Raw genomic sequence first — 72089 nt, 5'->3', positions numbered from 1 at the left:
ACTTATAAACCACACATGCAAAATGGCTTATAATGTCTGGAGATATTCATCTTTGTCAGTTGTACTAGAAAAATGATCATTTGTAAGGTTTGCAAAGACATAAAGTTGTTTTGTAATTCAAAACAGCTGTATATTTGTCATACTAAATATGAAAGGTTTATACACATAACTCCAAAACCAAACATAATTTCTGTCAAAAAAAAGCCTGTAATATTGAATTTATGTGAGTTTTACAAGAATCAAGTATTTTGGAAAGGTTCACAAATACAGAAATTAGGTTTTATTCACTATGACAGTATACTGTCAAACTCAATAAGAAAGTTTTTGAAACATAATTCCAAAAATACACATGCAAAATGTCTAATAACGCCTGAAGATATGTATCTTTAAGAGTTTTACTGGAAAGAAACATTTGGCAAGGTTTGCAAAAACAACAAGTAATGTTTTACTCAATTTGACAGTATCATACTTACAATCCTGAGATAATGCGAAAAAAGCAATAAAAATGTATTACAAATCATTCCTAATCCAAACGTGCAAAATGTCTAAAAAAGAATGTGAAATTGAATCCATGGGAGTTTTACCAGGAACAGTTATTTGTATATGGTTTGCAAATCAAAAATGATGTTTTATTCAATATGACTCTATACTGTAACACTCAATATTACAGTTATTTAAACATAACTTCTAAACCACACATGAAAAATGGCCAATACTGCCTGAAATAATGTATCTCTGAGAGTTTTACTTGAAACATGTGCTTTTTTAAATTTTGAAAATGGACAAAGTAGTTTTTTACTCAGTATGACAATAAAGATCTTAGAATCCAGAGATAATGCGAAAAAAGCAATAAAAATGTATTCCAACATAATTCCTAATCCAAATGTGCAAAATTTCTAAAAATGCCTGTGATATTGAATCAATGTGAGTTGTACTAAAAAAGATTGTTTTTCTATGGTTTGCAACTACAAAAATTAGGTTCTACTCAATATGATTGTATACTGTAACACTCAATATGACAGTTATTTACACATTACTTCTAAACCACACATGAAAAATGGCTAATAATGCCTGAAATAATGCATCTTCGGGAGTTTTGATCGAAACATATGCTTTTTAAAATCTTGCAAATGCAAAAAGTAGTTTTTTATTCAATAAGACAGTAAGGTTTCTACAATCCTGAGATAATGCGAAAAAAGCAATAAAAATGTATTCAAACATAACTTATAAACCACACATGCAAAATGGCTTATAATGTCTGGAGATATTCATCTTTGTCAGTTGTACTAGAAAAATGATCATTTGTAAGGTTTGCAAAGACATAAAGTTGTTTTGTAATTCAAAACAGCTGTATATTTGTCATACTAAATTTGAAAGTTTTATAGACATAACTCCAAAACCAAACATAATTTCTGTCAAAAAAAGCCTGTAATATTGAATTTCTGTGAGTTTTACAAGAATCAAGTATTTTGGAAAGGTTCACAAATACAGAAATTAGGTTTTATTCACTATGACAGTATACTGTCAAACTCAATAAGAAAGTTTTTGAAACATAATTCCAAAAATACACATGCAAAATGTCTAATAACGCCTGAAGATATGTATCTTTAAGAGTTTTACCGGAAAGAAACATTTGGCAAGGTTTGCAAAAACAACAAGTAATGTTTTACTCAATTTGACAGTATCATACTTACAATCCTGAGATAATGCGAAAAAAGCAATAAAAATGTATTACAAATCATTCCTAATCCAAACGTGCAAAATGTCTAAAAAAGAATGTGAAATTGAATCCATGGGAGTTTTACCAGGAACAGTTATTTGTATATGGTTTGCAAATCAAAAATGATGTTTTATTCAATATGACTCTATACTGTAACACTCAATATTACAGTTATTTAAACAGAACTTCTAAACCACACATGAAAAAGGCCAATACTGCCTGAAATAATGTATCTCTGAGAGTTTTACTTGAAACATGTGCTTTTTTAAATTTTGAAAATGGACAAAGTAGTTTTTTACTCAGTATGACAATAAAGATCTTAGAATCCTGAGATAATGCGAAAAAAGCAATAAAAATGTATTCCAACATAATTCCTAATCCAAATGTGCAAAATTTCTAAAAATGCCTGTGATATTGAATCAATGTGAGTTGTACTAAAAAAGATTGTTTTTCTATGGTTTGCAACTACAAAAATTAGGTTCTACTCAATATGATTGTATACTGTAACACTCAATATGACAGTTATTTAAACATTACTTCTAAACCACACATGAAAAATGGCTAATAATGCCTGAAATAATGCATCTTCGGGAGTTTTGATCGAAACATATGCTTTTTAAAATCTTGCAAATGCAAAAAGTAGTTTTTTATTCAATAAGACAGTAAGGTTCCTACAATCCTGAGATAATGCGAAAAAAGCAATAATAATGTATTCAAACATAACTTATAAACCACACATGCAAAATGGCTTATAATGTCTGGAGATATTCATCTTTGTCAGTTGTACTAGAAAAATGATCATTTGTAAGGTTTGCAAAGACATAAAGTTGTTTTGTAATTCAAAACAGCTGTATATTTGTCATACTAAATATGAAAGGTTTATACACATAACTCCAAAACCAAACATAATTTCTGTCAAAAAAAAGCCTGTAATATTGAATTTATGTGAGTTTTACAAGAATCAAGTATTTTGGAAAGGTTCAGAAATACAGAAATTAGGTTTTATTCACTATGACAGTATACTGTCAAACTCAATAAGAAAGTTTTTGAAACATAATTCCAAAAATACACATGCAAAATGTCTAATAACGCCTGAAGATATGTATCTTTAAGAGTTTTACTGGAAAGAAACATTTGGCAAGGTTTGCAAAAACAACAAGTAATGTTTTACTCAATTTGACAGTATCATACTTACAATCCTGAGATAATGCGAAAAAAGCAATAAAAATGTATTACAAATCATTCCTAATCCAAACGTGCAAAATGTCTAAAAAAGAATGTGAAATTGAATCCATGGGAGTTTTACCAGGAACAGTTATTTGTATATGGTTTGCAAATCAAAAATGATGTTTTATTCAATATGACTCTATACTGTAACACTCAATATTACAGTTATTTAAACATAACTTCTAAACCACACATGAAAAATGGCCAATACTGCCTGAAATAATGTATCTCTGAGAGTTTTACTTGAAACATGTGCTTTTTTAAATTTTGAAAATGGACAAAGTAGTTTTTTACTCAGTATGACAATAAAGATCTTAGAATCCAGAGATAATGCGAAAAAAGCAATAAAAATGTATTCCAACATAATTCCTAATCCAAATGTGCAAAATTTCTAAAAATGCCTGTGATATTGAATCAATGTGAGTTGTACTAAAAAAGATTGTTTTTCTATGGTTTGCAACTACAAAAATTAGGTTCTACTCAATATGACTGTATACTGTAACACTCAATATGACAGTTATTTAAACATAACTTCTAAACCACACATGAAAAATGGCTAATAATGCCTGAAATAATGCATCTTCGGGAGTTTTGATCGAAACATATGCTTTTTAAAATCTTGCAAATGCAAAAAGTAGTTTTTTATTCAATAAGACAGTAAGGTTTCTACAATCCTGAGATAATGCGAAAAAAGCAATAAAAATGTATTCAAACATAACTTATAAACCACACATGCAAAATGGCTTATAATGTCTGGAGATATTCATCTTTGTCAGTTGTACTAGAAAAATGATCATTTGTAAGGTTTGCAAAGACATAAAGTTGTTTTGTAATTCAAAACAGCTGTATATTTGTCATACTAAATATGAAAGGTTTATAGACATAACTCCAAAACCAAACATAATTTCTGTCAAAAAAAGCCTGTAATATTGAATTTATGTGAGTTTTACAAGAATCAAGTATTTTGGAAAGGTTCACAAATACAGAAATTAGGTTTTATTCACTATGACAGTATACTGTCAAACTCAATAAGAAAGTTTTTGAAACATAATTCCAAAAATACACATGCAAAATGTCTAATAACGCCTGAAGATGTGTATCTTTAAGAGTTTTACTGGAAAGAAACATTTGGCAAGGTTTGCAAAAACAACAAGTAATGTTTTACTCAATTTGACAGTATCATACTTACAATCCTGAGATAATGCGAAAAAAGCAATAAAAATGTATTACAAATCATTCCTAATCCAAACGTGCAAAATGTCTAAAAAAGAATGTGAAATTGAATCCATGGGAGTTTTACCAGGAACAGTTATTTGTATATGGTTTGCAAATCAAAAATGATGTTTTATTCAATATGACTATATACTGTAACACTCAATATTACAGTTATTTAAACATAACTTCTAAACCACACATGAAAAATGGCCAATACTGCCTGAAATAATGTATCTCTGAGAGTTTTACTTGAAACATGTGCTTTTTTAAATTTTGAAAATGGACAAAGTAGTTTTTTACTCAGTATGACAATAAAGATCTTAGAATCCTGAGATAATGCGAAAAAAGCAATAAAAATGTATTCCAACATAATTCCTAATCCAAATGTGCAAAATTTCTAAAAATGCCTGTGATATTGAATCAATGTGAGTTGTACTAAAAAAGATTGTTTTTCTATGGTTTGCAACTACAAAAATTAGGTTCTACTCAATATGATTGTATACTGTAACACTCAATATGACAGTTATTTAAACATAACGTCTAAACCACACATGAAAAATGGCTAATAATGCCTGAAATAATGCATCTTCGGGAGTTTTGATCGAAACATATGCTTTTTAAAATCTTGCAAATGCAAAAAGTAGTTTTTTATTCAATAAGACAGTAAGGTTTCTACAATCCTGAGATAATGCGAAAAAAGCAATAAAAATGTATTCAAACATAACTTATAAACCACACATGCAAAATGGCTTATAATGTCTGGAGATATTCATCTTTGTCAGTTGTACTAGAAAAATGATCATTTGTAAGGTTTGCAAAGACATAAAGTTGTTTTGTAATTCAAAACAGCTGTATATTTGTCATACTAAATATGAAAGGTTTATAGACATAACTCCAAAACCAAACATAATTTCTGTCAAAAAAAGCCTGTAATATTGAATTTATGTGAGTTTTACAAGAATCAAGTATTTTGGAAAGGTTCACAAATACAGAAATTAGGTTTTATTCACTATGACAGTATACTGTCAAACTCAATAAGAAAGTTTTTGAAACATAATTCCAAAAATACACATGCAAAATGTCTAATAACGCCTGAAGATGTGTATCTTTAAGAGTTTTACTGGAAAGAAACATTTGGCAAGGTTTGCAAAAACAACAAGTAATGTTTTACTCAATTTGACAGTATCATACTTACAATCCTGAGATAATGCGAAAAAAGCAATAAAAATGTATTACAAATCATTCCTAATCCAAACGTGCAAAATGTCTAAAAAAGAATGTGAAATTGAATCCATGGGAGTTTTACCAGGAACAGTTATTTGTATATGGTTTGCAAATCAAAAATGATGATTTATTCAATATGACTCTATACTGTAACACTCAATATTACAGTTATTTAAACATAACTTCTAAACCACACATGAAAAATGGCCAATACTGCCTGAAATAATGTATCTCTGAGAGTTTTACTTGAAACATGTGCTTTTTTAAATTTTGAAAATGGACAAAGTAGTTTTTTACTCAGTATGACAATAAAGATCTTAGAATCCTGAGATAATGCGAAAAAAGCAATAAAAATGTATTCCAACATAATTCCTAATCCAAATGTGCAAAATTTCTAAAAATGCCTGTGATATTGAATCAATGTGGGTTTTACTAAAAAAGATTGTTTTTCTATGGTTTGCAACTACAAAAATTAGGTTCTACTCAATATGATTGTATACTGTAACACTCAATATGACAGTTATTTAAACATAACTTCTAAACCACACATGAAAAATGGCTAATAATGCCTGAAATAATATATCTTCGGTAGTTTTGATCGAAACATATGCTTTTTAAAATCTTGCAAATGCAAAAAGTTGTTTTTTATTCAATAAGACAGTAAGGTTTCTACAATCCTGAGATAATGCGAAAAAAGCAATAAAAATGTATTCAAACATAACTTATAAACCACAAATGCAAAATGGCTTATAATGTCTGGAGATATTCATCTTTGTCAGTTGTACTAGAAAAATGATAATTTGTAAGGTTTTTAAAAAGACATAAAGTTGTTTTGTAATTCAAAACAGCTGTATATTTGTCATACTAAATATGAAAGGTTTATAGACATAACTCCAAAACCAAACATAATTTCTGTCAAAAAAAGCCTGTAATATTGAATTTCTGTGAGTTTTACAAGAATCAAGTATTTTGGAAAGGTTCACAAATACAGAAATTAGGTTTTATTCACTATGACAGTATACTGTCAAACTCAATAAGAAAGTTTTTGAAACATAATTCCAAAAATACACATGCAAAATGTCTAATAACGCCTGAAGATATGTATCTTTAAGAGTTTTACCGGAAAGAAACATTTGGCAAGGTTTGCAAAAACAACAAGTAATGTTTTACTCAATTTGACAGTATCATACTTACAATCCTGAGATAATGCGAAAAAAGCAATAAAAATGTATTACAAATCATTCCTAATCCAAACGTGCAAAATGTCTAAAAAAGAATGTGAAATTGAATCCATGGGAGTTTTACCAGGAACAGTTATTTGTATATGGTTTGCAAATCAAAAATGATGTTTTATTCAATATGACTCTATACTGTAACACTCAATATTACAGTTATTTAAACATAACTTCTAAACCACACATGAAAAATGGCCAATACTGCCTGAAATAATGTATCTCTGAGAGTTTTACTTGAAACATGTGCTTTTTTAAATTTTGAAAATGGACAAAGTAGTTTTTTACTCAGTATGACAATAAAGATCTTAGAATCCTGAGATAATGCGAAAAAAGCAATAAAAATGTATTCCAACATAATTCCTAATCCAAATGTGCAAAATTTCTAAAAATGCCTGTGATATTGAATCAATGTGAGTTGTACTAAAAAAGATTGTTTTTCTATGGTTTGCAACTACAAAAATTAGGTTCTACTCAATATGATTGTATACTGTAACACTCAATATGACAGTTATTTAAACATTACTTCTAAACCACACATGAAAAATGGCTAATAATGCCTGAAATAATGCATCTTCGGGAGTTTTGATCGAAACATATGCTTTTTAAAATCTTGCAAATGCAAAAAGTAGTTTTTTATTCAATAAGACAGTAAGGTTCCTACAATCCTGAGATAATGCGAAAAAAGCAATAAAAATGTATTCAAACATAACTTATAAACCACACATGCAAAATGGCTTATAATGTCTGGAGATATTCATCTTTGTCAGTTGTACTAGAAAAATGATCATTTGTAAGGTTTGCAAAGACATAAAGTTGTTTTGTAATTCAAAACAGCTGTATATTTGTCATACTAAATATGAAAGGTTTATAGACATAACTCCAAAACCAAACATAATTTCTGTCAAAAAAAAGCCTGTAATATTGAATTTATTTGAGTTTTACAAGAATCAAGTATTTTGGAAAGGTTCACAAATACAGAAATTAGGTTTTATTCACTATGACAGTATACTGTCAAACTCAATAAGAAAGTTTTTGAAACATAATTCCAAAAATACACATGCAAAATGTCTAATAACGCCTGAAGATATGTATCTTTAAGAGTTTTACTGGAAAGAAACATTTGGCAAGGTTTGCAAAAACAACAAGTAATGTTTTACTCAATTTGACAGTATCATACTTACAATCCTGAGATAATGCGAAAAAAGCAATAAAAATGTATTACAAATCATTCCTAATCCAAACGTGCAAAATGTCTAAAAAAGAATGTGAAATTGAATCCATGGGAGTTTTACCAGGAACAGTTATTTGTATATGGTTTGCAAATCAAAAATTATGTTTTAGTCAATATGACTCTATACTGTAACACTCAATATTACAGTTATTTAAACATAACTTCTAAACCCCACATGAAAAATGGCCAATAATGCCTGAAATAATGTATCTCTGAGAGTTTTACTTGAAACATGTGCTTTTTTAAATTTTGAAAATGGACAAAGTAGTTTTTTACTCAGTTATGACAATAAAGATCTTAGAATCCTGAAATAATGCGAAAAAAGCAATAAAAATGTATTCCAACATAATTCCTAATCCAAATGTGCAACATTTATAAAAATGCCTCTGATATTGAATCAATGTGAGTTTTACTAAAAAAGATTGTTTTTCTATGGTTTGCAACTACAAAAATTAGGTTCTACTCAATATGATTGTATACTGTAACACTCAATATGACAGTTATTTAAACATAACTTCTAAACCACACATGAAAAATGGCTAATAATGCCTGAAATAATATATCTTCGGGAGTTTTGATCGAAACATATGCTTTTTAAAATCTTGCAAATGCAAAAAGTAGTTTTTTATTCAATAAGACAGTAAGGTTTCTACAATCCTGAGATAATGCGAAAAAAGCAATAATAATGTATTCAAACATAACTTATAAACCACACATGCAAAATGGCTTATAATGTCTGGAGATATTCATCTTTGTCAGTTGTACTAGAAAAATGATCATTTGTAAGGTTTGCAAAGACATAAAGTTGTTTTGTAATTCAAAACAGCTGTATATTTGTCATACTAAATATGAAAGGTTTATACACATAACTCCAAAACCAAACATAATTTCTGTCAAAAAAAAGCCTGTAATATTGAATTTATGTGAGTTTTACAAGAATCAAGTATTTTGGAAAGGTTCACAAATACAGAAATTAGGTTTTATTCACTATGACAGTATACTGTCAAACTCAATAAGAAAGTTTTTTGAAACATAATTCCAAAAATACACATGCAAAATGTCTAATAACGCCTGAAGATATGTATCTTTAAGAGTTTTACTGGAAAGAAACATTTGGCAAGGTTTGCAAAAACAACAAGTAATGTTTTACTCAATTTGACAGTATCATACTTACAATCCTGAGATAATGCGAAAAAAGCAATAAAAATGTATTACAAATCATTCCTAATCCAAACGTGCAAAATGTCTAAAAAAGAATGTGAAATTGAATCCATGGGAGTTTTACCAGGAACAGTTATTTGTATATGGTTTGCAAATCAAAAATGATGTTTTATTCAATATGACTCTATACTGTAACACTCAATATTACAGTTATTTAAACATAACTTCTAAACCACACATGAAAAATGGCCAATACTGCCTGAAATAATGTATCTCTGAGAGTTTTACTTGAAACATGTGCTTTTTTAAATTTTGAAAATGGACCAAAGTAGTTTTTTACTCAGTATGACAATAAAGATCTTAGAATCCAGAGATAATGCGAAAAAAGCAATAAAAATGTATTCCAACATAATTCCTAATCCAAATGTGCAAAATTTCTAAAAATGCCTGTGATATTGAATCAATGTGAGTTGTACTAAAAAAGATTGTTTTTCTATGGTTTGCAACTACAAAAATTAGGTTCTACTCAATATGATTGTATACTGTAACACTCAATATGACAGTTATTTACACATTACTTCTAAACCACACATGAAAAATGGCTAATAATGCCTGAAATAATGCATCTTCGGGAGTTTTGATCAAAACATATGCTTTTTAAAATCTTGCAAATGCAAAAAGTAGTTTTTTTATTCAATAAGACAGTAAGGTTTCTACAATCCTGAGATAATGCGAAAAAAGCAATAAAAATGTATTCAAACATAACTTATAAACCACACATGCAAAATGGCTTATAATGTCTGGAGATATTCATCTTTGTCAGTTGTACTAGAAAAATGATCATTTGTAAGGTTTGCAAAGACATAAAGTTGTTTTGTAATTCAAAACAGCTGTATATTTGTCATACTAAATTTGAAAGTTTTATAGACATAACTCCAAAACCAAACATAATTTCTGTCAAAAAAAGCCTGTAATATTGAATTTCTGTGAGTTTTACAAGAATCAAGTATGTTTGGAAAGGTTCACAAATACAGAAATTAGGTTTTATTCACTATGACAGTATACTGTCAAACTCAATAAGAAAGTTTTTGAAACATAATTCCAAAAATACACATGCAAAATGTCTAATAACGCCTGAAGATATGTATCTTTAAGAGTTTTACCGGAAAGAAACATTTGGCAAGGTTTGCAAAAACAACAAGTAATGTTTTACTCAATTTGACAGTATCATACTTACAATCCTGAGATAATGCGAAAAAAGCAATAAAAATGTATTACAAATCATTCCTAATCCAAACGTGCAAAATGTCTAAAAAAGAATGTGAAATTGAATCCATGGGAGTTTTTACCAGGAACAGTTATTTGTATATGGTTTGCAAATCAAAAATGATGTTTTATTCAATATGACTCTATACTGTAACACTCAATATTACAGTTATTTAAACATAACTTCTAAACCACACATGAAAAATGGCCAATACTGCCTGAAATAATGTATCTCTGAGAGTTTTACTTGAAACATGTGCTTTTTTAAATTTTGAAAATGGACAAAGTAGTTTTTTACTCAGTATGACAATAAGATCTTAGAATCCTGAGATAATGCGAAAAAAGCAATAAAAATGTATTCAACATAATTCCTAATCCAAATGTGCAAAATTTCTAAAAATGCCTGTGATATTGAATCAATGTGAGTTGTACTAAAAAAGATTGTTTTTCTATGGTTTGCAACTACAAAAATTAGGTTCTACTCAATATGATTGTATACTGTAACACTCAATATGACAGTTATTTAAACATTACTTCTAAACCACACATGAAAAATGGCTAATAATGCCTGAAATAATGCATCTTCGGGAGTTTTGATCGAAACATATGCTTTTTAAAATCTTGCAAATGCAAAAAGTAGTTTTTTATTCAATAAGACAGTAAGGTTCCTACAATCCTGAGATAATGCGAAAAAAGCAATAAAAATGTATTCAAACATAACTTATAAACCACACATGCAAAATGGCTTATAATGTCTGGAGATATTCATCTTTGTCAGTTGTACTAGAAAAATGATCATTTGTAAGGTTTGCAAAGACATAAAGTTGTTTTGTAATTCAAAACAGCTGTATATTTGTCATACTAAATATGAAAGGTTATAGACATAACTCCAAAACCAAACATAATTTCTGTCAAAAAAAAGCCTGTAATATTGAATTTCTGTGAGTTTTACAAGAATCAAGTATTTTGGAAAGGTTCACAAATACAGAAATTAGGTTTTTATTCACTATGACAGTATACTGTCAAACTCAATAAGAAAGTTTTTGAAACATAATTCCAAAAATACACATGCAAAATGTCTAATAACGCCTGAAGATATGTATCTTTAAGAGTTTTACTGGAAAGAAACATTTGGCAAGGTTTGCAAAAACAACAAGTAATGTTTTACTCAATTTGACAGTATCATACTTACAATCCTGAGATAATGCGAAAAAAGCAATAAAAATGTATTACAAATCATTCCTAATCCAAACGTGCAAAATGTCTAAAAAAGAATGTGAAATTGAATCCATGGGAGTTTTACCAGGAACAGTTATTTGTATATGGTTTGCAAATCAAAAATTATGTTTTAGTCAATATGACTCTATACTGTAACACTCAATATTACAGTTATTTAAACATAACTTCTAAACCCCACATGAAAAATGGCCAATAATGCCTGAAATAATGTATCTCTGAGAGTTTTACTTGAAACATGTGCTTTTTAAATTTTGAAAATGGACAAAGTAGTTTTTTACTCAGTATGACAATAAAGATCTTAGAATCCTGAAATAATGCGAAAAAAGCAATAAAAATGTATTCCAACATAATTCCTAATCCAAATGTGCAACATTTCTAAAAATGCCTCTGATATTGAATCAATGTGAGTTTTACTAAAAAAGATTGTTTTTCTATGGTTTGCAACTACAAAAATTAGGTTCTACTCAATATGATTGTATACTGTAACACTCAATATGACAGTTATTTAAACATAACTTCTAAACCACACATGAAAAATGGCTAATAATGCCCTGAAATAATATATCTTCGGGAGTTTTGATCGAAACATATGCTTTTTAAAATCTTGCAAATGCAAAAAGTAGTTTTTTATTCAATAAGACAGTAAGGTTTCTACAATCCTGAGATAATGCGAAAAAAGCAATAATAATGTATTCAAACATAACTTATAAAACCACACATGCAAAATGGCTTATAATGTCTGGAGATATTCATCTTTGTCAGTTGTACTAGAAAAATGATCATTTGTAAGGTTTGCAAAGACATAAAGTTGTTTTGTAATTCAAAACAGCTGTATATTTGTCATACTAAATATGAAAGGTTTATACACATAACTCCAAAACCAAACATAATTTCTGTCAAAAAAAAGCCTGTAATATTGAATTTATGTGAGTTTTACAAGAATCAAGTATTTTGGAAAGGTTCACAAATACAGAAATTAGGTTTTATTCACTATGACAGTATACTGTCAAACTCAATAAGAAAGTTTTTGAAACATAATTCCAAAAATACACATGCAAAATGTCTAATAACGCCTGAAGATATGTATCTTTAAGAGTTTTACTGAAAGAAACATTTGGCAAGGTTTGCAAAAACAACAAGTAATGTTTTACTCAATTTGACAGTATCATACTTACAATCCTGAGATAATGCGAAAAAAGCAATAAAAATGTATTACAAATCATTCCTAATCCAAACGTGCAAAATGTCTAAAAAAGAATGTGAAATTGAATCCATGGAGTTTTACCAGGAACAGTTATTTGTATATGGTTTGCAAATCAAAATGATGTTTTATTCAATATGACTCTATACTGTAACACTCAATATTACAGTTATTTAAACATAACTTCTAAACCACACATGAAAAATGGCCAATACTGCCTGAAATAATGTATCTCTGAGAGTTTTACTTGAAACATGTGCTTTTTTAAATTTTGAAAATGGACAAAGTAGTTTTTTACTCAGTATGACAATAAAGATCTTAGAATCCAGAGATAATGCGAAAAAAGCAATAAAAATGTATTCCAACATAATTCCTAATCCAAATGTGCAAAATTTCTAAAAATGCCTGTGATATTGAATCAATGTGAGTTGTACTAAAAAAGATTGTTTTTCTATGGTTTGCAACTACAAAAATTAGGTTCTACTCAATATGATTGTATACTGTAACACTCAATATGACAGTTATTTACACATTACTTCTAAACCACACATGAAAAATGGCTAATAATGCCTGAAATAATGCATCTTCGGGAGTTTTGATCGAAACATATGCTTTTTAAAATCTTGCAAATGCAAAAAGTAGTTTTTTATTCAATAAGACAGTAAGGTTTCTACAATCCTGAGATAATGCGAAAAAAGCAATAAAAATGTATTCAAACATAACTTATAAACCACACATGCAAAATGGCTTATAATGTCTGGAGATATTCATCTTTGTCAGTTGTACTAGAAAAATGATCATTTGTAAGGTTTGCAAAGACATAAAGTTGTTTTGTAATTCAAAACAGCTGTATATTTGTCATACTAAATTTGAAAGTTTTATAGACATAACTCCAAAACCAAACATAATTTCTGTCAAAAAAAGCCTGTAATATTGAATTTCTGTGAGTTTTACAAGAATCAAGTATTTTGGAAAGGTTCACAAATACAGAAATTAGGTTTTATTCACTATGACAGTATACTGTCAAACTCAATAAGAAAGTTTTTGAAACATAATTCCAAAAATACACATGCAAAATGTCTAATAACGCCTGAAGATATGTATCTTTAAGAGTTTTACCGGAAAGAAACATTTGGCAAGGTTTGCAAAAACAACAAGTAATGTTTTACTCAATTTGACAGTATCATACTTACAATCCTGAGATAATGCGAAAAAAGCAATAAAAATGTATTACAAATCATTCCTAATCCAAACGTGCAAAATGTCTAAAAAAGAATGTGAAATTGAATCCATGGGAGTTTTACCAGGAACAGTTATTTGTATATGGTTTGCAAATCAAAAATGATGTTTTATTCAATATGACTCTATACTGTAACACTCAATATTACAGTTATTTAAACATAACTTCTAAACCACACATGAAAAAGGCCAATACTGCCTGAAATAATGTATCTCTGAGAGTTTTACTTGAAACATGTGCTTTTTTAAATTTTGAAAATGGACAAAGTAGTTTTTTACTCAGTATGACAATAAAGATCTTAGAATCCTGAGATAATGCGAAAAAAGCAATAAAAATGTATTCCAACATAATTCCTAATCCAAATGTGCAAAATTTCTAAAAATGCCTGTGATATTGAATCAATGTGAGTTGTACTAAAAAAGATTGTTTTTCTATGGTTTGCAACTACAAAAATTAGGTTCTACTCAATATGATTGTATACTGTAACACTCAATATGACAGTTATTTAAACATTACTTCTAAACCACACATGAAAAATGGCTAATAATGCCTGAAATAATGCATCTTCGGGAGTTTTGATCGAAACATATGCTTTTTAAAATCTTGCAAATGCAAAAAGTAGTTTTTTATTCAATAAGACAGTAAGGTTCCTACAATCCTGAGATAATGCGAAAAAAGCAATAATAATGTATTCAAACATAACTTATAAACCACACATGCAAAATGGCTTATAATGTCTGGAGATATTCATCTTTGTCAGTTGTACTAGAAAAATGATCATTTGTAAGGTTTGCAAAGACATAAAGTTGTTTTGTAATTCAAAACAGCTGTATATTTGTCATACTAAATATGAAAGGTTTATACACATAACTCCAAAACCAAACATAATTTCTGTCAAAAAAAAGCCTGTAATATTGAATTTATGTGAGTTTTACAAGAATCAAGTATTTTGGAAAGGTTCAGAAATACAGAAATTAGGTTTTATTCACTATGACAGTATACTGTCAAACTCAATAAGAAAGTTTTTGAAACATAATTCCAAAAATACACATGCAAAATGTCTAATAACGCCTGAAGATATGTATCTTTAAGAGTTTTACTGGAAAGAAACATTTGGCAAGGTTTGCAAAAACAACAAGTAATGTTTTACTCAATTTGACAGTATCATACTTACAATCCTGAGATAATGCGAAAAAAGCAATAAAAATGTATTACAAATCATTCCTAATCCAAACGTGCAAAATGTCTAAAAAAGAATGTGAAATTGAATCCATGGGAGTTTTACCAGGAACAGTTATTTGTATATGGTTTGCAAATCAAAAATGATGTTTTATTCAATATGACTCTATACTGTAACACTCAATATTACAGTTATTTAAACATAACTTCTAAACCACACATGAAAAATGGCCAATACTGCCTGAAATAATGTATCTCTGAGAGTTTTACTTGAAACATGTGCTTTTTTAAATTTTGAAAATGGACAAAGTAGTTTTTTACTCAGTATGACAATAAAGATCTTAGAATCCAGAGATAATGCGAAAAAAGCAATAAAAATGTATTCCAACATAATTCCTAATCCAAATGTGCAAAATTTCTAAAAATGCCTGTGATATTGAATCAATGTGAGTTGTACTAAAAAAGATTGTTTTTCTATGGTTTGCAACTACAAAAATTAGGTTCTACTCAATATGATTGTATACTGTAACACTCAATATGACAGTTATTTACACATTACTTCTAAACCACACATGAAAAATGGCTAATAATGCCTGAAATAATGCATCTTCGGGAGTTTTGATCGAAACATATGCTTTTTAAAATCTTGCAAATGCAAAAAGTAGTTTTTTATTCAATAAGACAGTAAGGTTTCTACAATCCTGAGATAATGCGAAAAAAGCAATAAAAATGTATTCAAACATAACTTATAAACCACACATGCAAAATGGCTTATAATGTCTGGAGATATTCATCTTTGTCAGTTGTACTAGAAAAATGATCATTTGTAAGGTTTGCAACGACATAAAGTTGTTTTGTAATTCAAAACAGCTGTATATTTGTCATACTAAATTTGAAAGTTTTATAGACATAACTCCAAAACCAAACATAATTTCTGTCAAAAAAAGCCTGTAATATTGAATTTCTGTGAGTTTTACAAGAATCAAGTATTTTGGAAAGGTTCACAAATACAGAAATTAGGTTTTATTCACTATGACAGTATACTGTCAAACTCAATAAGAAAGTTTTTGAAACATAATTCCAAAAATACACATGCAAAATGTCTAATAACGCCTGAAGATATGTATCTTTAAGAGTTTTACTGGAAAGAAACATTTGGCAAGGTTTGCAAAAACAACAAGTAATGTTTTACTCAATTTGACAGTATCATACTTACAATCCTGAGATAATGCGAAAAAAGCAATAAAAATGTATTACAAATCATTCCTAATCCAAACGTGCAAAATGTCTAAAAAAGAATGTGAAATTGAATCCATGGGAGTTTTACCAGGAACAGTTATTTGTATATGGTTTGCAAATCAAAAATGATGTTTTATTCAATATGACTCTATACTGTAACACTCAATATTACAGTTATTTAAACATAACTTCTAAACCACACATGAAAAATGGCCAATACTGCCTGAAATAATGTATCTCTGAGAGTTTTACTTGAAACATGTGCTTTTTTAAATTTTGAAAATGGACAAAGTAGTTTTTTACTCAGTATGACAATAAAGATCTTAGAATCCTGAGATAATGCGAAAAAAGCAATAAAAATGTATTCCAACATAATTCCTAATCCAAATGTGCAAAATTTCTAAAAATGCCTGTGATATTGAATCAATGTGAGTTGTACTAAAAAAGATTGTTTTTCTATGGTTTGCAACTACAAAAATTAGGTTCTACTCAATATGATTGTATACTGTAACACTCAATATGACAGTTATTTACACATTACTTCTAAACCACACATGAAAAATGGCTAATAATGCCTGAAATAATGCATCTTCGGGAGTTTTGATCGAAACATATGCTTTTTAAAATCTTGCAAATGCAAAAAGTAGTTTTTTATTCAATAAGACAGTAAGGTTTCTACAATCCTGAGATAATGCGAAAAAAGCAATAAAAATGTATTAAAACATAACTTATAAACCACACATGCAAAATGGCTTATAATGTCTGGAGATATTCATCTTTGTCAGTTGTACTAGAAAAATGATCATTTGTAAGGTTTGCAAAGACATAAAGTTGTTTTGTAATTCAAAACAGCTGTATATTTGTCATACTAAATTTGAAAGTTTTATAGACATAACTCCAAAACCAAACATAATTTCTGTCAAAAAAAGCCTGTAATATTGAATTTCTGTGAGTTTTACAAGAATCAAGTATTTTGGAAAGGTTCACAAATACAGAAATTAGGTTTTATTCACTATGACAGTATACTGTCAAACTCAATAAGAAAGTTTTTGAAACATAATTCCAAAAATACACATGCAAAATGTCTAATAACGCCTGAAGATATGTATCTTTAAGAGTTTTACTGGAAAGAAACATTTGGCAAGGTTTGCAAAAACAACAAGTAATGTTTTACTCAATTTGACAGTATCATACTTACAATCCTGAGATAATGCGAAAAAAGCAATAAAAATGTATTACAAATCATTCCTAATCCAAACGTGCAAAATGTCTAAAAAAGAATGTGAAATTGAATCCATGGGAGTTTTACCAGGAACAGTTATTTGTATATGGTTTGCAAATCAAAAATGATGTTTTATTCAATATGACTCTATACTGTAACACTCAATATTACAGTTATTTAAACATAACTTCTAAACCACACATGAAAAATGGCCAATAATGCCTGAAATAATGTATCTCTGAGAGTTTTACTTGAAACATGTGCTTTTTTAAATTTTGAAAATGGACAAAGTACTTTTTTACTCAGTATGACAATAAAGATCTTAGAATCCTGAGATAATGCGAAAAAAGCAATAAAAATGTATTCCAACATAATTCCTAATCCAAATGTGCAAAATTTCTAAAAATGCCTGTGATATTGAATCAATGTGGGTTTTACTAAAAAAGATTGTTTTTCTATGGTTTGCAACTACAAAAATTAGGTTCTACTCAATATGATTGTATACTGTAACACTCAATATGACAGTTATTTAAACATAACTTCTAAACCACACATGAAAAATGGCTAATAATGCCTGAAATAATATATCTTCGGTAGTTTTGATCGAAACATATGCTTTTTAAAATCTTGCAAATGCAAAAAGTAGTTTTTTATTCAATAAGACAGTAAGGTTTCTACAATCCAGAGATAATGCGAAAAAAGCAATAAAAATGTATTCAAACATAACTTATAAACCACACATGCAAAATGGCTTATAATGTCTGGAGATATTCATCTTTGTCAGTTGTACTAGAAAAATGATCATTTGTAAGGTTTGCAAAGACATAAAGTTGTTTTGTAATTCAAAACAGCTGTATATTTGTCATACTAAATATGAAAGGTTTATAGACATAACTCCAAAACCAAACATAATTTCTGTCAAAAAAAAGCCTGTAATATTGAATTTATTTGAGTTTTACAAGAATCAAGTATTTTGGAAAGGTTCACAAATACAGAAATTAGGTTTTATTCACTATGACAGTATACTGTCAAACTCAATAAGAAAGTTTTTGAAACATAATTCCAAAAATACACATGCAAAATGTCTAATAACGCCTGAAGATATGTATCTTTAAGAGTTTTACTGGAAAGAAACATTTGGCAAGGTTTGCAAAAACAACAAGTAATGTTTTACTCAATTTGACAGTATCATACTTACAATCCTGAGATAATGCGAAAAAAGCAATAAAAATGTATTACAAATCATTCCTAATCCAAACGTGCAAAATGTCTAAAAAAGAATGTGAAATTGAATCCATGGGAGTTTTACCAGGAACAGTTATTTGTATATGGTTTGCAAATCAAAAATGATGTTTTATTCAATATGACTCTATACTGTAACACTCAATATTACAGTTATTTAAACATAACTTCTAAACCCCACATGAAAAATGGCCAATACTGCCTGAAATAATGTATCTCTGAGAGTTGTACTTGAAACATGTGCTTTTTTAAATTTTGAAAATGGACAAAGTAGTTTTTTACTCAGTATGACAATAAAGATCTTAGAATCCAGAGATAATGCGAAAAAAGCAATAAAAATGTATTCCAACATAATTCCTAATCCAAATGTGCAAAATTTCTAAAAATGCCTGTGATATTGAATCAATGTGAGTTGTACTAAAAAAGATTGTTTTTCTATGGTTTGCAACTACAAAAATTAGGTTCTACTCAATATGATTGTATACTGTAACACTCAATATGACAGTTATTTACACATTACTTCTAAACCACACATGAAAAATGGCTAATAATGCCTGAAATAATGCATCTTCGGGAGTTTTGATCGAAACATATGCTTTTTAAAATCTTGCAAATGCAAAAAGTAGTTTTTTATTCAATAAGACAGTAAGGTTTCTACAATCCTGAGATAATGCGAAAAAAGCAATAAAAATGTATTCAAACATAACTTATAAACCACACATGCAAAATGGCTTATAATGTCTGGAGATATTCATCTTTGTCAGTTGTACTAGAAAAATGATCATTTGTAAGGTTTGCAAAGACATAAAGTTGTTTTGTAATTCAAAACAGCTGTATATTTGTCATACTAAATTTGAAAGTTTTATAGACATAACTCCAAAACCAAACATAATTTCTGTCAAAAAAAGCCTGTAATATTGAATTTCTGTGAGTTTTACAAGAATCAAGTATTTTGGAAAGGTTCACAAATACAGAAATTAGGTTTTATTCACTATGACAGTATACTGTCAAACTCAATAAGAAAGTTTTTGAAACATAATTCCAAAAATACACATGCAAAATGTCTAATAACGCCTGAAGATATGTATCTTTAAGTGTTTTACTGGAAAGAAACATTTGGCAAGGTTTGCAAAAACAACAAGTAATGTTTTACTCAATTTGACAGTATCATACTTACAATCCTGAGATAATGCGAAAAAAGCAATAATAATGTATTCAAACATAACTTATAAACCACACATGCAAAATGGCTTATAATGTCTGGAGATATTCATCTTTGTCAGTTGTACTAGAAAAATGATCATTTGTAAGGTTTGCAAAGACATAAAGTTGTTTTGTAATTCAAAACAGCTGTATATTTGTCATACTAAATATGAAAGGTTTATAGACATAACTCCAAAACCAAACATAATTTCTGTCAAAAAAAAGCCTGTAATATTGAATTTATGTGAGTTTTACAAGAATCAAGTATTTTGGAAAGGTTCACAAATACAGAAATTAGGTTTTATTCACTATGACAGTATACTGTCAAACTCAATAAGAAAGTTTTTGAAACATAATTCCAAAAATACACATGCAAAATGTCTAATAACGCCTGAAGATATGTATCTTTAAGAGTTTTACTGGAAAGAAACATTTGGCAAGGTTTGCAAAAACAACAAGTAATGTTTTACTCAATTTGACAGTATCATACTTACAATCCTGAGATAATGCGAAAAAAGCAATAAAAATGTATTACAAATCATTCCTAATCCAAACGTGCAAAATGTCTAAAAAAGAATGTGAAATTGAATCCATGGGAGTTTTACCAGGAACAGTTATTTGTATATGGTTTGCAAATCAAAAATGATGTTTTATTCAATATGACTCTATACTGTAATACTCAATATTACAGTTATTTAAACATAACTTCTAAACCACACATGAAAAATGGCCAATACTGCCTGAAATAATGTATCTCTGAGAGTTTTACTTGAAACATGTGCTTTTTTAAATTTTGAAAATGGACAAAGTAGTTTTTTACTCAGTATGACAATAAAGATCTTAGAATCCAGAGATAATGCGAAAAAAGCAATAAAAATGTATTCCAACATAATTCCTAATCCAAATGTGCAAAATTTCTAAAAATGCCTGTGATATTGAATCAATGTGAGTTGTACTAAAAAAGATTGTTTTTCTATGGTTTGCAACTACAAAAATTAGGTTCTACTCAATATGATTGTATACTGTAACACTCAATATGACAGTTATTTACACATTACTTCTAAACCACACATGAAAAATGGCTAATAATGCCTGAAATAATGCATCTTCGGGAGTTTTGATCGAAACATATGCTTTTTAAAATCTTGCAAATGCAAAAAGTAGTTTTTTATTCAATAAGACAGTAAGGTTTCTACAATCCTGAGATAATGCGAAAAAAGCAATAAAAATGTATTCAAATATAACTTATAAACCACACATGCAAAATGGCTTATAATGTCTGGAGATATTCATCTTTGTCAGTTGTACTAGAAAAATGATCATTTGTAAGGTTTGCAAAGACATAAAGTTGTTTTGTAATTCAAAACAGCTGTATATTTGTCATACTAAATTTGAAAGTTTTATAGACATAACTCCAAAACCAAACATAATTTCTGTCAAAAAAAGCCTGTAATATTGAATTTCTGTGAGTTTTACAAGAATCAAGTATTTTGGAAAGGTTCACAAATACAGAAATTAGGTTTTATTCACTATGACAGTATACTGTCAAACTCAATAAGAAAGTTTTTGAAACATAATTCCAAAAATACACATGCAAAATGTCTAATAACGCCTGAAGATATGTATCTTTAAGAGTTTTACTGGAAAGAAACATTTGGCAAGGTTTGCAAAAACAACAAGTAATGTTTTACTCAATTTGACAGTATCATACTTACAATCCTGAGATAATGCGAAAAAAGCAATAAAAATGTATTACAAATCATTCCTAATCCAAACGTGCAAAATGTCTAAAAAAGAATGTGAAATTGAATCCATGGGAGTTTTACCAGGAACAGTTATTTGTATATGGTTTGCAAATCAAAAATGATGTTTTATTCAATATGACTCTATACTGTAACACTCAATATTACAGTTATTTAAACATAACTTCTAAACCACACATGAAAAATGGCCAATACTGCCTGAAATAATGTATCTCTGAGAGTTTTACTTGAAACATGTGCTTTTTTAAATTTTGAAAATGGACAAAGTAGTTTTTTACTCAGTATGACAATAAAGATCTTAGAATCCTGAGATAATGCGAAAAAAGCAATAAAAATGTATTCCAACATAATTCCTAATCCAAATGTGCAAAATTTCTAAAAATGCCTGTGATATTGAATCAATGTGAGTTGTACTAAAAAAGATTGTTTTTTTATGGTTTGCAACTACAAAAATTAGGTTCTACTCAATATGATTGTATACTGTAACACTCAATATGACAGTTATTTAAACATTACTTCTAAACCACACATGAAAAATGGCTAATAATGCCTGAAATAATGCATCTTCGGGAGTTTTGATCGAAACATATGCTTTTTAAAATCTTGCAAATGCAAAAAGTAGTTTTTTATTCAATAAGACAGTAAGGTTCCTACAATCCTGAGATAATGCGAAAAAAGCAATAAAAATGTATTCAAACATAACTTATAAACCACACATGCAAAATGGCTTATAATGTCTGGAGATATTCATCTTTGTCAGTTGTACTAGAAAAATGATCATTTGTAAGGTTTGCAAAGACATAAAGTTGTTTTGTAATTCAAAACAGCTGTATATTTGTCATACTAAATATGAAAGGTTTATAGACATAACTCCAAAACCAAACATAATTTCTGTCAAAAAAAAGCCTGTAATATTGAATTTATTTGAGTTTTACAAGAATCAAGTATTTTGGAAAGGTTCACAAATACAGAAATTAGGTTTTATTCACTATGACAGTATACTGTCAAACTCAATAAGAAAGTTTTTGAAACATAATTCCAAAAATACACATGCAAAATGTCTAATAACGCCTGAAGATATGTATCTTTAAGAGTTTTACTGGAAAGAAACATTTGGCAAGGTTTGCAAAAACAACAAGTAATGTTTTACTCAATTTGACAGTATCATACTTACAATCCTGAGATAATGCGAAAAAAGCAATAAAAATGTATTACAAATCATTCCTAATCCAAACGTGCAAAATGTCTAAAAAAGAATGTGAAATTGAATCCATGGGAGTTTTACCAGGAACAGTTATTTGTATATGGTTTGCAAATCAAAAATGATGTTTTATTCAATATGACTCTATACTGTAACACTCAATATTACAGTTATTTAAACATAACTTCTAAACCCCACATGAAAAATGGCCAATACTGCCTGAAATAATGTATCTCTGAGAGTTGTACTTGAAACATGTGCTTTTTTAAATTTTGAAAATGGACAAAGTAGTTTTTTACTCAGTATGACAATAAAGATCTTAGAATCCAGAGATAATGCGAAAAAAGCAATAAAAATGTATTCCAACATAATTCCTAATCCAAATGTGCAAAATTTCTAAAAATGCCTGTGATATTGAATCAATGTGAGTTGTACTAAAAAAGATTGTTTTTCTATGGTTTGCAACTACAAAAATTAGGTTCTACTCAATATGATTGTATACTGTAACACTCAATATGACAGTTATTTACACATTACTTCTAAACCACACATGAAAAATGGCTAATAATGCCTGAAATAATGCATCTTCGGGAGTTTTGATCGAAACATATGCTTTTTAAAATCTTGCAAATGCAAAAAGTAGTTTTTTATTCAATAAGACAGTAAGGTTTCTACAATCCTGAGATAATGCGAAAAAAGCAATAAAAATGTATTCAAACATAACTTATAAACCACACATGCAAAATGGCTTATAATGTCTGGAGATATTCATCTTTGTCAGTTGTACTAGAAAAATGATCATTTGTAAGGTTTGCAAAGACATAAAGTTGTTTTGTAATTCAAAACAGCTGTATATTTGTCATACTAAATTTGAAAGTTTTATAGACATAACTCCAAAACCAAACATAATTTCTGTCAAAAAAAGCCTGTAATATTGAATTTCTGTGAGTTTTACAAGAATCAAGTATTTTGGAAAGGTTCACAAATACAGAAATTAGGTTTTATTCACTATGACAGTATACTGTCAAACTCAATAAGAAAGTTTTTGAAACATAATTCCAAAAATACACATGCAAAATGTCTAATAACGCCTGAAGATATGTATCTTTAAGTGTTTTACTGGAAAGAAACATTTGGCAAGGTTTGCAAAAACAACAAGTAATGTTTTACTCAATTTGACAGTATCATACTTACAATCCTGAGATAATGCGAAAAAAGCAATAATAATGTATTCAAACATAACTTATAAACCACACATGCAAAATGGCTTATAATGTCTGGAGATATTCATCTTTGTCAGTTGTACTAGAAAAATGATCATTTGTAAGGTTTGCAAAGACATAGAGTTGTTTTGTAATTCAAAACAGCTGTATATTTGTCATACTAAATATGAAAGGTTTATAGACATAACTCCAAAACCAAACATAATTTCTGTCAAAAAAAAGCCTGTAATATTGAATTTATGTGAGTTTTACAAGAATCAAGTATTTTGGAAAGGTTCACAAATACAGAAATTAGGTTTTATTCACTATGACAGTATACTGTCAAACTCAATAAGAAAGTTTTTGAAACATAATTCCAAAAATACACATGCAAAATGTCTAATAACGCCTGAAGATATGTATCTTTAAGAGTTTTACTGGAAAGAAACATTTGGCAAGGTTTGCAAAAACAACAAGTAATGTTTTACTCAATTTGACAGTATCATACTTACAATCCTGAGATAATGCGAAAAAAGCAATAAAAATGTATTACAAATCATTCCTAATCCAAACGTGCAAAATGTCTAAAAAAGAATGTGAAATTGAATCCATGGGAGTTTTACCAGGAACAGTTATTTGTATATGGTTTGCAAATCAAAAATGATGTTTTATTCAATATGACTCTATACTGTAATACTCAATATTACAGTTATTTAAACATAACTTCTAAACCACACATGAAAAATGGCCAATACTGCCTGAAATAATGTATCTCTGAGAGTTTTACTTGAAACATGTGCTTTTTTAAATTTTGAAAATGGACAAAGTAGTTTTTTACTCAGTATGACAATAAAGATCTTAGAATCCAGAGATAATGCGAAAAAAGCAATAAAAATGTATTCCAACATAATTCCTAATCCAAATGTGCAAAATTTCTAAAAATGCCTGTGATATTGAATCAATGTGAGTTGTACTAAAAAAGATTGTTTTTCTATGGTTTGCAACTACAAAAATTAGGTTCTACTCAATATGATTGTATACTGTAACACTCAATATGACAGTTATTTACACATTACTTCTAAACCACACATGAAAAATGGCTAATAATGCCTGAAATAATGCATCTTCGGGAGTTTTGATCGAAACATATGCTTTTTAAAATCTTGCAAATGCAAAAAGTAGTTTTTTATTCAATAAGACAGTAAGGTTTCTACAATCCTGAGATAATGCGAAAAAAGCAATAAAAATGTATTCAAATATAACTTATAAACCACACATGCAAAATGGCTTATAATGTCTGGAGATATTCATCTTTGTCAGTTGTACTAGAAAAATGATCATTTGTAAGGTTTGCAAAGACATAAAGTTGTTTTGTAATTCAAAACAGCTGTATATTTGTCATACTAAATTTGAAAGTTTTATAGACATAACTCCAAAACCAAACATAATTTCTGTCAAAAAAAGCCTGTAATATTGAATTTCTGTGAGTTTTACAAGAATCAAGTATTTTGGAAAGGTTCACAAATACAGAAATTAGGTTTTATTGACTATGACAGTATACTGTCAAACTCAATAAGAAAGTTTTTGAAACATAATTCCAAAAATACACATGCAAAATGTCTAATAACGCCTGAAGATATGTATCTTTAAGAGTTTTACTGGAAAGAAACATTTGGCAAGGTTTGCAAAAACAACAAGTAATGTTTTACTCAATTTGACAGTATCATACTTACAATCCTGAGATAATGCGAAAAAAGCAATAAAAATGTATTACAAATCATTCCTAATCCAAACGTGCAAAATGTCTAAAAAAGAATGTGAAATTGAATCCATGGGAGTTTTACCAGGAACAGTTATTTGTATATGGTTTGCAAATCAAAAATGATGTTTTATTCAATATGACTCTATACTGTAACACTCAATATTACAGTTATTTAAACATAACTTCTAAACCACACATGAAAAATGGCCAATACTGCCTGAAATAATGTATCTCTGAGAGTTTTACTTGAAACATGTGCTTTTTTAAATTTTGAAAATGGACAAAGTAGTTTTTTACTCAGTATGACAATAAAGATCTTAGAATCCTGAGATAATGCGAAAAAAGCAATAAAAATGTATTCCAACATAATTCCTAATCCAAATGTGCAAAATTTCTAAAAATGCCTGTGATATTGAATCAATGTGAGTTGTACTAAAAAAGATTGTTTTTCTATGGTTTGCAACTACAAAAATTAGGTTCTACTCAATATGATTGTATACTGTAACACTCAATATGACAGTTATTTACACATTACTTCTAAACCACACATGAAAAATGGCTAATAATGCCTGAAATAATGCATCTTCGGGAGTTTTGATCGAAACATATGCTTTTTAAAATCTTGCAAATGCAAAAAGTAGTTTTTTATTCAATAAGACAGTAAGGTTTCTACAATCCTGAGATAATGCGAAAAAAGCAATAAAAATGTATTCAAATATAACTTATAAACCACACATGCAAAATGGCTTATAATGTCTGGAGATATTCATCTTTGTCAGTTGTACTAGAAAAATGATCATTTGTAAGGTTTGCAAAGACATAAAGTTGTTTTGTAATTCAAAACAGCTGTATATTTGTCATACTAAATTTGAAAGTTTTATAGACATAACTCCAAAACCAAACATAATTTCTGTCAAAAAAAGCCTGTAATATTGAATTTCTGTGAGTTTTACAAGAATCAAGTATTTTGGAAAGGTTCACAAATACAGAAATTAGGTTTTATTCACTATGACAGTATACTGTCAAACTCAATAAGAAAGTTTTTGAAACATAATTCCAAAAATACACATGCAAAATGTCTAATAACGCCTGAAGATATGTATCTTTAAGAGTTTTACTGGAAAGAAACATTTGGCAAGGTTTGCAAAAACAACAAGTAATGTTTTACTCAATTTGACAGTATCATACTTACAATCCTGAGATAATGCGAAAAAAGCAATAAAAATGTATTACAAATCATTCCTAATCCAAACGTGCAAAATGTCTAAAAAAGAATGTGAAATTGAATCCATGGGAGTTTTACCAGGAACAGTTATTTGTATATGGTTTGCAAATCAAAAATGATGTTTTATTCAATATGACTCTATACTGTAACACTCAATATTACAGTTATTTAAACATAACTTCTAAACCACACATGAAAAATGGCCAATACTGCCTGAAATAATGTATCTCTGAGAGTTTTACTTGAAACATGTGCTTTTTTAAATTTTGAAAATGGACAAAGTAGTTTTTTACTCAGTATGACAATAAAGATCTTAGAATCCTGAGATAATGCGAAAAAAGCAATAAAAATGTATTCCAACATAATTCCTAATCCAAATGTGCAAAATTTCTAAAAATGCCTGTGATATTGAATCAATGTGAGTTGTACTAAAAAAGATTGTTTTTTTATGGTTTGCAACTACAAAAATTAGGTTCTACTCAATATGATTGTATACTGTAACACTCAATATGACAGTTATTTAAACATTACTTCTAAACCACACATGAAAAATGGCTAATAATGCCTGAAATAATGCATCTTCGGGAGTTTTGATCGAAACATATGCTTTTTAAAATCTTGCAAATGCAAAAAGTAGTTTTTTATTCAATAAGACAGTAAGGTTCCTACAATCCTGAGATAATGCGAAAAAAGCAATAAAAATGTATTCAAACATAACTTATAAACCACACATGCAAAATGGCTTATAATGTCTGGAGATATTCATCTTTGTCAGTTGTACTAGAAAAATGATCATTTGTAAGGTTTGCAAAGACATAAAGTTGTTTTGTAATTCAAAACAGCTGTATATTTGTCATACTAAATATGAAAGGTTTATAGACATAACTCCAAAACCAAACATAATTTCTGTCAAAAAAAAGCCTGTAATATTGAATTTATTTGAGTTTTACAAGAATCAAGTATTTTGGAAAGGTTCACAAATACAGAAATTAGGTTTTATTCACTATGACAGTATACTGTCAAACTCAATAAGAAAGTTTTTGAAACATAATTCCAAAAATACACATGCAAAATGTCTAATAACGCCTGAAGATATGTATCTTTAAGAGTTTTACTGGAAAGAAACATTTGGCAAGGTTTGCAAAAACAACAAGTAATGTTTTACTCAATTTGACAGTATCATACTTACAATCCTGAGATAATGCGAAAAAAGCAATAAAAATGTATTACAAATCATTCCTAATCCAAACGTGCAAAATGTCTAAAAAAGAATGTGAAATTGAATCCATGGGAGTTTTACCAGGAACAGTTATTTGTATATGGTTTGCAAATCAAAAATGATGTTTTATTCAATATGACTCTATACTGTAACACTCAATATTACAGTTATTTAAACATAACTTCTAAACCCCACATGAAAAATGGCCAATACTGCCTGAAATAATGTATCTCTGAGAGTTGTACTTGAAACATGTGCTTTTTTAAATTTTGAAAATGGACAAAGTAGTTTTTTACTCAGTATGACAATAAAGATCTTAGAATCCAGAGATAATGCGAAAAAAGCAATAAAAATGTATTCCAACATAATTCCTAATCCAAATGTGCAAAATTTCTAAAAATGCCTGTGATATTGAATCAATGTGAGTTGTACTAAAAAAGATTGTTTTTCTATGGTTTGCAACTACAAAAATTAGGTTCTACTCAATATGATTGTATACTGTAACACTCAATATGACAGTTATTTACACATTACTTCTAAACCACACATGAAAAATGGCTAATAATGCCTGAAATAATGCATCTTCGGGAGTTTTGATCGAAACATATGCTTTTTAAAATCTTGCAAATGCAAAAAGTAGTTTTTTATTCAATAAGACAGTAAGGTTTCTACAATCCTGAGATAATGCGAAAAAAGCAATAAAAATGTATTCAAACATAACTTATAAACCACACATGCAAAATGGCTTATAATGTCTGGAGATATTCATCTTTGTCAGTTGTACTAGAAAAATGATCATTTGTAAGGTTTGCAAAGACATAAAGTTGTTTTGTAATTCAAAACAGCTGTATATTTGTCATACTAAATTTGAAAGTTTTATAGACATAACTCCAAAACCAAACATAATTTCTGTCAAAAAAAGCCTGTAATATTGAATTTCTGTGAGTTTTACAAGAATCAAGTATTTTGGAAAGGTTCACAAATACAGAAATTAGGTTTTATTCACTATGACAGTATACTGTCAAACTCAATAAGAAAGTTTTTGAAACATAATTCCAAAAATACACATGCAAAATGTCTAATAACGCCTGAAGATATGTATCTTTAAGTGTTTTACTGGAAAGAAACATTTGGCAAGGTTTGCAAAAACAACAAGTAATGTTTTACTCAATTTGACAGTATCATACTTACAATCCTGAGATAATGCGAAAAAAGCAATAATAATGTATTCAAACATAACTTATAAACCACACATGCAAAATGGCTTATAATGTCTGGAGATATTCATCTTTGTCAGTTGTACTAGAAAAATGATCATTTGTAAGGTTTGCAAAGACATAGAGTTGTTTTGTAATTCAAAACAGCTGTATATTTGTCATACTAAATATGAAAGGTTTATAGACATAACTCCAAAACCAAACATAATTTCTGTCAAAAAAAAGCCTGTAATATTGAATTTATGTGAGTTTTACAAGAATCAAGTATTTTGGAAAGGTTCACAAATACAGAAATTAGGTTTTATTCACTATGACAGTATACTGTCAAACTCAATAAGAAAGTTTTTGAAACATAATTCCAAAAATACACATGCAAAATGTCTAATAACGCCTGAAGATATGTATCTTTAAGAGTTTTACTGGAAAGAAACATTTGGCAAGGTTTGCAAAAACAACAAGTAATGTTTTACTCAATTTGACAGTATCATACTTACAATCCTGAGATAATGCGAAAAAAGCAATAAAAATGTATTACAAATCATTCCTAATCCAAACGTGCAAAATGTCTAAAAAAGAATGTGAAATTGAATCCATGGGAGTTTTACCAGGAACAGTTATTTGTATATGGTTTGCAAATCAAAAATGATGTTTTATTCAATATGACTCTATACTGTAATACTCAATATTACAGTTATTTAAACATAACTTCTAAACCACACATGAAAAATGGCCAATACTGCCTGAAATAATGTATCTCTGAGAGTTTTACTTGAAACATGTGCTTTTTTAAATTTTGAAAATGGACAAAGTAGTTTTTTACTCAGTATGACAATAAAGATCTTAGAATCCAGAGATAATGCGAAAAAAGCAATAAAAATGTATTCCAACATAATTCCTAATCCAAATGTGCAAAATTTCTAAAAATGCCTGTGATATTGAATCAATGTGAGTTGTACTAAAAAAGATTGTTTTTCTATGGTTTGCAACTACAAAAATTAGGTTCTACTCAATATGATTGTATACTGTAACACTCAATATGACAGTTATTTACACATTACTTCTAAACCACACATGAAAAATGGCTAATAATGCCTGAAATAATGCATCTTCGGGAGTTTTGATCGAAACATATGCTTTTTAAAATCTTGCAAATGCAAAAAGTAGTTTTTTATTCAATAAGACAGTAAGGTTTCTACAATCCTGAGATAATGCGAAAAAAGCAATAAAAATGTATTCAAATATAACTTATAAACCACACATGCAAAATGGCTTATAATGTCTGGAGATATTCATCTTTGTCAGTTGTACTAGAAAAATGATCATTTGTAAGGTTTGCAAAGACATAAAGTTGTTTTGTAATTCAAAACAGCTGTATATTTGTCATACTAAATTTGAAAGTTTTATAGACATAACTCCAAAACCAAACATAATTTCTGTCAAAAAAAGCCTGTAATATTGAATTTCTGTGAGTTTTACAAGAATCAAGTATTTTGGAAAGGTTCACAAATACAGAAATTAGGTTTTATTGACTATGACAGTATACTGTCAAACTCAATAAGAAAGTTTTTGAAACATAATTCCAAAAATACACATGCAAAATGTCTAATAACGCCTGAAGATATGTATCTTTAAGAGTTTTACTGGAAAGAAACATTTGGCAAGGTTTGCAAAAACAACAAGTAATGTTTTACTCAATTTGACAGTATCATACTTACAATCCTGAGATAATGCGAAAAAAGCAATAAAAATGTATTACAAATCATTCCTAATCCAAACGTGCAAAATGTCTAAAAAAGAATGTGAAATTGAATCCATGGGAGTTTTACCAGGAACAGTTATTTGTATATGGTTTGCAAATCAAAAATGATGTTTTATTCAATATGACTCTATACTGTAACACTCAATATTACAGTTATTTAAACATAACTTCTAAACCACACATGAAAAATGGCCAATACTGCCTGAAATAATGTATCTCTGAGAGTTTTACTTGAAACATGTGCTTTTTTAAATTTTGAAAATGGACAAAGTAGTTTTTTACTCAGTATGACAATAAAGATCTTAGAATCCTGAGATAATGCGAAAAAAGCAATAAAAATGTATTCCAACATAATTCCTAATCCAAATGTGCAAAATTTCTAAAAATGCCTGTGATATTGAATCAATGTGAGTTGTACTAAAAAAGATTGTTTTTTTATGGTTTGCAACTACAAAAATTAGGTTCTACTCAATATGATTGTATACTGTAACACTCAATATGACAGTTATTTAAACATTACTTCTAAACCACACATGAAAAATGGCTAATAATGCCTGAAATAATGCATCTTCGGGAGTTTTGATCGAAACATATGCTTTTTAAAATCTTGCAAATGCAAAAAGTAGTTTTTTATTCAATAAGACAGTAAGGTTCCTACAATCCTGAGATAATGCGAAAAAAGCAATAAAAATGTATTCAAACATAACTTATAAACCACACATGCAAAATGGCTTATAATGTCTGGAGATATTCATCTTTGTCAGTTGTACTAGAAAAATGATCATTTGTAAGGTTTGCAAAGACATAAAGTTGTTTTGTAATTCAAAACAGCTGTATATTTGTCATACTAAATATGAAAGGTTTATAGACATAACTCCAAAACCAAACATAATTTCTGTCAAAAAAAAGCCTGTAATATTGAATTTATTTGAGTTTTACAAGAATCAAGTATTTTGGAAAGGTTCACAAATACAGAAATTAGGTTTTATTCACTATGACAGTATACTGTCAAACTCAATAAGAAAGTTTTTGAAACATAATTCCAAAAATACACATGCAAAATGTCTAATAACGCCTGAAGATATGTATCTTTAAGAGTTTTACTGGAAAGAAACATTTGGCAAGGATTGCAAAAAAAACAAGTAATGTTTTACTCAATTTGACAGTATCATACTTACAATCCTGAGATAATGCGAAAAAAAGCAATAAAAATGTATTACAAATCATTCCTAATCCAAACGTGCAAAATGTCTAAAAAAGAATGTGAAATTGAATCCATGGGAGTTTTACCAGGAACAGTTATTTGTATATGGTTTGCAAATCAAAAATTATGTTTTAGTCAATATGACTCTATACTGTAACACTCAATATTACAGTTATTTAAACATAACTTCTAAACCCCACATGAAAAATGGCCAATAATGCCTGAAATAATGTATCTCTGAGAGTTTTACTTGAAACATGTGCTTTTTTAAATTTTGAAAATGGACAAAGTAGTTTTTTACTCAGTATGACAATAAAGATCTTAGAATCCTGAGATAATGCGAAAAAAGCAATAAAAATGTATTCCAACATAATTCCTAATCCAAATGTGCAACATTTCTAAAAATGCCTCTGATATTGAATCAATGTGAGTTTTACTAAAAAAGATTGTTTTTTTATGGTTTGCAACTACAAAAATTAGGTTCTACTCAATATGATTGTATACTGTAACACTCAATATGACAGTTATTTAAACATAACTTCTAAACCACACATGAAAAATGGCTAATAATGCCTGAAATAATATATCTTCGGGAGTTTTGATCGAAACATATGCTTTTTAAAATCTTGCAAATGCAAAAAGTAGTTTTTTATTCAATAAGACAGTAAGGTTTCTACAATCCTGAGATAATGCGAAAAAAGCAATAATAATGTATTCAAACATAACTTATAAACCACACATGCAAAATGGCTTATAATGTCTGGAGATATTCATCTTTGTCAGTTGTACTAGAAAAATGATCATTTGTAAGGTTTGCAAAGACATAAAGTTGTTTTGTAATTCAAAACAGCTGTATATTTGTCATACTAAATATGAAAGGTTTATAGACATAACTCCAAAACCAAACATAATTTCTGTCAAAAAAAGCCTGTAATATTGAATTTATGTGAGTTTTACAAGAATCAAGTATTTTGGAAAGGTTCACAAATACAGAAATTAGGTTTTATTCACTATGACAGTATACTGTCAAACTCAATAAGAAAGTTTTTGAAACATAATTCCAAAAATACACATGCAAAATGTCTAATAACGCCTGAAGATATGTATCTTTAAGAGTTTTACTGGAAAGAAACATTTGGCAAGGTTTGCAAAAACAACAAGTAATGTTTTACTCAATTTGACAGTATCATACTTACAATCCTGAGATAATGCGAAAAAAGCAATAAAAATGTATTACAAATCATTCCTAATCCAAACGTGCAAAATGTTTAAAAAAGAATGTGAAATTGAATCCATGGGAGTTTTACCAGGAACAGTTATTTGTATATGGTTTGCAAATCAAAAATGATGTTTTATTCAATATGACTCTATACTGTAACACTCAATATTACAGTTATTTAAACATAACTTCTAAACCACACATGAAAAATGGCCAATACTGCCTGAAATAATGTATCTCTGAGAGTTTTACTTGAAACATGTGCTTTTTTAAATTTTGAAAATGGACAAAGTAGTTTTTTACTCAGTATGACAATAAAGATCTTAGAATCCAGAGATAATGCGAAAAAAGCAATAAAAATGTATTCCAACATAATTCCTAATCCAAATGTGCAAAATTTCTAAAAATGCCTGTGATATTGAATCAATGTGAGTTGTACTAAAAAAGATTGTTTTTCTATGGTTTGCAACTACAAAAATTAGGTTCTACTCAATATGATTGTATACTGTAACACTCAATATGACAGTTATTTACACATTACTTCTAAACCACACATGAAAAATGGCTAATAATGCCTGAAATAATGCATCTTCGGGAGTTTTGATCGAAACATATGCTTTTTAAAATCTTGCAAATGCAAAAAGTAGTTTTTTATTCAATAAGACAGTAAGGTTTCTACAATCCTGAGATAATGCGAAAAAAGCAATAAAAATGTATTCAAACATAACTTATAAACCACACATGCAAAATGGCTTATAATGTCTGGAGATATTCATCTTCGTCAGTTGTACTAGAAAAATGATCATTTGTAAGGTTTGCAAAGACATAAAGTTGTTTTGTAATTCAAAACAGCTGTATATTTGTCATACTAAATTTGAAAGTTTTATAGACATAACTCCAAAACCAAACATAATTTCTGTCAAAAAAAGCCTGTAATATTGAATTTCTGTGAGTTTTACAAGAATCAAGTATTTTGGAAAGGTTCACAAATACAGAAATTAGGTTTTATTCACTATGACAGTATACTGTCAAACTCAATAAGAAAGTTTTTGAAACATAATTCCAAAAATACACATGCAAAATGTCTAATAACGCCTGAAGATATGTATCTTTAAGAGTTTTACTGGAAAGAAACATTTGGCAAGGTTTGCAAAAACAACAAGTAATGTTTTACTCAATTTGACAGTATCATACTTACAATCCTGAGATAATGCGAAAAAAGCAATAAAAATGTATTACAAATCATTCCTAATCCAAACGTGCAAAATGTCTAAAAAAGAATGTGAAATTGAATCCATGGGAGTTTTACCAGGAACAGTTATTTGTATATGGTTTGCAAATCAAAAATGATGTTTTATTCAATATGACTCTATACTGTAACACTCAATATTACAGTTATTTAAACATAACTTCTAAACCACACATGAAAAATGGCCAATACTGCCTGAAATAATGTATCTCTGAGAGTTTTACTTGAAACATGTGCTTTTTTAAATTTTGAAAATGGACAAAGTAGTTTTTTACTCAGTATGACAATAAAGATCTTAGAATCCTGAGATAATGCGAAAAAAGCAATAAAAATGTATTCCAACATAATTCCTAATCCAAATGTGCAAAATTTCTAAAAATGCCTGTGATATTGAATCAATGTGAGTTGTACTAAAAAAGATTGTTTTTCTATGGTTTGCAACTACAAAAATTAGGTTCTACTCAATATGATTGTATACTGTAACACTCAATATGACAGTTATTTAAACATTACTTCTAAACCACACATGAAAAATGGCTAATAATGCCTAAAATAATGCATCTTCGGGAGTTTTGATCGAAACATATGCTTTTTAAAATCTTGCAAATGCAAAAAGTAGTTTTTTATTCAATAAGACAGTAAGGTTCCTACAATCCTGAGATAATGCGAAAAAAGCAATAAAAATGTATTCAAACATAACTTATAAACCACACATGCAAAATGGCTTATAATGTCTGGAGATATTCATCTTTGTCAGTTGTACTAGAAAAATGATCATTTGTAAGGTTTGCAAAGACATAAAGTTGTTTTGTAATTCAAAACAGCTGTATATTTGTCATACTAAATATGAAAGGTTTATAGACATAACTCCAAAACCAAACATAATTTCTGTCAAAAAAAAGCCTGTAATATTGAATTTATGTGAGTTTTACAAGAATCAAGTATTTTGGAAAGGTTCACAAATACAGAAATTAGGTTTTATTCACTATGACAGTATACTGTCAAACTCAATAAGAAAGTTTTTGAAACATAATTCCAAAAATACACATGCAAAATGTCTAATAACGCCTGAAGATATGTATCTTTAAGAGTTTTACTGGAAAGAAACATTTGGCAAGGTTTGCAAAAACAACAAGTAATGTTTTACTCAATTTGACAGTATCATACTTACAATCCTGAGATAATGCGAAAAAAGCAATAAAAATGTATTACAAATCATTCCTAATCCAAACGTGCAAAATGTCTAAAAAAGAATGTGAAATTGAATCCATGGGAGTTTTACCAGGAACAGTTATTTGTATATGGTTTGCAAATCAAAAATGATGTTTTATTCAATATGACTCTATACTGTAACACTCAATATTACAGTTATTTAAACATAACTTCTAAACCACACATGAAAAATGGCCAATACTGCCTGAAATAATGTATCTCTGAGAGTTTTACTTGAAACATGTGCTTTTTTAAATTTTGAAAATGGACAAAGTAGTTTTTTACTCAGTATGACAATAAAGATCTTAGAATCCAGAGATAATGCGAAAAAAGCAATAAAAATGTATTCCAACATAATTCCTAATCCAAATGTGCAAAATTTCTAAAAATGCCTGTGATATTGAATCAATGTGAGTTGTACTAAAAAAGATTGTTTTTCTATGGTTTGCAACTACAAAAATTAGGTTCTACTCAATATGATTGTATACTGTAACACTCAATATGACAGTTATTTACACATTACTTCTAAACCACACATGAAAAATGGCTAATAATGCCTGAAATAATGCATCTTCGGGAGTTTTGATCGAAACATATGCTTTTTAAAATCTTGCAAATGCAAAAAGTAGTTTTTTATTCAATAAGACAGTAAGGTTTCTACAATCCTGAGATAATGCGAAAAAAGCAATAAAAATGTATTCAAACATAACTTATAAACCACACATGCAAAATGGCTTATAATGTCTGGAGATATTCATCTTTGTCAGTTGTACTAGAAAAATGATCATTTGTAAGGTTTGCAAAGACATAAAGTTGTTTTGTAATTCAAAACAGCTGTATATATTTTCATACTAAATTTGAAAGTTTTATAGACATAACTCCAAAACCAAACATAATTCTGTCGAAAAAAGCCTGTAATATTGAATTTCTGTGAGTTTTACAAGAATCAAGTATTTTGGAAAGGTTCACAAATACAGAAATTAGGTTTTATTCACTATGACAGTATACTGTCAAACTCAATAAGAAAGTTTTTGAAACATAATTCCAAAAATACACATGCAAAATGTCTAATAACGCCTGAAGATATGTATCTTTAAGAGTTTTACTGGAAAGAAACATTTGGCAAGGTTTGCAAAAACAACAAGTAATGTTTTACTCAATTTGACAGTATCATACTTACAATCCTGAGATAATGCGAAAAAAGCAATAAAAATGTATTACAAATCATTCCTAATCCAAACGTGCAAAATGTCTAAAAAAGAATGTGAAATTGAATCCATGGGAGTTTCACCAGGAACAGTTATTTGTATATGGTTTGCAAATCAAAAATGATGTTTTATTCAATATGACTCTATACTGTAACACTCAATATTACAGTTATTTAAACATAACTTCTAAACCACACATGAAAAATGGCCAATACTGCCTGAAATAATGTATCTCTGAGAGTTTTACTTGAAACATGTGCTTTTTTAAATTTAGAAAATGGACAAAGTAGTTTTTTACTCAGTATGACAATAAAGATCTTAGAATCCTGAGATAATGCGAAAAAAGCAATAAAAATGTATTCCAACATAATTCCTAATCCAAATGTGCAAAATTTCTAAAAATGCCTGTGATATTGAATCAATGTGGGTTTTACTAAAAAAGATTGTTTTTCTATGGTTTGCAACTACAAAAATTAGGTTCTACTCAATATGATTGTATACTGTAACACTCAATATGACAGTTATTTAAACATAACTTCTAAACCACACATGAAAAATGGCTAATAATGCCTGAAATAATATATCTTCGGGAGTTTTGATCGAAACATATGCTTTTTAAAATCTTGCAAATGCAAAAAGTAGTTTTTTATTCAATAAGACAGTAAGGTTTCTACAATCCTGAGATAATGCGAAAAAAGCAATAAAAATGTATTCAAACATAACTTATAAACCACACATGCAAAATGGCTTATAATGTCTGGAAATATTCATCTTTGTCAGTTGTACTAGAAAAATTATCATTTGTAAGGTTTGCAAAGATATAAAGTTGTTTTGTAATTCAAAACAGCTGTATATTTGTCATACTAAATATGAAAGGTTTATAGACATAACTCCAAAACCAAACATAATTTCTGTCAAAAAAAAGCCTGTAATATTGAATTTATTTGAGTTTTACAAGAATCAAGTATTTTGGAAAGGTTCACAAATACAGAAATTAGGTTTTATTCACTATGACAGTATACTGTCAAACTCAATAAGAAAGTTTTTGAAACATAATTCCAAAAATACACATGCAAAATGTCTAATAACGCCTGAAGATATGTATCTTTAAGAGTTTTACTGGAAAGAAACATATGGCAAGGATTGCAAAAAAAACAAGTAATGTTTTACTCAATTTGACAGTATCATACTTACAATCCTGAGATAATGCGAAAAAAGCAATAAAAATGTATTACTAATCATTCCTAATCCAAACGTGCAAAATGTCTAAAAAAGAATGTGAAATTGAATCCATGGGAGTTTTACCAGGAACAGTTATTTGTATATGGTTTGCAAATCAAAAATTATGTTTTAGTCAATATGACTCTATACTGTAACACTCAAAATTACAGTTATTTAAACATAACTTCTAAACCCCACATGAAAAATGGCCAATATTGCCTGAAATAATGTATCTCTGAGAGTTTTACTTGAAACATGTGCTTTTTTAAATTTTGAAAATGGACAAAGTAGTTTTTTACTCAGTATGACAATAAAGATCTTAAAATCCTGAGATAATGCGAAAAAAGCAATAAAAATGTATTCCAACATAATTCCTAATCCAAATGTGCAACATTTCTAAAAATGCCTCTGATATTGAATCAATGTGAGTTTTACTAAAAAAGATTGTTTTTCTATGGTTTGCAGCTACAAAAATTAGGTTCTACTCAATATGATTGTATACTGTAACACTCAATATGACAGTTATTTAAACATAACTTCTAAGCCACACATGAAAAATGGCTAATAATGCCTGAAATAATATATCTTCGGGAGTTTTGATCGAAACATATGCTTTTTAAAATCTTGCAAATGCAAAAAGTAGTTTTTTATTCAATAAGACAGTAAGGTTTCTACAATCCTGAGACAATGCGAAAAAAGCAATAATAATGTATTCAAACATAACTTATAAACCACACATGCAAAATGGCTTATAATGTCTGGAGATATTCATCTTTGTCAGTTGTACTAGAAAAATGATCATTTGTAAGGTTTGCAAAGACATAAAGTTGTTTTGTAATTCAAAACAGCTGTATATTTGTCATACTAAATATGAAAGGTTTATAGACATAACTCCAAAACCAAACATAATTTCTGTCAAAAAAAAGCCTGTAATATTGAATTTATGTGAGTTTTACAAGAATCAAGTATTTTGGAAAGGTTCACAAATACAGAAATTAGGTTTTATTCACTATGACAGTATACTGTCAAACTCAATAAGAAAGTTTTTGAAACATAATTCCAAAAATACACATGCAAAATGTCTAATAACGCCTGAAGATATGTATCTTTAAGAGTTTTACTGGAAAGAAACATTTGGCAAGGTTTGCAAAAACAACAAGTAATGTTTTACTCAATTTGACAGTATCATACTTACAATCCTGAGATAATGCGAAAAAAGCAATAAAAATGTATTACAAATCATTCCTAATCCAAACGTGCAAAATGTCTAAAAAAGAATGTGAAATTGAATCCATGGGAGTTTTACCAGGAACAGTTATTTGTATATGGTTTGCAAATCAAAAATGATGTTTTATTCAATATGACTCTATACTGTAACACTCAATATTACAGTTATTTAAACATAACTTCTAAACCACACATGAAAAATGGCCAATACTGCCTGAAATAATGTATCTCTGAGAGTTTTACTTGAAACATGTGCTTTTTTAAATTTTGAAAATGGACAAAGTAGTTTTTTACTCAGTATGACAATAAAGATCTTAGAATCCAGAGATAATGCGAAAAAAGCAATAAAAATGTATTCCAACATAATTCCTAATCCAAATGTGCAAAATTTCTAAAAATGCCTGTGATATTGAATCGATGTGAGTTGTACTAAAAAAGATTGTTTTTCTATGGTTTGCAACTACAAAAATTAGGTTCTACTCAATATGATTGTATACTGTAACACTCAATATGACAGTTATTTACACATTACTTCTAAACCACACATGAAAAATGGCTAATAATGCCTGAAATAATGCATCTTCGGGAGTTTTGATCGAAACATATGCTTTTTAAAATCTTGCAAATGCAAAAAGTAGTTTTTTATTCAATAAGACAGTAAGGTTCCTACAATCCTGAGATAATGCGAAAAAAGCAATAAAAATGTATTCAAACATAACTTATAAACCACACATGCAAAATGGCTTATAATGTCTGGAGATATTCATCTTTGTCAGTTGTACTAGAAAAATGATCATTTGTAAGGTTTGCAAAGACATAAAGTTGTTTTGTAATTCAAAACAGCTGTATATTTGTCATACTAAATATGAAAGGTTTATAGACATAACTCCAAAACCAAACATAATTTCTGTCAAAAAAAAGCCTGTAATATTGAATTTATTTGAGTTTTACAAGAATCAAGTATTTTGGAAAGGTTCACAAATACAGAAATTAGGTTTTATTCACTATGACAGTATACTGTCAAACTCAATAAGAAAGTTTTTGAAACATAATTCCAAAAATACACATGCAAAATGTCTAATAACGCCTGAAGATATGTATCTTTAAGAGTTTTACTGGAAAGAAACATTTGGCAAGGTTTGCAAAAACAACAAGTAATGTTTTACTCAATTTGACAGTATCATACTTACAATCCTGAGATAATGCGAAAAAAGCAATAAAAATGTATTACAAATCATTCCTAATCCAAACGTGCAAAATGTCTAAAAAAGAATGTGAAATTGAATCCATGGGAGTTTTACCAGGAACAGTTATTTGTATATGGTTTGCAAATCAAAAATGATGTTTTATTCAATATGACTCTATACTGTAACACTCAATATTACAGTTATTTAAACATAACTTCTAAACCACACATGAAAAATGGCCAATAATGCCTGAAATAATGTATCTCTGAGAGTTTTACTTGAAACATGTGCTTTTTTAAATTTTGAAAATGGACAAAGTAGTTTTTTACTCAGTATGACAATAAAGATCTTAGAATCCTGAGATAATGCGAAAAAAGCAATAAAAATGTATTCCAACATAATTCCTAATCCAAATGTGCAAAATTTCTAAAAATGCCTGTGATATTGAATCAATGTGGGTTTTACTAAAAAAGATTGTTTTTCTATGGTTTGCAACTACAAAAATTAGGTTCTACTCAATATGATTGTATACTGTAACACTCAATATGACAGTTATTTAAACATAACTTCTAAACCACACATGAAAAATGGCTAATAATGCCTGAAATAATATATCTTCGGTAGTTTTGATCGAAACATATGCTTTTTAAAATCTTGCAAATGCAAAAAGTAGTTTTTTATTCAATAAGACAGTAAGGTTTCTACAATCCTGAGATAATGCGAAAAAAGCAATAAAAATGTATTCAAACATAACTTATAAACCACACATGCAAAATGGCTTATAATGTCTGGAGATATTCATCTTTGTCAGTTGTACTAGAAAAATGATCATTTGTAAGGTTTGCAAAGACATAAAGTTGTTTTGTAATTCAAAACAGCTGTATATTTGTCATACTAAATATGAAAGGTTTATAGACATAACTCCAAAACCAAACATAATTTCTGTCAAAAAAAAGCCTGTAATATTGAATTTATGTGAGTTTTACAAGAATCAAGTATTTTGGAAAGGTTCACAAATACAGAAATTAGGTTTTATTCACTATGACAGTATACTGTCAAACTCAATAAGAAAGTTTTTGAAACATAATTCCAAAAATACACATGCAAAATGTCTAATAACGCCTGAAGATATGTATCTTTAAGAGTTTTACTGGAAAGAAACATTTGGCAAGGATTGCAAAAAAAACAAGTAATGTTTTACTCAATTTGACAGTATCATACTTACAATCCTGAGATAATGCGAAAAAAGCAATAAAAATGTATTACAAATCATTCCTAATCCAAACGTGCAAAATGTCTAAAAAAGAATGTGAAATTGAATCCATGGGAGTTTTACCAGGAACAGTTATTTGTATATGGTTTGCAAATCAAAAATTATGTTTTAGTCAATATGACTCTATACTGTAACACTCAATATTACAGTTATTTAAACATAACTTCTAAACCCCACATGAAAAATGGCCAATAATGCCTGAAATAATGTATCTCTGAGAGTTTTACTTGAAACATGTGCTTTTTTAAATTTTGAAAATGGACAAAGTAGTTTTTTACTCAGTATGACAATAAAGATCTTAGAATCCAGAGATAATGCGAAAAAAGCAATAAAAATGTATTCCAACATAATTCCTAATCCAAATGTGCAAAATTTCTAAAAATGCCTGTGATATTGAATCGATGTGAGTTGTACTAAAAAAGATTGTTTTTCTATGGTTTGCAACTACAAAAATTAGGTTCTACTCAATATGATTGTATACTGTAACACTCAATATGACAGTTATTTACACATTACTTCTAAACCACACATGAAAAATGGCTAATAATGCCTGAAATAATGCATCTTCGGGAGTTTTGATCGAAACATATGCTTTTTAAAATCTTGCAAATGCAAAAAGTAGTTTTTTATTCAATAAGACAGTAAGGTTCCTACAATCCTGAGATAATGCGAAAAAAGCAATAAAAATGTATTCAAACATAACTTATAAACCACACATGCAAAATGGCTTATAATGTCTGGAGATATTCATCTTTGTCAGTTGTACTAGAAAAATGATCATTTGTAAGGTTTGCAAAGACATAAAGTTGTTTTGTAATTCAAAACAGCTGTATATTTGTCATACTAAATATGAAAGGTTTATAGACATAACTCCAAAACCAAACATAATTTCTGTCAAAAAAAAGCCTGTAATATTGAATTTATTTGAGTTTTACAAGAATCAAGTATTTTGGAAAGGTTCACAAATACAGAAATTAGGTTTTATTCACTATGACAGTATACTGTCAAACTCAATAAGAAAGTTTTTGAAACATAATTCCAAAAATACACATGCAAAATGTCTAATAACGCCTGAAGATATGTATCTTTAAGAGTTTTACTGGAAAGAAACATTTGGCAAGGTTTGCAAAAACAACAAGTAATGTTTTACTCAATTTGACAGTATCATACTTACAATCCTGAGATAATGCGAAAAAAGCAATAAAAATGTATTACAAATCATTCCTAATCCAAACGTGCAAAATGTCTAAAAAAGAATGTGAAATTGAATCCATGGGAGTTTTACCAGGAACAGTTATTTGTATATGGTTTGCAAATCAAAAATTATGTTTTATTCAATATGACTCTATACTGTAACACTCAATATTACAGTTATTTAAACATAACTTCTAAACCACACATGAAAAATGGCCAATAATGCCTGAAATAATGTATCTCTGAGAGTTTTACTTGAAACATGTGCTTTTTTAAATTTTGAAAATGGACAAAGTAGTTTTTTACTCAGTATGACAATAAAGATCTTAGAATCCTGAGATAATGCGAAAAAAGCAATAAAAATGTATTCCAACATAATTCCTAATCCAAATGTGCAAAATTTCTAAAAATGCCTGTGATATTGAATCAATGTGGGTTTTACTAAAAAAGATTGTTTTTCTATGGTTTGCAACTACAAAAATTAGGTTCTACTCAATATGATTGTATACTGTAACACTCAATATGACAGTTATTTAAACATAACTTCTAAACCACACATGAAAAATGGCTAATAATGCCTGAAATAATATATCTTCGGTAGTTTTGATCGAAACATATGCTTTTTAAAATCTTGCAAATGCAAAAAGTAGTTTTTTATTCAATAAGACAGTAAGGTTTCTACAATCCTGAGATAATGCGAAAAAAGCAATAAAAATATATTCAAACATAACTTATAAACCACACATGCAAAATGGCTTATAATGTCTGGAAATATTCATCTTTGTCAGTTGTACTAGAAAAATGATCATTTGTAAGGTTTGCAAAGACATAAAGTTGTTTTGTAATTCAAAACAGCTGTATATTTGTCATACTAAATATGAAAGGTTTATAGACATAACTCCAAAACCAAACATAATTTCTGTCAAAAAAAAGCCTGTAATATTGAATTTATTTGAGTTTTACAAGAATCAAGTATTTTGGAAAGGTTCACAAATACAGAAATTAGGTTTTATTCACTATGACAGTATACTGTCAAACTCAATAAGAAAGTTTTTGAAACATAATTCCAAAAATACACATGCAAAATGTCTAATAACGCCTGAAGATATGTATCTTTAAGAGTTTTACTGGAAAGAAACATTTGGCAAGGATTGCAAAAAAAACAAGTAATGTTTTACTCAATTTGACAGTATCATACTTACAATCCTGAGATAATGCGAAAAAAGCAATAAAAATGTATTACAAATCATTCCTAATCCAAACGTGCAAAATGTCTAAAAAAGAATGTGAAATTGAATCCATGGGAGTTTTACCAGGAACAGTTATTTGTATATGGTTTGCAAATCAAAAATTATGTTTTAGTCAATATGACTCTATACTGTAACACTCAATATTACAGTTATTTAAACATAACTTCTAAACCCCACATGAAAAATGGCCAATATTGCCTGAAATAATGTATCTCTGAGAGTTTTACTTGAAACATGTGCTTTTTTAAATTTTGAAAATGGACAAAGTAGTTTTTTACTCAGTATGACAATAAAGATCTTAAAATCCTGAGATAATGCGAAAAAAGCAATAAAAATGTATTCCAACATAATTCCTAATCCAAATGTGCAACATTTCTAAAAATGCCTCTGATATTGAATCAATGTGAGTTTTACTAAAAAAGATTGTTTTTCTATGGTTTGCAGCTACAAAAATTAGGTTCTACTCAATATGATTGTATACTGTAACACTCAATATGACAGTTATTTAAACATAACTTCTAAACCACACATGAAAAATGGCTAATAATGCCTGAAATAATATATCTTCGGGAGTTTTGATCGAAACATATGCTTTTTAAAATCTTGCAAATGCAAAAAGTAGTTTTTTATTCAATAAGACAGTAAGGTTTCTACAATCCTGAGACAATGCGAAAAAAGCAATAATAATGTATTCAAACATAACTTATAAACCACACATGCAAAATGGCTTATAATGTCTGGAGATATTCATCTTTGTCAGTTGTACTAGAAAAATGATCATTTGTAAGGTTTGCAAAGACATAAAGTTGTTTTGTAATTCAAAACAGCTGTATATTTGTCATACTAAATATGAAAGGTTTATAGACATAACTCCAAAACCAAACATAATTTCTGTCAAAAAAAAGCCTGTAATATTGAATTTATGTGAGTTTTACAAGAATCAAGTATTTTGGAAAGGTTCACAAATACAGAAATTAGGTTTTATTCACTATGACAGTATACTGTCAAACTCAATAAGAAAGTTTTTGAAACATAATTGCAAAAATACACATGCAAAATGTCTAATAACGCCTGAAGATATGTATCTTTAAGAGTTTTACTGGAAAGAAACATTTGGCAAGGTTTGCAAAAACAACAAGTAATGTTTTACTCAATTTGACAGTATCATACTTACAATCCTGAGATAATGCGAAAAAAGCAATAAAAATGTATTACAAATCATTCCTAATCCAAACGTGCAAAATGTCTAAAAAAGAATGTGAAATTGAATCCATGGGAGTTTTACCAGGAACAGTTATTTGTATATGGTTTGCAAATCAAAAATTATGTTTTATTCAATATGACTCTATACTGTAACACTCAATATTACAGTTATTTAAACATAACTTCTAAACCACACATGAAAAATGGCCAATACTGCCTGAAATAATGTATCTCTGAGAGTTTTACTTGAAACATGTGCTTTTTTAAATTTTGAAAATGGACAAAGTAGTTTTTTACTCAGTATGACAATAAAGATCTTAGAATCCAGAGATAATGCGAAAAAAGCAATAAAAATGTATTCCAACATAATTCCTAATCCAAATGTGCAAAATTTCTAAAAATGCCTGTGATATTGAATCGATGTGAGTTGTACTAAAAAAGATTGTTTTTCTATGGTTTGCAACTACAAAAATTAGGTTCTACTCAATATGATTGTATACTGTAACACTCAATATGACAGTTATTTACACATTACTTCTAAACCACACATGAAAAATGGCTAATAATGCCTGAAATAATGCATCTTCGGGAGTTTTGATCGAAACATATGCTTTTTAAAATCTTGCAAATGCAAAAAGTAGTTTTTTATTCAATAAGACAGTAAGGTTCCTACAATCCTGAGATAATGCGAAAAAAGCAATAAAAATGTATTCAAACATAACTTATAAACCACACATGCAAAATGGCTTATAATGTCTGGAGATATTCATCTTTGTCAGTTGTACTAGAAAAATGATCATTTGTAAGGTTTGCAAAGACATAAAGTTGTTTTGTAATTCAAAACAGCTGTATATTTGTCATACTAAATATGAAAGGTTTATAGACATAACTCCAAAACCAAACATAATTTCTGTCAAAAAAAAGCCTGTAATATTGAATTTATTTGAGTTTTACAAGAATCAAGTATTTTGGAAAGGTTCACAAATACAGAAATTAGGTTTTATTCACTATGACAGTATACTGTCAAACTCAATAAGAAAGTTTTTGAAACATAATTCCAAAAATACACATGCAAAATGTCTAATAACGCCTGAAGATATGTATCTTTAAGAGTTTTACTGGAAAGAAACATTTGGCAAGGTTTGCAAAAACAACAAGTAATGTTTTACTCAATTTGACAGTATCATACTTACAATCCTGAGATAATGCGAAAAAAGCAATAAAAATGTATTACAAATCATTCCTAATCCAAACGTGCAAAATGTCTAAAAAAGAATGTGAAATTGAATCCATGGGAGTTTTACCAGGAACAGTTATTTGTATATGGTTTGCAAATCAAAAATGATGTTTTATTCAATATGACTCTATACTGTAACACTCAATATTACAGTTATTTAAACATAACTTCTAAACCACACATGAAAAATGGCCAATAATGCCTGAAATAATGTATCTCTGAGAGTTTTACTTGAAACATGTGCTTTTTTAAATTTTGAAAATGGACAAAGTAGTTTTTTACTCAGTATGACAATAAAGATCTTAGAATCCTGAGATAATGCGAAAAAAGCAATAAAAATGTATTCCAACATAATTCCTAATCCAAATGTGCAAAATTTCTAAAAATGCCTGTGATATTGAATCAATGTGGGTTTTACTAAAAAAGATTGTTTTTCTATGGTTTGCAACTACAAAAATTAGGTTCTACTCAATATGATTGTATACTGTAACACTCAATATGACAGTTATTTAAACATAACTTCTAAACCACACATGAAAAATGGCTAATAATGCCTGAAATAATATATCTTCGGGAGTTTTGATCGAAACATATGCTTTTTAAAATCTTGCAAATGCAAAAAGTAGTTTTTTATTCAATAAGACAGTAAGGTTTCTACAATCCTGAGACAATGCGAAAAAAGCAATAATAATGTATTCAAACATAACTTATAAACCACACATGCAAAATGGCTTATAATGTCTGGAGATATTCATCTTTGTCAGTTGTACTAGAAAAATGATCATTTGTAAGGTTTGCAAAGACATAAAGTTGTTTTGTAATTCAAAACAGCTGTATATTTGTCATACTAAATATGAAAGGTTTATAGACATAACTCCAAAACCAAACATAATTTCTGTCAAAAAAAAGCCTGTAATATTGAATTTATGTGAGTTTTACAAGAATCAAGTATTTTGGAAAGGTTCACAAATACAGAAATTAGGTTTTATTCACTATGACAGTATACTGTCAAACTCAATAAGAAAGTTTTTGAAACATAATTCCAAAAATACACATGCAAAATGTCTAATAACGCCTGAAGATATGTATCTTTAAGAGTTTTACTGGAAAGAAACATTTGGCAAGGTTTGCAAAAACAACAAGTAATGTTTTACTCAATTTGACAGTATCATACTTACAATCCTGAGATAATGCGAAAAAAGCAATAAAAATGTATTACAAATCATTCCTAATCCAAACGTGCAAAATGTCTAAAAAAGAATGTGAAATTGAATCCATGGGAGTTTTACCAGGAACAGTTATTTGTATATGGTTTGCAAATCAAAAATGATGTTTTATTCAATATGACTCTATACTGTAACACTCAATATTACAGTTATTTAAACATAACTTCTAAACCACACATGAAAAATGGCCAATAATGCCTGAAATAATGTATCTCTGAGAGTTTTACTTGAAACATGTGCTTTTTTAAATTTTGAAAATGGACAAAGTAGTTTTTTACTCAGTATGACAATAAAGATCTTAGAATCCTGAGATAATGCGAAAAAAGCAATAAAAATGTATTCCAACATAATTCCTAATCCAAATGTGCAAAATTTCTAAAAATGCCTGTGATATTGAATCAATGTGGGTTTTACTAAAAAAGATTGTTTTTCTATGGTTTGCAACTACAAAAATTAGGTTCTACTCAATATGATTGTATACTGTAACACTCAATATGACAGTTATTTAAACATAACTTCTAAACCACACATGAAAAATGGCTAATAATGCCTGAAATAATATATCTTCGGTAGTTTTGATCGAAACATATGCTTTTTAAAATCTTGCAAATGCAAAAAGTAGTTTTTTATTCAATAAGACAGTAAGGTTTCTACAATCCTGAGATAATGCGAAAAAAGCAATAAAAATGTATTCAAACATAACTTATAAACCACACATGCAAAATGGCTTATAATGTCTGGAGATATTCATCTTTGTCAGTTGTACTAGAAAAATGATCATTTGTAAGGTTTGCAAAGACATAAAGTTGTTTTGTAATTCAAAACAGCTGTATATTTGTCATACTAAATATGAAAGGTTTATAGACATAACTCCAAAACCAAACATAATTTCTGTCAAAAAAAAGCCTGTAATATTGAATTTATGTGAGTTTTACAAGAATCAAGTATTTTGGAAAGGTTCACAAATACAGAAATTAGGTTTTATTCACTATGACAGTATACTGTCAAACTCAATAAGAAAGTTTTTGAAACATAATTCCAAAAATACACATGCAAAATGTCTAATAACGCCTGAAGATATGTATCTTTAAGAGTTTTACTGGAAAGAAACATTTGGCAAGGATTGCAAAAAAAACAAGTAATGTTTTACTCAATTTGACAGTATCATACTTACAATCCTGAGATAATGCGAAAAAAGCAATAAAAATGTATTACAAATCATTCCTAATCCAAACGTGCAAAATGTCTAAAAAAGAATGTGAAATTGAATCCATGGGAGTTTTACCAGGAACAGTTATTTGTATATGGTTTGCAAATCAAAAATTATGTTTTAGTCAATATGACTCTATACTGTAACACTCAATATTACAGTTATTTAAACATAACTTCTAAACCCCACATGAAAAATGGCCAATAATGCCTGAAATAATGTATCTCTGAGAGTTTTACTTGAAACATGTGCTTTTTTAAATTTTGAAAATGGACAAAGTAGTTTTTTACTCAGTATGACAATAAAGATCTTAGAATCCAGAGATAATGCGAAAAAAGCAATAAAAATGTATTCCAACATAATTCCTAATCCAAATGTGCAAAATTTCTAAAAATGCCTGTGATATTGAATCGATGTGAGTTGTACTAAAAAAGATTGTTTTTCTATGGTTTGCAACTACAAAAATTAGGTTCTACTCAATATGATTGTATACTGTAACACTCAATATGACAGTTATTTACACATTACTTCTAAACCACACATGAAAAATGGCTAATAATGCCTGAAATAATGCATCTTCGGGAGTTTTGATCGAAACATATGCTTTTTAAAATCTTGCAAATGCAAAAAGTAGTTTTTTATTCAATAAGACAGTAAGGTTCCTACAATCCTGAGATAATGCGAAAAAAGCAATAAAAATGTATTCAAACATAACTTATAAACCACACATGCAAAATGGCTTATAATGTCTGGAGATATTCATCTTTGTCAGTTGTACTAGAAAAATGATCATTTGTAAGGTTTGCAAAGACATAAAGTTGTTTTGTAATTCAAAACAGCTGTATATTTGTCATACTAAATATGAAAGGTTTATAGACATAACTCCAAAACCAAACATAATTTCTGTCAAAAAAAAGCCTGTAATATTGAATTTATTTGAGTTTTACAAGAATCAAGTATTTTGGAAAGGTTCACAAATACAGAAATTAGGTTTTATTCACTATGACAGTATACTGTCAAACTCAATAAGAAAGTTTTTGAAACATAATTCCAAAAATACACATGCAAAATGTCTAATAACGCCTGAAGATATGTATCTTTAAGAGTTTTACTGGAAAGAAACATTTGGCAAGGTTTGCAAAAACAACAAGTAATGTTTTACTCAATTTGACAGTATCATACTTACAATCCTGAGATAATGCGAAAAAAGCAATAAAAATGTATTACAAATCATTCCTAATCCAAACGTGCAAAATGTCTAAAAAAGAATGTGAAATTGAATCCATGGGAGTTTTACCAGGAACAGTTATTTGTATATGGTTTGCAAATCAAAAATGATGTTTTATTCAATATGACTCTATACTGTAACACTCAATATTACAGTTATTTAAACATAACTTCTAAACCACACATGAAAAATGGCCAATAATGCCTGAAATAATGTATCTCTGAGAGTTTTACTTGAAACATGTGCTTTTTAAAATTTTGAAAATGGACAAAGTAGTTTTTTACTCAGTATGACAATAAAGATCTTAGAATCCTGAGATAATGCGAAAAAAGCAATAAAAATGTATTCCAACATAATTCCTAATCCAAATGTGCAAAATTTCTAAAAATGCCTGTGATATTGAATCAATGTGGGTTTTACTAAAAAAGATTGTTTTTCTATGGTTTGCAACTACAAAAATTAGGTTCTACTCAATATGATTGTATACTGTAACACTCAATATGACAGTTATTTAAACATAACTTCTAAACCACACATGAAAAATGGCTAATAATGCCTGAAATAATATATCTTCGGTAGTTTTGATCGAAACATATGCTTTTTAAAATCTTGCAAATGCAAAAAGTAGTTTTTTATTCAATAAGACAGTAAGGTTTCTACAATCCTGAGATAATGCGAAAAAAGCAATAAAAATGTATTCAAACATAACTTATAAACCACACATGCAAAATGGCTTATAATGTCTGGAGATATTCATCTTTGTCAGTTGTACTAGAAAAATGATCATTTGTAAGGTTTGCAAAGACATAAAGTTGTTTTGTAATTCAAAACAGCTGTATATTTGTCATACTAAATATGAAAGGTTTATAGACATAACTCCAAAACCAAACATAATTTCTGTCAAAAAAAAGCCTGTAATATTGAATTTATGTGAGTTTTACAAGAATCAAGTATTTTGGAAAGGTTCACAAATACAGAAATTAGGTTTTATTCACTATGACAGTATACTGTCAAACTCAATAAGAAAGTTTTTGAAACATAATTCCAAAAATACACATGCAAAATGTCTAATAACGCCTGAAGATATGTATCTTTAAGAGTTTTACTGGAAAGAAACATTTGGCAAGGATTGCAAAAAAAACAAGTAATGTTTTACTCAATTTGACAGTATCATACTTACAATCCTGAGATAATGCGAAAAAAGCAATAAAAATGTATTACAAATCATTCCTAATCCAAACGTGCAAAATGTCTAAAAAAGAATGTGAAATTGAATCCATGGGAGTTTTACCAGGAACAGTTATTTGTATATGGTTTGCAAATCAAAAATTATGTTTTAGTCAATATGACTCTATACTGTAACACTCAATATTACAGTTATTTAAACATAACTTCTAAACCCCACATGAAAAATGGCCAATAATGCCTGAAATAATGTATCTCTGAGAGTTTTACTTGAAACATGTGCTTTTTTAAATTTTGAAAATGGACAAAGTAGTTTTTTACTCAGTATGACAATAAAGATCTTAAAATCCTGAGATAATGCGGAAAAAGCAATAAAAATGTATTCCAACATAATTCCTAATCCAAATGTGCAACATTTCTAAAAATGCCTCTGATATTGAATCAATGTGAGTTTTACTAAAAAAGATTGATTTTCTATGGTTTGCAGCTACAAAAATTAGGTTCTACTCAATATGATTGTATACTGTAACACTCAATATGACAGTTATTTAAACATAACTTCTAAACCACACATGAAAAATGGCTAATAATGCCTGAAATAATATATCTTCGGGAGTTTTGATCGAAACATATGCTTTTTAAAATCTTGCAAATGCAAAAAGTAGTTTTTTATTCAATAAGACAGTAAGGTTTCTACAATCCTGAGACAATGCGAAAAAAGCAATAATAATGTATTCAAACATAACTTATAAACCACACATGCAAAATGGCTTATAATGTCTGGAGATATTCATCTTTGTCAGTTGTACTAGAAAAATGATCATTTGTAAGGTTTGCAAAGACATAAAGTTGTTTTGTAATTCAAAACAGCTGTATATTTGTCATACTAAATATGAAAGGTTTATAGACATAACTCCAAAACCAAACATAATTTCTGTCAAAAAAAAGCCTGTAATATTGAATTTATGTGAGTTTTACAAGAATCAAGTATTTTGGAAAGGTTCACAAATACAGAAATTAGGTTTTATTCACTATGACAGTATACTGTCAAACTCAATAAGAAAGTTTTTGAAACATAATTCCAAAAATACACATGCAAAATGTCTAATAACGCCTGAAGATATGTATCTTTAAGAGTTTTACTGGAAAGAAACATTTGGCAAGGTTTGCAAAAACAACAAGTAATGTTTTACTCAATTTGACAGTATCATACTTACAATCCTGAGATAATGCGAAAAAAGCAATAAAAATGTATTACAAATCATTCCTAATCCAAACGTGCAAAATGTCTAAAAAAGAATGTGAAATTGAATCCATGGGAGTTTTACCAGGAACAGTTATTTGTATATGGTTTGCAAATCAAAAATTATGTTTTATTCAATATGACTCTATACTGTAACACTCAATATTACAGTTATTTAAACATAACTTCTAAACCACACATGAAAAATGGCCAATACTGCCTGAAATAATGTATCTCTGAGAGTTTTACTTGAAACATGTGCTTTTTTAAATTTTGAAAATGGACAAAGTAGTTTTTTACTCAGTATGACAATAAAGATCTTAGAATCCAGAGATAATGCGAAAAAAGCAATAAAAATGTATTCCAACATAATTCCTAATCCAAATGTGCAAAATTTCTAAAAATGCCTGTGATATTGAATCGATGTGAGTTGTACTAAAAAAGATTGTTTTTCTATGGTTTGCAACTACAAAAATTAGGTTCTACTCAATATGATTGTATACTGTAACACTCAATATGACAGTTATTTACACATTACTTCTAAACCACACATGAAAAATGGCTAATAATGCCTGAAATAATGCATCTTCGGGAGTTTTGATCGAAACATATGCTTTTTAAAATCTTGCAAATGCAAAAAGTAGTTTTTTATTCAATAAGACAGTAAGGTTCCTACAATCCTGAGATAATGCGAAAAAAGCAATAAAAATGTATTCAAACATAACTTATAAACCACACATGCAAAATGGCTTATAATGTCTGGAGATATTCATCTTTGTCAGTTGTACTAGAAAAATGATCATTTGTAAGGTTTGCAAAGACATAAAGTTGTTTTGTAATTCAAAACAGCTGTATATTTGTCATACTAAATATGAAAGGTTTATAGACATAACTCCAAAACCAAACATAATTTCTGTCAAAAAAAAGCCTGTAATATTGAATTTATTTGAGTTTTACAAGAATCAAGTATTTTGGAAAGGTTCACAAATACAGAAATTAGGTTTTATTCACTATGACAGTATACTGTCAAACTCAATAAGAAAGTTTTTGAAACATAATTCCAAAAATACACATGCAAAATGTCTAATAACGCCTGAAGATATGTATCTTTAAGAGTTTTACTGGAAAGAAACATTTGGCAAGGTTTGCAAAAACAACAAGTAATGTTTTACTCAATTTGACAGTATCATACTTACAATCCTGAGATAATGCGAAAAAAGCAATAAAAATGTATTACAAATCATTCCTAATCCAAACGTGCAAAATGTCTAAAAAAGAATGTGAAATTGAATCCATGGGAGTTTTACCAGGAACAGTTATTTGTATATGGTTTGCAAATCAAAAATGATGTTTTATTCAATATGACTCTATACTGTAACACTCAATATTACAGTTATTTAAACATAACTTCTAAACCACACATGAAAAATGGCCAATAATGCCTGAAATAATGTATCTCTGAGAGTTTTACTTGAAACATGTGCTTTTTTAAATTTTGAAAATGGACAAAGTAGTTTTTTACTCAGTATGACAATAAAGATCTTAGAATCCAGAGATAATGCGAAAAAAGCAATAAAAATGTATTCCAACATAATTCCTAATCCAAATGTGCAAAATTTCTAAAATGCCTGTGATATTGAATCAATGTGGGTTTTACTAAAAAAGATTGTTTTTCTATGGTTTGCAACTACAAAAATTAGGTTCTACTCAATATGATTGTATACTGTAACACTCAATATGACAGTTATTTAAACATAACTTCTAAACCACACATGAAAAATGGCTAATAATGCCTGAAATAATATATCTTCGGTAGTTTTGATCGAAACATATGCTTTTTAAAATCTTGCAAATGCAAAAAGTAGTTTTTTATTCAATAAGACAGTAAGGTTTCTACAATCCTGAGATAATGCGAAAAAAGCAATAAAAATGTATTCAAACATAACTTATAAACCACACATGCAAAATGGCTTATAATGTCTGGAGATATTCATCTTTGTCAGTTGTACTAGAAAAATGATCATTTGTAAGGTTTGCAAAGACATAAAGTTGTTTTGTAATTCAAAACAGCTGTATATTTGTCATACTAAATATGAAAGGTTTATAGACATAACTCCAAAACCAAACATAATTTCTGTCAAAAAAAAGCCTGTAATATTGAATTTATGTGAGTTTTACAAGAATCAAGTATTTTGGAAAGGTTCACAAATACAGAAATTAGGTTTTATTCACTATGACAGTATACTGTCAAACTCAATAAGAAAGTTTTTGAAACATAATTCCAAAAATACACATGCAAAATGTCTAATAACGCCTGAAGATATGTATCTTTAAGAGTTTTACTGGAAAGAAACATTTGGCAAGGTTTGCAAAAACAACAAGTAATGTTTTACTCAATTTGACAGTATCATACTTACAATCCTGAGATAATGCGAAAAAAGCAATAAAAATGTATTACAAATCATTCCTAATCCAAACGTGCAAAATGTCTAAAAAAGAATGTGAAATTGAATCCATGGGAGTTTTACCAGGAACAGTTATTTGTATATGGTTTGCAAATCAAAAATTATGTTTTAGTCAATATGACTCTATACTGTAACACTCAATATTACAGTTATTTAAACATAACTTCTAAACCCCACATGAAAAATGGCCAATAATGCCTGAAATAATGTATCTCTGAGAGTTTTACTTGAAACATGTGCTTTTTTAAATTTTGAAAATGGACAAAGTAGTTTTTTACTCAGTATGACAATAAAGATCTTAGAATCCAGAGATAATGCGAAAAAAGCAATAAAAATGTATTCCAACATAATTCCTAATCCAAATGTGCAAAATTTCTAAAAATGCCTGTGATATTGAATCGATGTGAGTTGTACTAAAAAAGATTGTTTTTCTATGGTTTGCAACTACAAAAATTAGGTTCTACTCAATATGATTGTATACTGTAACACTCAATATGACAGTTATTTAAACATAACTTCTAAACCACACATGAAAAATGGCTAATAATGCCTGAAATAATATATCTTCGGTAGTTTTGATCGAAACATATGCTTTTTAAAATCTTGCAAATGCAAAAAGTAGTTTTTTATTCAATAAGACAGTAAGGTTTCTACAATCCTGAGATAATGCGAAAAAAGCAATAAAAATGTATTCAAACATAACTTATAAACCACACATGCAAAATGGCTTATAATGTCTGGAGATATTCATCTTTGTCAGTTGTACTAGAAAAATGATCATTTGTAAGGTTTGCAAAGACATAAAGTTGTTTTGTAATTCAAAACAGCTGTATATTTGTCATACTAAATATGAAAGGTTTATAGACATAACTCCAAAACCAAACATAATTTCTGTCAAAAAAAAGCCTGTAATATTGAATTTATGTGAGTTTTACAAGAATCAAGTATTTTGGAAAGGTTCACAAATACAGAAATTAGGTTTTATTCACTATGACAGTATACTGTCAAACTCAATAAGAAAGTTTTTGAAACATAATTCCAAAAATACACATGCAAAATGTCTAATAACGCCTGAAGATATGTATCTTTAAGAGTTTTACTGGAAAGAAACATTTGGCAAGGTTTGCAAAAACAACAAGTAATGTTTTACTCAATTTGACAGTATCATACTTACAATCCTGAGATAATGCGAAAAAAGCAATAAAAATGTATTACAAATCATTCCTAATCCAAACGTGCAAAATGTCTAAAAAAGAATGTGAAATTGAATCCATGGGAGTTTTACCAGGAACAGTTATTTGTATATGGTTTGCAAATCAAAAATGATGTTTTATTCAATATGACTCTATACTGTAACACTCAATATTACAGTTATTTAAACATAACTTCTAAACCACACATGAAAAATGGCCAATAATGCCTGAAATAATGTATCTCTGAGAGTTTTACTTGAAACATGTGCTTTTTTAAATTTTGAAAATGGACAAAGTAGTTTTTTACTCAGTATGACAATAAAGATCTTAGAATCCTGAGATAATGCGAAAAAAGCAATAAAAATGTATTCCAACATAATTCCTAATCCAAATGTGCAAAATTTCTAAAAATGCCTGTGATATTGAATCAATGTGGGTTTTACTAAAAAAGATTGTTTTTCTATGGTTTGCAACTACAAAAATTAGGTTCTACTCAATATGATTGTATACTGTAACACTCAATATGACAGTTATTTAAACATAACTTCTAAACCACACATGAAAAATGGCTAATAATGCCTGAAATAATATATCTTCGGTAGTTTTGATCGAAACATATGCTTTTTAAAATCTTGCAAATGCAAAAAGTAGTTTTTTATTCAATAAGACAGTAAGGTTTCTACAATCCTGAGATAATGCGAAAAAAGCAATAAAAATGTATTCAAACATAACTTATAAACCACACATGCAAAATGGCTTATAATGTCTGGAGATATTCATCTTTGTCAGTTGTACTAGAAAAATGATCATTTGTAAGGTTTGCAAAGACATAAAGTTGTTTTGTAATTCAAAACAGCTGTATATTTGTCATACTAAATATGAAAGGTTTATAGACATAACTCCAAAACCAAACATAATTTCTGTCAAAAAAAAGCCTGTAATATTGAATTTATGTGAGTTTTACAAGAATCAAGTATTTTGGAAAGGTTCACAAATACAGAAATTAGGTTTTATTCACTATGACAGTATACTGTCAAACTCAATAAGAAAGTTTTTGAAACATAATTCCAAAAATACACATGCAAAATGTCTAATAACGCCTGAAGATATGTATCTTTAAGAGTTTTACTGGAAAGAAACATTTGGCAAGGATTGCAAAAAAAACAAGTAATGTTTTACTCAATTTGACAGTATCATACTTACAATCCTGAGATAATGCGAAAAAAGCAATAAAAATGTATTACAAATCATTCCTAATCCAAACGTGCAAAATGTCTAAAAAAGAATGTGAAATTGAATCCATGGGAGTTTTACCAGGAACAGTTATTTGTATATGGTTTGCAAATCAAAAATTATGTTTTAGTCAATATGACTCTATACTGTAACACTCAATATTACAGTTATTTAAACATAACTTCTAAACCCCACATGAAAAATGGCCAATAATGCCTGAAATAATGTATCTCTGAGAGTTTTACTTGAAACATGTGCTTTTTTAAATTTTGAAAATGGACAAAGTAGTTTTTTTACTCAGTATGACAATAAAGATCTTAAAATCCTGAGATAATGCGGAAAAAGCAATAAAAATGTATTCCAACATAATTCCTAATCCAAATGTGCAACATTTCTAAAAATGCCTCTGATATTGAATCAATGTGAGTTTTACTAAAAAAGATTGATTTTCTATGGTTTGCAGCTACAAAAATTAGGTTCTACTCAATATGATTGTATACTGTAACACTCAATATGACAGTTATTTAAACATAACTTCTAAACCACACATGAAAAATGGCTAATAATGCCTGAAATAATATATCTTCGGGAGTTTTGATCGAAACATATGCTTTTTAAAATCTTGCAAATGCAAAAAGTAGTTTTTTATTCAATAAGACAGTAAGGTTTCTACAATCCTGAGACAATGCGAAAAAAGCAATAATAATGTATTCAAACATAACTTATAAACCACACATGCAAAATGGCTTATAATGTCTGGAGATATTCATCTTTGTCAGTTGTACTAGAAAAATGATCATTTGTAAGGTTTGCAAAGACATAAAGTTGTTTTGTAATTCAAAACAGCTGTATATTTGTCATACTAAATATGAAAGGTTTATAGACATAACTCCAAAACCAAACATAATTTCTGTCAAAAAAAAGCCTGTAATATTGAATTTATGTGAGTTTTACAAGAATCAAGTATTTTGGAAAGGTTCACAAATACAGAAATTAGGTTTTATTCACTATGACAGTATACTGTCAAACTCAATAAGAAAGTTTTTGAAACATAATTCCAAAAATACACATGCAAAATGTCTAATAACGCCTGAAGATATGTATCTTTAAGAGTTTTACTGGAAAGAAACATTTGGCAAGGTTTGCAAAAACAACAAGTAATGTTTTACTCAATTTGACAGTATCATACTTACAATCCTGAGATAATGCGAAAAAAGCAATAAAAATGTATTACAAATCATTCCTAATCCAAACGTGCAAAATGTCTAAAAAAGAATGTGAAATTGAATCCATGGGAGTTTTACCAGGAACAGTTATTTGTATATGGTTTGCAAATCAAAAATTATGTTTTATTCAATATGACTCTATACTGTAACACTCAATATTACAGTTATTTAAACATAACTTCTAAACCACACATGAAAAATGGCCAATACTGCCTGAAATAATGTATCTCTGAGAGTTTTACTTGAAACATGTGCTTTTTTAAATTTTGAAAATGGACAAAGTAGTGTTTTACTCAGTATGACAATAAAGATCTTAGAATCCAGAGATAATGCGAAAAAAGCAATAAAAATGTATTCCAACATAATTCCTAATCCAAATGTGCAAAATTTCTAAAAATGCCTGTGATATTGAATCGATGTGAGTTGTACTAAAAAAGATTGTTTTTCTATGGTTTGCAACTACAAAAATTAGGTTCTACTCAATATGATTGTATACTGTAACACTCAATATGACAGTTATTTACACATTACTTCTAAACCACACATGAAAAATGGCTAATAATGCCTGAAATAATGCATCTTCGGGAGTTTTGATCGAAACATATGCTTTTTAAAATCTTGCAAATGCAAAAAGTAGTTTTTTATTCAATAAGACAGTAAGGTTCCTACAATCCTGAGATAATGCGAAAAAAGCAATAAAAATGTATTCAAACATAACTTATAAACCACACATGCAAAATGGCTTATAATGTCTGGAGATATTCATCTTTGTCAGTTGTACTAGAAAAATGATCATTTGTAAGGTTTGCAAAGACATAAAGTTGTTTTGTAATTCAAAACAGCTGTATATTTGTCATACTAAATATGAAAGGTTTATAGACATAACTCCAAAACCAAACATAATTTCTGTCAAAAAAAAGCCTGTAATATTGAATTTATTTGAGTTTTACAAGAATCAAGTATTTTGGAAAGGTTCACAAATACAGAAATTAGGTTTTATTCACTATGACAGTATACTGTCAAACTCAATAAGAAAGTTTTTGAAACATAATTCCAAAAATACACATGCAAAATGTCTAATAACGCCTGAAGATATGTATCTTTAAGAGTTTTACTGGAAAGAAACATTTGGCAAGGTTTGCAAAAACAACAAGTAATGTTTTACTCAATTTGACAGTATCATACTTACAATCCTGAGATAATGCGAAAAAAGCAATAAAAATGTATTACAAATCATTCCTAATCCAAACGTGCAAAATGTCTAAAAAAGAATGTGAAATTGAATCCATGGGAGTTTTACCAGGAACAGTTATTTGTATATGGTTTGCAAATCAAAAATGATGTTTTATTCAATATGACTCTATACTGTAACACTCAATATTACAGTTATTTAAACATAACTTCTAAACCACACATGAAAAATGGCCAATAATGCCTGAAATAATGTATCTCTGAGAGTTTTACTTGAAACATGTGCTTTTTTAAATTTTGAAAATGGACAAAGTAGTTTTTTACTCAGTATGACAATAAAGATCTTAGAATCCAGAGATAATGCGAAAAAAGCAATAAAAATGTATTCCAACATAATTCCTAATCCAAATGTGCAAAATTTCTAAAAATGCCTGTGATATTGAATCAATGTGGGTTTTACTAAAAAAGATTGTTTTTCTATGGTTTGCAACTACAAAAATTAGGTTCTACTCAATATGATTGTATACTGTAACACTCAATATGACAGTTATTTAAACATAACTTCTAAACCACACATGAAAAATGGCTAATAATGCCTGAAATAATATATCTTCGGTAGTTTTGATCGAAACATATGCTTTTTAAAATCTTGCAAATGCAAAAAGTAGTTTTTTATTCAATAAGACAGTAAGGTTTCTACAATCCTGAGATAATGCGAAAAAAGCAATAAAAATGTATTCAAACATAACTTATAAACCACACATGCAAAATGGCTTATAATGTCTGGAGATATTCATCTTTGTCAGTTGTACTAGAAAAATGATCATTTGTAAGGTTTGCAAAGACATAAAGTTGTTTTGTAATTCAAAACAGCTGTATATTTGTCATACTAAATATGAAAGGTTTATAGACATAACTCCAAAACCAAACATAATTTCTGTCAAAAAAAAGCCTGTAATATTGAATTTATGTGAGTTTTACAAGAATCAAGTATTTTGGAAAGGTTCACAAATACAGAAATTAGGTTTTATTCACTATGACAGTATACTGTCAAACTCAATAAGAAAGTTTTTGAAACATAATTCCAAAAATACACATGCAAAATGTCTAATAACGCCTGAAGATATGTATCTTTAAGAGTTTTACTGGAAAGAAACATTTGGCAAGGATTGCAAAAAAAACAAGTAATGTTTTACTCAATTTGACAGTATCATACTTACAATCCTGAGATAATGCGAAAAAAGCAATAAAAATGTATTACAAATCATTCCTAATCCAAACGTGCAAAATGTCTAAAAAAGAATGTGAAATTGAATCCATGGGAGTTTTACCAGGAACAGTTATTTGTATATGGTTTGCAAATCAAAAATTATGTTTTAGTCAATATGACTCTATACTGTAACACTCAATATTACAGTTATTTAAACATAACTTCTAAACCCCACATGAAAAATGGCCAATAATGCCTGAAATAATGTATCTCTGAGAGTTTTACTTGAAACATGTGCTTTTTTAAATTTTGAAAATGGACAAAGTAGTTTTTTACTCAGTATGACAATAAAGATCTTAGAATCCAGAGATAATGCGAAAAAAGCAATAAAAATGTATTCCAACATAATTCCTAATCCAAATGTGCAAAATTTCTAAAAATGCCTGTGATATTGAATCGATGTGAGTTGTACTAAAAAAGATTGTTTTTCTATGGTTTGCAACTACAAAAATTAGGTTCTACTCAATATGATTGTATACTGTAACACTCAATATGACAGTTATTTACACATTACTTCTAAACCACACATGAAAAATGGCTAATAATGCCTGAAATAATGCATCTTCGGGAGTTTTGATCGAAACATATGCTTTTTAAAATCTTGCAAATGCAAAAAGTAGTTTTTTATTCAATAAGACAGTAAGGTTCCTACAATCCTGAGATAATGCGAAAAAAGCAATAAAAATGTATTCAAACATAACTTATAAACCACACATGCAAAATGGCTTATAATGTCTGGAGATATTCATCTTTGTCAGTTGTACTAGAAAAATGATCATTTGTAAGGTTTGCAAAGACATAAAGTTGTTTTGTAATTCAAAACAGCTGTATATTTGTCATACTAAATATGAAAGATTAGACATAACTCCAAAACCAAACATAATTTCTGTCAAAAAAAAGCCTGTAATATTGAATTTATTTGAGTTTTACAAGAATCAAGTATTTTGGAAAGGTTCACAAATACAGAAATTAGGTTTTATTCACTATGACAGTATACTGTCAAACTCAATAAGAAAGTTTTTGAAACATAATTCCAAAAATACACATGCAAAATGTCTAATAACGCCTGAAGATATGTATCTTTAAGAGTTTTACTGGAAAGAAACATTTGGCAAGGTTTGCAAAAACAACAAGTAATGTTTTACTCAATTTGACAGTATCATACTTACAATCCTGAGATAATGCGAAAAAAGCAATAAAAATGTATTACAAATCATTCCTAATCCAAACGTGCAAAATGTCTAAAAAAGAATGTGAAATTGAATCCATGGAGTTTTACCAGGAACAGTTATTTGTATATGGTTTGCAAATCAAAAATGATGTTTTATTCAATATGACTCTATACTGTAACACTCAATATTACAGTTATTTAAACATAACTTCTAAACCACACATGAAAAATGGCCAATAATGCCTGAAATAATGTATCTCTGAGAGTTTTACTTGAAACATGTGCTTTTTTAAATTTTGAAAATGGACAAAGTAGTTTTTTACTCAGTATGACAATAAAGATCTTAGAATCCAGAGATAATGGCGAAAAAAGCAATAAAAATGTATTCCAACATAATTCCTAATCCAAATGTGCAAAATTTCTAAAAATGCCTGTGATATTGAATCGATGTGAGTTGTACTAAAAAAGATTGTTTTTCTATGGTTTGCAACTACAAAAATTAGGTTCTACTCAATATGATTGTATACTGTAACACTCAATATGACAGTTATTTACACATTACTTCTAAACCACACATGAAAAATGGCTAATAATGCCTGAAATAATGCATCTTCGGGAGTTTTGATCGAAACATATGCTTTTTAAAATCTTGCAAATGCAAAAAGTAGTTTTTATTCAATAAGACAGTAAGGTTCCTACAATCCTGAGATAATGCGAAAAAAGCAATAAAAATGTATTCAAACATAACTTATAAACCACACATGCAAAATGGCTTATAATGTCTGGAGATATTCATCTTTGTCAGTTGTACTAGAAAAATGATCATTTGTAAGGTTTGCAAAGACATAAAGTTGTTTTGTAATTCAAAACAGCTGTATATTTGTCATACTAAATATGAAAGGTTTATAGACATAACTCCAAAACCAAACATAATTTCTGTCAAAAAAAAGCCTGTAATATTGAATTTATTTGAGTTTTACAAGAATCAAGTATTTTGGAAAGGTTCACAAATACAGAAATTAGGTTTTATTCACTATGACAGTATACTGTCAAACTCAATAAGAAAGTTTTTGAAACATAATTCCAAAAATACACATGCAAAATGTCTAATAACGCCTGAAGATATGTATCTTTAAGAGTTTTACTGGAAAGAAACATTTGCAAGGTTTGCAAAAACAACAAGTAATGTTTTACTCAATTTGACAGTATCATACTTACAATCCTGAGATAATGCGAAAAAAGCAATACAAATGTATTACAAATCATTCCTAATCCAAACGTGCAAAATGTCTAAAAAGAATGTGAAATTGAATCCATGGGAGTTTTACCAGGAACAGTTATTTGTATATGGTTTGCAAATCAAAAATGATGTTTTATTCAATATGACTCTATACTGTAACACTCAATATTACAGTTATTTAAACATAACTTCTAAACCACAGATGAAAAATGGCCAATAATGCCTGAAATAATGTATCTCTGAGAGTTTTACTTGAAACATGTGCTTTTTTAAATTTTGAAAATGGACAAAGTAGTTTTTTACTCAGTATGACAATAAAGATCTTAGAATCCTGAGATAATGCGAAAAAAGCAATAAAAATGTATTCCAACATAATTCCCTAATCCAAATGTGCAAAATTTCTAAAAATGCCTGTGATATTGAATCAATGTGGGTTTTACTAAAAAAGATTGTTTTTCTATGGTTTGCAACTACAAAAATTAGGTTCTACTCAATATGATTGTATACTGTAACACTCAATATGACAGTTATTTAAACATAACTTCTAAACCACACATGAAAAATGGCTAATAATGCCTGAAATAATATATCTTCGGTAGTTTTGATCGAAACATATGCTTTTTAAAATCTTGCAAATGCAAAAAGTAGTTTTTTATTCAATAAGACAGTAAGGTTTCTACAATCCTGAGATAATGCGAAAAAAGCAATAAAAATGTATTCAAACATAACTTATAAACCACACATGCAAAATGGCTTATAATGTCTGGAGATATTCATCTTTGTCAGTTGTACTAGAAAAATGATCATTTGTAAGGTTTGCAAAGACATAAAGTTGTTTTGTAATTCAAAACAGCTGTATATTTGTCATACTAAATATGAAAGGTTTATAGACATAACTCCAAAACCAAACATAATTTCTGTCAAAAAAAAGCCGGTAATATTGAATTTATGTGAGTTTTACAAGAATCAAGTATTTTGGAAAGGTTCACAAACACAGAAATTAGGTTTTATTCACTATGACAGTATACTGTCAAACTCAATAAGAAAGTTTTTGAAACATAATTCCAAAAATACACATGCAAAATGTCTAATAACGCCTGAAGATATGTATCTTTAAGAGTTTTACTGGAAAGAAACATTTGGCAAGGATTGCAAAAAAAACAAGTAATGTTTTACTCAATTTGACAGTATCATACTTACAATCCTGAGATAATGCGAAAAAAGCAATAAAAATGTATTACAAATCATTCCTAATCCAAACGTGCAAAATGTCTAAAAAAGAATGTGAAATTGAATCCATGGGAGTTTTACCAGGAACAGTTATTTGTATATGGTTTGCAAATCAAAAATTATGTTTTAGTCAATATGACTCTATACTGTAACACTCAATATTACAGTTATTTAAACATAACTTCTAAACCCCACATGAAAAATGGCCAATAATGCCTGAAATAATGTATCTCTGAGAGTTTTACTTGAAACATGTGCTTTTTTAAATTTTGAAAATGGACAAAGTAGTTTTTTACTCAGTATGACAATAAAGATCTTAGAATCCAGAGATAATGCGAAAAAAAGCAATAAAAATGTATTCCAACATAATTCCTAATCCAAATGTGCAAAATTTCTAAAAATGCCTGTGATATTGAATCGATGTGAGTTGTACTAAAAAAGATTGTTTTTCTATGGTTTGCAACTACAAAAATTAGGTTCTACTCAATATGATTGTATACTGTAACACTCAATATGACAGTTATTTACACATTACTTCTAAACCACACATGAAAAATGGCTAATAATGCCTGAAATAATGCATCTTCGGGAGTTTTGATCGAAACATATGCTTTTTAAAATCTTGCAAATGCAAAAAGTAGTTTTTTATTCAATAAGACAGTAAGGTTCCTACAATCCTGAGATAATGCGAAAAAAGCAATAAAAATGTATTCAAACATAACTTATAAACCACACATGCAAAATGGCTTATAATGTCTGGAGATATTCATCTTTGTCAGTTGTACTAGAAAAATGATCATTTGTAAGGTTTGCAAAGACATAAAGTTGTTTTGTAATTCAAAACAGCTGTATATTTGTCATACTAAATATGAAAGGTTTATAGACATAACTCCAAAACCAAACATAATTTCTGTCAAAAAAAAGCCTGTAATATTGAATTTATTTGAGTTTTACAAGAATCAAGTATTTTGGAAAGGTTCACAAATACAGAAATTAGGTTTTATTCACTATGACAGTATACTGTCAAACTCAATAAGAAAGTTTTTGAAACATAATTCCAAAAATACACATGCAAAATGTCTAATAACGCCTGAAGATATGTATCTTTAAGAGTTTTACTGGAAAGAAACATTTGGCAAGGTTTGCAAAAACAACAAGTAATGTTTTACTCAATTTGACAGTATCATACTTACAATCCTGAGATAATGCGAAAAAAGCAATAAAAATGTATTACAAATCATTCCTAATCCAAACGTGCAAAATGTCTAAAAAAGAATGTGAAATTGAATCCATGGGAGTTTTACCAGGAACAGTTATTTGTATATGGTTTGCAAATCAAAAATGATGTTTTATTCAATATGACTCTATACTGTAACACTCAATATTACAGTTATTTAAACATAACTTCTAAACCACACATGAAAAATGGCCAATAATGCCTGAAATAATGTATCTCTGAGAGTTTTACTTGAAACATGTGCTTTTTTAAATTTTGAAAATGGACAAAGTAGTTTTTTACTCAGTATGACAATAAAGATCTTAGAATCCTGAGATAATGCGAAAAAAGCAATAAAAATGTATTCCAACATAATTCCTAATCCAAATGTGCAAAATTTCTAAAAATGCCTGTGATATTGAATCAATGTGGGTTTTACTAAAAAAGATTGTTTTTCTATGGTTTGCAACTACAAAAATTAGGTTCTACTCAATATGATTGTATACTGTAACACTCAATATGACAGTTATTTAAACATAACTTCTAAACCACACATGAAAAATGGCTAATAATGCCTGAAATAATATATCTTCGGTAGTTTTGATCGAAACATATGCTTTTTAAAATCTTGCAAATGCAAAAAGTAGTTTTTTATTCAATAAGACAGTAAGGTTTCTACAATCCTGAGATAATGCGAAAAAAGCAATAAAAATGTATTCAAACATAACTTATAAACCACACATGCAAAATGGCTTATAATGTCTGGAGATATTCATCTTTGTCAGTTGTACTAGAAAAATGATCATTTGTAAGGTTTGCAAAGACATAAAGTTGTTTTGTAATTCAAAACAGCTGTATATTTGTCATACTAAATATGAAAGGTTTATAGACATAACTCCAAAACCAAACATAATTTCTGTCAAAAAAAAAGCCTGTAATATTGAATTTATGTGAGTTTTACAAGAATCAAGTATTTTGGAAAGGTTCACAAATACAGAAATTAGGTTTTATTCACTATGACAGTATACTGTCAAACTCAATAAGAAAGTTTTTGAAACATAATTCCAAAAATACACATGCAAAATGTCTAATAACGCCTGAAGATATGTATCTTTAAGAGTTTTACTGGAAAGAAACATTTGGCAAGGATTGCAAAAAAAACAAGTAATGTTTTACTCAATTTGACAGTATCATACTTACAATCCTGAGATAATGCGAAAAAAGCAATAAAAATGTATTACAAATCATTCCTAATCCAAACGTGCAAAATGTCTAAAAAAGAATGTGAAATTGAATCCATGGGAGTTTTACCAGGAACAGTTATTTGTATATGGTTTGCAAATCAAAAATTATGTTTTAGTCAATATGACTCTATACTGTAACACTCAATATTACAGTTATTTAAACATAACTTCTAAACCCCACATGAAAAATGGCCAATAATGCCTGAAATAATGTATCTCTGAGAGTTTTACTTGAAACATGTGCTTTTTTAAATTTTGAAAATGGACAAAGTAGTTTTTTACTCAGTATGACAATAAAGATCTTAAAATCCTGAGATAATGCGAAAAAAGCAATAAAAATGTATTCCAACATAATTCCTAATCCAAATGTGCAACATTTCTAAAAATGCCTCTGATATTGAATCAATGTGAGTTTTACTAAAAAAGATTGTTTTTCTATGGTTTGCAGCTACAAAAATTAGGTTCTACTCAATATGATTGTATACTGTAACACTCAATATGACAGTTATTTAAACATAACTTCTAAACCACACATGAAAAATGGCTAATAATGCCTGAAATAATATATCTTCGGGAGTTTTGATCGAAACATATGCTTTTTAAAATCTTGCAAATGCAAAAAGTAGTTTTTTATTCAATAAGACAGTAAGGTTTCTACAATCCTGAGACAATGCGAAAAAAGCAATAATAATGTATTCAAACATAACTTATAAACCACACATGCAAAATGGCTTATAATGTCTGGAGATATTCATCTTTGTCAGTTGTACTAGAAAAATGATCATTTGTAAGGTTTGCAAAGACATAAAGTTGTTTTGTAATTCAAAACAGCTGTATATTTGTCATACTAAATATGAAAGGTTTATAGACATAACTCCAAAACCAAACATAATTTCTGTCAAAAAAAAGCCTGTAATATTGAATTTATGTGAGTTTTACAAGAATCAAGTATTTTGGAAAGGTTCACAAATACAGAAATTAGGTTTTATTCACTATGACAGTATACTGTCAAACTCAATAAGAAAGTTTTTGAAACATAATTCCAAAAATACACATGCAAAATGTCTAATAACGCCTGAAGATATGTATCTTTAAGAGTTTTACTGGAAAGAAACATTTGGCAAGGTTTGCAAAAACAACAAGTAATGTTTTACTCAATTTGACAGTATCATACTTACAATCCTGAGATAATGCGAAAAAAGCAATAAAAATGTATTACAAATCATTCCTAATCCAAACGTGCAAAATGTCTAAAAAAGAATGTGAAATTGAATCCATGGGAGTTTTACCAGGAACAGTTATTTGTATATGGTTTGCAAATCAAAAATGATGTTTTATTCAATATGACTCTATACTGTAACACTCAATATTACAGTTATTTAAACATAACTTCTAAACCACACATGAAAAATGGCCAATACTGCCTGAAATAATGCATCTCTGAGAGTTTTACTTGAAACATGTGCTTTTTTAAATTTTGAAAATGGACAAAGTAGTTTTTTACTCAGTATGACAATAAAGATCTTAGAATCCAGAGATAATGCGAAAAAAGCAATAAAAATGTATTCCAACATAATTCCTAATCCAAATGTGCAAAATTTCTAAAAATGCCTGTGATATTGAATCGATGTGAGTTGTACTAAAAAAGATTGTTTTTCTATGGTTTGCAACTACAAAAATTAGGTTCTACTCAATATGATTGTATACTGTAACACTCAATATGACAGTTATTTACACATTACTTCTAAACCACACATGAAAAATGGCTAATAATGCCTGAAATAATGCATCTTCGGGAGTTTTGATCGAAACATATGCTTTTTAAAATCTTGCAAATGCAAAAAGTAGTTTTTTATTCAATAAGACAGTAAGGTTCCTACAATCCTGAGATAATGCGAAAAAAGCAATAAAAATGTATTCAAACATAACTTATAAACCACACATGCAAAATGGCTTATAATGTCTGGAGATATTCATCTTTGTCAGTTGTACTAGAAAAATGATCATTTGTAAGGTTTGCAAAGACATAAAGTTGTTTTGTAATTCAAAACAGCTGTATATTTGTCATACTAAATATGAAAGGTTTATAGACATAACTCCAAAACCAAACATAATTTCTGTCAAAAAAAAGCCTGTAATATTGAATTTATTTGAGTTTTACAAGAATCAAGTATTTTGGAAAGGTTCACAAATACAGAAATTAGGTTTTATTCACTATGACAGTATACTGTCAAACTCAATAAGAAAGTTTTTGAAACATAATTCCAAAAATACACATGCAAAATGTCTAATAACGCCTGAAGATATGTATCTTTAAGAGTTTTACTGGAAAGAAACATTTGGCAAGGTTTGCAAAAACAACAAGTAATGTTTTACTCAATTTGACAGTATCATACTTACAATCCTGAGATAATGCGAAAAAAGCAATAAAAATGTATTACAAATCATTCCTAATCCAAACGTGCAAAATGTCTAAAAAAGAATGTGAAATTGAATCCATGGGAGTTTTACCAGGAACAGTTATTTGTATATGGTTTGCAAATCAAAAATGATGTTTTATTCAATATGACTCTATACTGTAACACTCAATATTACAGTTATTTAAACATAACTTCTAAACCACACATGAAAAATGGCCAATAATGCCTGAAATAATGTATCTCTGAGAGTTTTACTTGAAACATGTGCTTTTTTAAATTTTGAAAATGGACAAAGTAGTTTTTTACTCAGTATGACAATAAAGATCTTAGAATCCTGAGATAATGCGAAAAAAGCAATAAAAATGTATTCCAACATAATTCCTAATCCAAATGTGCAAAATTTCTAAAAATGCCTGTGATATTGAATCAATGTGGGTTTTACTAAAAAAGATTGTTTTTCTATGGTTTGCAACTACAAAAATTAGGTTCTACTCAATATGATTGTATACTGTAACACTCAATATGACAGTTATTTAAACATAACTTCTAAACCACACATGAAAAATGGCTAATAATGCCTGAAATAATATATCTTCGGTAGTTTTGATCGAAACATATGCTTTTTAAAATCTTGCAAATGCAAAAAGTAGTTTTTTATTCAATAAGACAGTAAGGTTTCTACAATCCTGAGATAATGCGAAAAAAGCAATAAAAATGTATTCAAACATAACTTATAAACCACACATGCAAAATGGCTTATAATGTCTGGAGATATTCATCTTTGTCAGTTGTACTAGAAAAATGATCATTTGTAAGGTTTGCAAAGACATAAAGTTGTTTTGTAATTCAAAACAGCTGTATATTTGTCATACTAAATATGAAAGGTTTATAGACATAACTCCAAAACCAAACATAATTTCTGTCAAAAAAAAGCCTGTAATATTGAATTTATTTGAGTTTTACAAGAATCAAGTATTTTGGAAAGGTTCACAAATACAGAAATTAGGTTTTATTCACTATGACAGTATACTGTCAAACTCAATAAGAAAGTTTTTGAAACATAATTCCAAAAATACACATGCAAAATGTCTAATAACGCCTGAAGATATGTATCTTTAAGAGTTTTACTGGAAAGAAACATTTGGCAAGGTTTGCAAAAACAACAAGTAATGTTTTACTCAATTTGACAGTATCATACTTACAATCCTGAGATAATGCGAAAAAAGAAATAAAAATGTATTACAAATCATTCCTAATCCAAACGTGCAAAATGTCTAAAAAAGAATGTGAAATTGAATCCATGGGAGTTTTACCAGGAACAGTTATTTGTATATGGTTTGCAAATCAAAAATGATGTTTTATTCAATATGACTCTATACTGTAACACTCAATATTACAGTTATTTAAACATAACTTCTAAACCACACATGAAAAATGGCCAATAATGCCTGAAATAATGTATCTCTGAGAGTTTTACTTGAAACATGTGCTTTTTTAAATTTTGAAAATGGACAAAGTAGTTTTTTACTCAGTATGACAATAAAGATCTTAGAATCCTGAGATAATGCGAAAAAAGCAATACAAATGTATTCCAACATAATTCCTAATCCAAATGTGCAAAA

The sequence above is a fragment of the Nerophis ophidion genome, linkage group LG05, assembly GCF_033978795.1.
Source record: "Nerophis ophidion isolate RoL-2023_Sa linkage group LG05, RoL_Noph_v1.0, whole genome shotgun sequence".
Taxonomy (NCBI): domain Eukaryota; kingdom Metazoa; phylum Chordata; class Actinopteri; order Syngnathiformes; family Syngnathidae; genus Nerophis; species Nerophis ophidion.
The sequence above is the reverse complement of the archived record's forward strand: the minus strand, read 5'-3'. Positions refer to the sequence as shown.